This window comes from Onychostoma macrolepis, chromosome 04 (assembly GCF_012432095.1).
Source record: "Onychostoma macrolepis isolate SWU-2019 chromosome 04, ASM1243209v1, whole genome shotgun sequence".
Classification (NCBI taxonomy): domain Eukaryota; kingdom Metazoa; phylum Chordata; class Actinopteri; order Cypriniformes; family Cyprinidae; genus Onychostoma; species Onychostoma macrolepis.
This window is the reverse complement of record NC_081158.1, coordinates 15,351,501-15,423,589: the sequence shown is the minus strand read 5'-3', so window position 1 is coordinate 15,423,589 and position 72,089 is coordinate 15,351,501. Positions and strand designations below refer to the sequence as shown.

The window sequence follows — 72,089 nt, the reverse complement described above, 5'->3', positions numbered from 1 at the left end:
ATCCAAACAAAACAGAGCAATATGTCCCTAAGTATTCACCCCAATACAAATGAAGACAAAAACGTTCATTTTCTGGTTGTCATACACTCATTAAGTTACACTTTTCATCTGCTCAAGCAGAACGTTAATGTTATCTTGTGCTTTAGCAAGGTATCTCTGGCTAAAACTAGCTAACGTTAAAGTTAGTGAGTCCATGCTAACGTACAAACTTAAATAGCGGACTGTTCTCGCATCTTGTACAGTGTAGGTCAAAAACACATAAACGAAGGTCTACATTTCAGTGCCTCTGCATGTTAACCTGGTTAAATGGACATTAATTTAATCGTACCCTGCGATACATGAACAGTGTTGATCCTGCATGTTTTCATCCGCGATCGTGATGACCGACCGTAATATGAGACTTCACCCGCTTACATTGTGATCTGTAAACCCTCCTTCGAGTTACCCACCATATTTATTTTTAAATATTTTATAAATCCCTCCATGGAATATTTAATTCCCATTCGGTGGCCTTCTGTGCCCAAAATTGTGCAAAAACATCAAGGGACAAGGTTTTCACACTGTAGCTGTCATTGAAAGACAGTGAGTAATTCCATTTGTTTGTCTGAGGGAGCAACAGCAACTAAAGGGGCGGGGCTTACCGATAGGTCAATTATGTCTCCGTACTCCGTGAGCTACCAAACAAAGCTACAGTCTATGAAAACCCATAGATATGAAGCTGGATATGTGTGATGCTAACATTCAAAAGCATCAGTTTTCAAATCTCCCAGTATATTAATATTGTTTTGAAGTCATAACATGATATTCTTCAAGTAATTGTGCAAAAATTCCGCTTTATTAATCGAAATTTGTGTGAAAAGGAATAAAAGGCGTCGGAGTTTTACTGCTTCTAGTGTTCATTTCTTTTGGAAACTGCAGTGATATGTACTTATTAGTACGTATTTCGCGTCTCGCTAAAAAGTGCCCCCAGGTATGTTTATGCAATGAGCCCAGGTAGGCTTTCCTACACCTTGATTAGCTGGTTCAGGTGAGTTTGATTGGGTTGGAGCTGAAATCTGTAGGATGGTAGTTCTACAGGAGTCGGCTTGGAGACCCTTAAGGTCTTTATTCTGATGATCCCCTTATCGACTTTAAAGACCCACTTATCGACCTTCCCATACACAAATATTAAATATCCTGTGACAAACTTTCTCTCTCTGTGGCTGGAGAAGCAGGTTCAAGTTTCAGCCCACATCCTGATAGAGAAGACAAACCAAGGACGAGTGAAAGCCGAGGAGAATCAAAATGAGAGATAAAAGCAAAAGAAGATGTCTCCTCTAGGCACCTGTGTGCAGCCGAGACAGACTCAAAGCATTATCTCTTGCCCACTCAGAGCTTCAGTCAATATTCTGTAATCAAGACTTGTCAATGTTCTCTTCAATGTGACTTGCAAAGTCCTGCATGTCTCCTGTCAAAGATTCAAGGGCTGATTTCCATTTCCACCATTAATTCAAAGATCAAGGTCTCTGTGTTGACCAGGAAGTCAAGCTCATCTATAAAACTTTGAAGCAGTCCCACAAAGTTTGCACTGGCAAAAACATCCATGTCCCTTGGGTTAATAATCACCAGATCATTTGCCTCAGTTACTGAAGAGTCGTTGTGGAGTCTTCTACTTGTCAGATCATCTGCTCCGGGGTTCCTGATAACAACTGGATTAACCATTTGTAAGAAACAACTTTAGATAAGATTTGAACAATTCTGTCTTATATTCCTCTTACACAGTCATGTAGTTCTAAAGAAAAAAAGTGGAATCCACTCCCACATGGTCACATTATTGCCTTTTTTTTATTGCATTTTTGCTGACTACAAGACTGCCTATAATGATTCTGGTATCTATAGCATTTCCATCAAGAGTTTGTTTAAAATAAATATATTTTAAAGTATTTTCGATTCACAAGAAGAGTCAGTTAATTTGAGTCATTTGTTCTGTAACTGGATTTTTCCAGTGTTTTTCGTTCATTAAAAAGAACTGGCATATACAAATCATTTACACTATAATTGGACTACATGGGTGGTGCTGCATGTTTCCCTTTGTAGATTCAGTAGCAGTGCTATTCACAGTTGAATTTAAGGGTACAAATACATATACCTAATAACATAATAAAAATAACAATAAATTAAGTTCTGTCAGGACCACTATTGTCAAAATGATTGACACTTAGCATACAGTTTGGTTTGGTGGTATGGTTCTGTTCTGGGCAAAAACTCCCTGCCCATCCATGCAGCCTGTCATGAATGAGCAAGGAGAGCAGCAATAATAACCCCCCTAGGGTAAACAGAACAGAACAAAGCAGATATCATTAATGTACTTAATGATATTTAAGTGTAACTATATTCAAGATGAAAGGAGACTGATTCAACGAGGAATATCAGAAAGCCAAGTCCTGACTGTGGCGAAAGAGGTGTTGGGGATGGAGGAGAGTAATTTGCTCCTGAGCAAGCGAAAAAGCTGCTAAATAATACTGAATAGACCTTATTTAAGAATGCTGTGATAGGGGTCATATTCTTATAGGTAGATGTGATCAGCTGAGAGTTAGCCGATGCAAGCTTGGCTCACGTGACCTGCCAGAACTAACGCTATATGCTTGATATATTAATACAATTCAAATGGTCATTATAAAAAGTCATTATTCAATTGAAACAAGTTCATTATTGATTCACTTCAGTTCATGAAATGAGTTTAATTATGAAGCAACTTTGGAGAAAATAGTGATGTCATCATCCAGCTCAGTTATCAAATAGTGTCAGTCAAAAGGCGACAATGGAACCCAAACTTTATCGTGAAAAAAATGGAGAAAAAATAAATAAATAAATAAACAAAATAAATAAAACCTTGGGAGATAACCTGGGGGCAGCTCTTCTCTTATTAAAATCACAGTAGGAATAAAAAAAATGTCTAAGTTTCCATTTAATTGTTGCAGGTTTAAAAAAAAAAATTGCAGTATTTTAAGCATATTTCATGAGATGTATTCTGAAGCATTGAAGCATAAAAATGAGATATTTGAAAAAGAACACTGATCAAAATTGGAGAACACTTTCAGATACCTCCCAGTTATTTGTGTAATCTGGCACCTTGAGCTAATTTATTTTATTATCTGACAAACCCTATTTAACTGGCAGCCTAACTTTACAGTTTTTAATGACTTTGCAAGATGATAAGTCTGTGGACAGAGGAGAACTGGTCCAAAGTTCACTTTAGTGATGAAAGCAAGTTTAATTTATTTGGGTTTGAAGGAAAACATTTATGTTCATCACCAAACTGGGGAAAGACTGAACCCAAAGTGTGTAAGGAAGTTAGTGAAAGGTGTCATGGTTTGGGGGATGTTTTCTGCAGCAGGAGCTGGGCCTCTTATATAGCTACATGGCAGAGTGAATGCAAATGTTTATCAGAACCTCCTGTGGCAACATGCAGTTCCTTGCCTGTGTTCACTGCCCTATCACCCAGCAATTTTCATGCTGGACAATACCCCTGTCACACGGCAAAACAGGTAAAGCAGTTCCTTGAAGCTGAAAACAATGAAAAAATGAAATTGCCAGCCAAAAATCCTGATCCAAACCCAACTGAAAATCTCTGGAAAATCCTTGGTGACAAAGTTATGGCTAAAAAACCCACTACAGTCACCGAAGTGTGGAAGAAGGCTGGAAGAAGGATAGACTAAGATCACACCAGAGCAGTGTGAGCGACTAGTGATGTCCTGTGGCCGCAGGTGTGCTGAAGTCATTCAAAGCAAGGGCAAGGGTATATATATATATATATATATACAATTAAATGAAAAAAAAAAAAAAATATATATATATATATATATATAGGCCTATATATATATAATCAAAGTAATGTCAGTTCAAATGCTCTGTTAATAGTGTACACATTATATGTTAGTATTCTTTTGACTTTGATGTCTCAGAGTTGCTTCATTTTCTGTAAATGTCCTGCAAGGTTAGTACTTCCTGAAGGTTTGCATAATTAGCATCTTTGCATAGATTATATGTTAGCTGTCCCTGGAAAATAAAAACTGTTTTAATGACTACAGAGCAGTAAATATCTTCACACAGAACAAAGGTACACCTGAAACATCCTGGTCTACTGATAAGAAATTTGCGAATAAAATTAGATAAGATAAAAGATGAACAGTACTGTTTGGTTTTCAAGTAGCCTTATGAATAACTAACTTAATCAAGATAAACACACAGGATGAAGAGGAATATACCAAAACTCAAACACTGCAGCTTCCTCCTTAGAGGGTTTGTTTACATTTGAATAATAATCAAAGCATTGTTTTAAGATGTGTTGTTTGGGTGTGTGTGTGCTTGCTGGCTTATGCTGTTTCTGTCTCCATTTTGTTCAATTGCCATGTTGAATTTTTTGGACTGCTTGTGGCCAACAATGAATTTCTCATTGAGGCCATACAAATACTGACAGCGGTGGCTGACAGTGTTACAGTATGAACTGTAGTCTGTCTCATGTAAATTTGCTCCACAGCTCCCCTCCACAGGAGTGTCCATACGTGAAACACCCAAGGAGGTTTGGCTGTGGTATACCCCAACAGATGCTAGCACAGATATCCTACAGTCTCATGTTGCAACCTTTGCTCTGACCTAAATCTGATCTGTTGATCATAAAATAGACCGAAGGAAGGAAGTCAGGGAACTCCTTGTTTACCTCAGAACTTTCAGAAGATCTCCATTTCTTCTTTTGTCAGTGTCATTTATGCTCTTGTTTTTCTTTAATTAAAGGGATATTTGACTCAAAAAAAATAAAATAAATTGACATTAGTAGTATGATTTGAAGAATCTTCATGCAGCTCTTTTATAATACAAAGTTTATAGCGACCATGGCTTTTAAAAGTACAACAAAAATGCCATAAAAATACTGTCTATCCTGAAGTCATACAATAGGTTTGTGTTAAGAAATAACAATTTAAGTTGTTATTCACTGAAAAGGATGAAAAAGAATGGCACGTCAGCAAGTGGCATCAGAAAATTGATCAATGCAAAAAGTTTTTATATGACTTCGGATGACTACAGATTATTTTAGGCTACATTATGATACTTTTTTGGTCCTTTGACAACTTTCAAGCTTGCCAGTCATGGTTACTTTACATGAATGGAAAAGAGTTGCATGAAGAATGATTAAAAAATTGTGCTGTTTTACACTGCACAAAAAAGCATATTTTCTTAGCGATATGCTATTTACAATAAGTGCAAATAGTGATAGATTCTATTTACACTATGTAAAAATAGCAGTATTTTCTGCTGTTTATACCTCTTATTGCAAATAGTGGCAAATATCTGCACCTCAGTATTGTAGTACATTATAAAACAGTATGCAATAATAATATGTTACGTGTAAATTATCATTTTAATTAGAATTATTAAATGGATGCTACCTTATTGGGACAATAAAACACTCACTACAACTACTCTAACCCTACCCGATACTTTATTTTCACCTTTTCAATTATTTCCTTCATTTTTATTGAAAATAAATGCCTTTCTGATGTGATATGAAATGTGAAAAGGGAGAAGAATGAGTTTTAAAAGGTGGATTTAAACTCGGGTCCCTCGCCTCATAAAGAATGTGTGCAGTGCTTTATCATCTACACTACTGAATCTGTCGATTAATGGCCATCTTTTGTAATGTTGTTTAGCCCAACCACACGTTTACCTCTGCCAACAAGGCAGGCTATTTGCACTTAGTGTAAATAGACACTTTGAAAAAGGCATACATACAGACAAATTTTGAATGACATTAAGGTCAATAAATGAAGACGGAATGTAAATTTTGGGAGAAATATTAATTTTATTGGATGGACTGAGGCCATCATGAATTGAATTGAATTGAACGCTCATTGCAAAATTAATTTCCATGTAAAATAAGACAGTCACCTCAATGCTTAGATGCAGGAACCAGTACTGTTACCAAGGTTACAGACAGAGTTTTGTATTACAAGCAACCATAGCTCAGAGTGTCTTTTTTTATGTGGTTTAGGAGTTCTGTTTTGGAGTCAGTTCATGTTGATGCTTGTACTATTGTAACGTTGTACTATTATCTCACAGCGTTAAAAATACTCCATGTGTGTCAGAGAAGACATCTGTCTACACCCTCACCAGTCAGCCTTTACATTGCAGTACACACTACAAAGTATTCAAAACCTGTTGTGTAAACGCATGAATAAATCATTTACAAAGCTTTCTGTATCCCCTAATCTAAAGTGTAAACTACTCATCAGTTGTAAATGTTTTACTCATCATTCGTAGATCTTTCACCCCAGTGTGTACACACACACAACCTGTAACCGGCAGGTTTGTAAAACATTTACAACTGATGAGTAGTTTACACTTTAGATTAGGGGATGCAGAAAGTCTTGTAAATGATTTATTCATGCGTTAGTAGATAATACAATATTGACATTTCAATGATTTATAAGCGATTAATAATATATTAACTAGTAACTTAACTAATAACTATACTGAAAAAAATTGTTCATTGAAAACAAATTTAGCTGACTAACTTTCAATTTTTATTTTATTTAAATGTAACTAAAATATATTGTTTGCAGCCACTTACCTTAAAAAATATATATATTATATTTTTTTTCAGTGTATTAACCTTTTACTAAGGATTATTTCATGATGCTATTTTTTAAGATAACTTACGGAAGATTTGTAAATCGTTAGCATATTACTTAATAATCATTTGTGAACATATAGTCATGTTTTGTAAATGATTAGTTAATCATCATCTAATCACTTGTAAATTATTTATAAATTAATCTACAAAACATAGATTCAAAATATTAACATATCACTTATTAATCATTTGATTACATAATCATGTTTTGTAAATGATTAGTTAATCATTAACTTATCACTTGTAAATGACTTGTAAATGAATTAACAAAACATATATAAATTGTTAGCATGTCATTTAATAATTGCTTATGAATGTTTTGTAAATGATTAGTTCATCATTAACTAATCACTTATAAATGCCTTACAACTGAACATTATTATAAAGTGTTACCATGAGCAGAATAAATTATTTTAATATAAGACCATAGTTGTTTAAAGTTGTGTTGGCTGCCATGACTTTAAAACTAGGTTTAAATGTAAGATACATAGTGAATTGCAGACAATTAATTTCATTACAAAAGATCCACAGCACTCCCAGTCTATTTTGTTGTGGTAGAGCCACGGTCAATGGCACTATTATTATTCGTAGTTATGTAAAGACAGTCACACACTAAAAATATGAGCTTCTCTTTCATGAAACACTGTTTGCTGTAGCGCTACAGGCTCGGCCACCACTGAGAGCCAGAATATATATACATCAAACAGCAAAATCAAGATCAAATAGAGCCCAAAGTGTTTAATAATGATGAATATCAAGTCAAGTAATACTTTGTAAGGTAAATGCATTGTTTTCTGTTATTCAACAAGATGTAAGCATGCACCAGAACATTAGTGGGTTAATAGCACACAATTGCACTGAAGTGAATACATTTCACTACTGAGATGGAAATCAAAGTTAACATGAGCATTACATAGCACTGGCATTACTTTTAGAAACCAGATTTTTCAGTAATGATCATTCGAGCTGCCATCTTTATACTTTTTAGTATAGCTCTTTTGGACACAAAAGATCACTTCTTTCACTTATTTCCTTATGATTGTTTATTTCTGTATCCTTATACGTTTTATCTCTGAATGAGACAATGAGACTGTGTCTTATTTTGAAACTGTTAGAGTAAACTAGTGGTACAGAAATTACACTTTACCTTCATCAAAGACAGGTTTGTATGCGACTAATAACTATAATAATAAGACACAGATTTCTCATTATGAGGAAAACAGTGCAAAAATGACAAGAAACAGAAAATGTTGATTTGGCCTTTCCATAAATATCATTTTCAATAAGTAGAACTTTTCAAACTGCTGACAAAGTTAGCTACGTTCAAATTCCTGTGAGGTAGCAAAAGATAATTACACACTAATTAAATGACTTTGAGCTGATGGAAGTCATTAAGAGAGGCTGCAAGCAGCTCATTAGGTCAAATAATCATATTTGTAAAAAGGAGGATGTGGAAAAGTAGACTGATAGAAGAGCAAGAGGCGTCAACATCTGAATTTACGCAAATGAGTGGCAAAAAACCACTGGGGAGCAGCCAATTGCTTTGACGTGTGTTCTAAAATCACCTAAAGAGATCGAACATTCATATCAGTGGAATCCATTTAATCCTAGTTTAAAACTAAAACACTGTAAACTGTACCCATCATGCACCGCACGATTTTCTGTCAAAACCGTCAACTCTGATTGCTCAAAATCTTCAGCATGGTTCTGATTTTTGGCAACTAGAGTCAACTCCTTCACACTACAGTTCCGGGCAAAAATGCAAAGTGTAGTGCATCCCAGCCTTTAGATTTCAAACGTGCTTTCATTGTGACTAGACTACTGAATTAATGTGTATTACACTGACACTGTATGTATACTTTGGGTATTTGGAAATCAAACAAGCATTTTGCCAACCACATCTTGTGTAAATATAAGGACTGTGAAATGACAGCAATAATATGTCACACTAACAACAACCTCGCTGCTATTAAGCATATTTCTTCAAAGTTAGTAAATCGAGATGTACGCAGCTGTAATGCAGACTGCTTCACTTGTGCATACTGTGTATAAATAGTCTCTACATCATGTGTAGGTCCATTCCACAGTTACAAGTGACTCTTATTTTCTGTTGTTACATGTGACCTAATGAACTGACTGTTTAATGAAACATTTATAAGACCTTCAGACATCATTGCCCTCAAATGTGTTTGGATGTAGAATGTCACAGCAAATATGTGGATTTCCAGTCATTTGCTGTTTAAGGCAAAGAGAAGACTAATTATGGCTCCAAATGTATAATATGGATGTTCTCTTTATCTGTTGAAATTGCGTTTTCATTTTTTTTCTTTGTATTGAACTGCCATGAAGCATGTGATACATATGAAACAAAAACATATACTATGGATAGAAATATTTCATCATCGGTATTGTCAGGGGCGAACGAAACGTGAGACGTGTGGATCTATTTGCTAGGCTTTTATTAGAGACGTGGTCATGAAACAGGCAAGGTTCAGATAATGGTAAACAAGTACAACACAGGCAAGACAGAGTAATCCTAGGGCAAGCGTGGGTCTTCGATCTGCGAACAGAATCCATAGGGCTTGACAAAGGGGTAATCCGTAAACACAAACAATAGTCCAGACAGGGGCAAACAGAGTCCAAACAGCAAGATGATAGGGCAGTCTGAAATACACAGGCAAGGATCTAGATACAAATGACTTAGGCAATAAACTGGATAAACTAGACTTAGACTCAGAAAACACGGAAGGGCTCAGTAAAGTAGCTATCACTGGGAGAGCAATAAACGATAAAGTCCGGAGTGACATGTAACAGTCTGTGTGGTGTGAGAGTCAATATGATGGAGAGGCGACCTCTTGTGGCAATCGGACAGAAGGCCACAAACTGGATTCGTGACAACCCCCAAGGAGCGGCTTACAGATGCTCCAAACTCCAAAACAATCCAGGAGGGTGGTGGAGCGGAGGTGGAACAGGGGGAGGGACGGAGGGCCAGGTCCATGAGGAAGTGGAGAGACCGGGGACTGAGGCTGAGCCGGCAGAGCAGAGCACCAAGGCGGAACAAGGAACCAGGGCAGAACCAGCAAAGCAGGAAGCCAGGGTGGAGCAGGAACCCAGAGCGGATCTGGAGACCAGGACGGAGCCGACAGAGCAGAAACCCACCTGGGCGGAGCCGATGGCACAGGAGTCCACCAGGACGGAGCAGAAGGAACTGGAGCCCACGAGGGCGGAGCAGAAGACAGAGGCAGGGAACACAAAAAGTTAATCAGTATCCTCCCTGGTGACAACTGAGTGAGCAGATAAGCCATCTCACTGACTGAAACAGGATAGATAGACAGTTCCTTAGTGGTTTCTTGGCACTGACTGGGCTAACGGGACGGACATGGAGTGCATTTGTCAAGTTAAGTCACTATTATTTGTATGGCGCGTTTAACAATGCAAATTGTGTCAAAGCAGCTTTACATCAGCTTGATATAAAGCTGGGTGGTTTTATTACAGCTTTACAGTATTTAGACGGGGAAATAGTTTGTCGAAATAGTGTCATTCTCCTCTGGCCAGACAAAATCAGCAGTTTAAATCTAGGCTAAAACAGAGTCAGATTGTGCAAAGGACTTATTTGGTTCCTGTGGTCTTGTCCCGATGGCCATCTTGGAGACAGGGTCTTCACTGGGGATCAGTCTCTGGGGCTCATCTAGTTGTCCTCATCTCCGCTGACGTTCAGGGCTGTAGAGGTCATCACTAGGTGCTGATCCACCATCTGATCTGGATACGGACTGGATCCGGGTGGCTGCAGTGACCATCTGATCTGGATACAGTCTGGACCTGGGTGGCTACAGTGACCTCGGAATAAGAAAGAAACAGACTAATATTAGCGTAGTTGCCATTCTTCTAACAATGTAACAAGTATATTGGGTGTTTTGGGAAGTGTTCCCAGTTCCGGTTGACCTAATTAATGCAGCCTAACAATCCTTTAACGGATTTGAATTATAGAAATGCGATAGTGTATTATGTGTAAGCCAGGTTAAAGAGATGGGTCTTTAATCTAAATTTAAACTGACAGAGTGTGTCTGCTTCCCAAACAGTGTTAGGTAGATTGTTCCAGAGTTTGGGTGCTAAATAGGAAAACGCTCTCCCGCCCGCAGTTGATTTTGATATTCTAGGTATTATCAAATGGCCAGAATTTTGAGATCGCAGCGGACGTGAAGGACTATAATGTGATAAGAGCTCACTCAAATACTGAGGTGCCAAACCATTCAGGGCCTTATAGGTAATTAGCAAGATCTTAAAATGTATACAATGTTTAATAGGGAGCCAGTGCAGTGTTGACAGAAATGGACTAATGTGGTCATACTTCCTGGTTCTAGTAAGAACTCTAGCTGCTGCATTTTGAACCAGTTGGAGTTTGTTTATTAAATGTGCAGAGTAACCACCCAGTAAAGCATTACAATAATCTAGCCTCGAGGTCATGAACGCATTAATTAATGTTTCTGCATTTGACTTTGAGAGCATAGGTCGTAATTTAGATATATTTTGTACAGACAGACTGTTCAAAATCAGGTGCATCGACTGAAACTGGACTGGTAGACCATTCAAAATCAGTCTCATTGGTCGAAACAGGACAGACAAGTGGCTAAAAACTAGACTTCTTGACTGAAACAGGGTAGACAGAGTGTTCAAACATATTACTTGACATAGGACAGACAGATGGCTCAACATTAGACTTACGGACTGAAACAGGACTGACAGAAAGTTCTAAATCATGTTCGTTGACTGAGACCAGATAATCAGACAATTCAGTGACAGAAATTGGCAAGACAGACAATATCAGACACATAAGTTCAGAACAAGACGAGAGTTTGGAGATGGCCTCATCGGCCAGTTCAGAGCAAGGCAATAGTTCACCGACGGCCTCCGATGCTGTGACGGGACAGGTAGAGAGTTCATAGACTGCCTCCATAGCCATGACAGGACAGGCAGATAACTTACAGACAGCCTCCATAGCCGTGACAGGACAGGCAGAGAGATCACAGACGGCCTCCATAGCCATGACAGGACAGGCAGAGAACTTACAGACGGCCTCCAAAGCCGTGACAGGACAGGCAGAGAGTTCACAGATGGCCTCCATAGCCGTGACAGGACAGGACGAGGATTCACAGACGGCCTCTATAGCCATGACAGGACAGACAGAGAGTTCATAGATGGATACCACTGACACCTCTGGAGGTTCTGCAGCGGATGCCGCCACCTCTGCTGGAGGTTCTACAGTAGTAACATCATGAAACAGGTAGAGTTCATTAACATCCTCCTTAACAGAACAGGTACAGCGTTCATCTACGGTTCCTTTGACCGTGACTTGACAGGCTGAAAGTGCATTGCTGGGCACCACCACCACGCAAGGAGCTGAAGCGAGCACTGCCACTTCGGGAGGTTCTGCAGCATGCATAGTGGACGCCGCCGCCTCTGGGAGTTCTGTGGTGGTGTATGCAGCCCAAACACACCAAAAAGCGATTCCCATCATGGGAAGCACTTCAGACAGGGGGATCGGTTCAGGAACAGGAGGGTTAGAGTGAGTGGGCTTGGGGATACGTGACATGACTCTGGATGATCAGCTGTGACGTGACATTCCGTGACTCTGGATGATCAGCTGTGACGTGACTCTGGATGATCAGCTGTGACGTGACATGCCGTGACTCTGGATGATCAGCTGTGACTTGACTGGACTCATGAAGATCAGGTGTGACTTGACTGGACTCATGAAGATCAGCTGTGACTTGACTCGTGAAGATCAACGGTGTCTTGGCCTGACTCAGGATTGACAGCTGTGACATAGGCTTGCTGCGATAGACGGTGTTGGCTTTGATACCATTGTTAAGCCGGAACACCAGTTACGTCACTTGCCCACCACGACACCATCCCGTCACCGTTTTTTTAATAGTAATAAAAATCATTTAGTTCAGTTAGAGAACAGCCACTACAATTAAAACTGAACGTGGCTGCTCAATGCAGCACACCAAATGAACGACAGTTGCGTATCACAGATCAGATTTCATTTATCACGTGAAGAGAGTGAGTCGAGCTGACTGACAAGAAGAGAGAGGTAAGACAGACAAGACGATGGCAGAAGAGTTTCAAATCGAAATGTAAAAGCACCCGTTTTAAAAATATTTTGGATTTTGAAAAGCCTGTTGACCTGCCATTTATCTAAGGTGATATTGGAAGTTTTATTTTTAACATTCGTTTCTCATTTATTTGGTTCCACAGTATTTGCTGATTTTTATTTTATTTAAACTGTGTGATTTTTCCCCCATTATTTTACATACATGTGGATGCAGTCCGTGCCTCCAAACTTTCTTAATCATTTTGCTAATAAACGTTCTACGTTTTATAATTATTTGTTCCTCAGTCTTTTCTGATTTTCAGTTTTGTATTTAAAATTTGTAAGTTATTTATTTTATTTTATATTAGGCATATAGCATGGTGTATTTTTATTCGTTTTGTTAATAAAAGTTATATGTTGTATTTTGTTGTTGCTTGAATTGAATTACCGAATTGCCGCTAATTTAAAAATGAAAGTAAAATGCGTACGGTGCTTTTACAAGCTATTTAAAAGCGGAGGAAAGTGAGGGAAAGAGTGAAATCTCTCGAACTAAAAACAAACAAATTTACTTTAAATTTAAAACCGGAGGAAAGGAGGGAAAACTCCAACGACCCCCCCCACCACGGTGATACCAGTATTTCCGGTGTTGTCACACGTCGATTAACCAGTGGGAAAATTTCCTCACCGTCACAACCCTACTGTGACATAATGGGGCGCTGTTGTGTCCGCCATTTTGCGATCAGGCTCCACCGTCGCCGCCATTTTGTGAGTGCGCTCTGGTGCAGCCACCATTTCAGTCATAGATGCGGTGTCGTGTTCTTCCTCCGTGACACCCACAGTAAACAAAGAGCCAACAGTCAACAAAGCATAATCCATAAACTGAGCGATTGATGAACGCGGACCCTCTCGATTGAGCTTAGACTTTAATGGCTGATTAATGACATCACAGAACAAATCTATTAGCAGACAGTCCTGCAAGTCAGAGCCATTTGTTAAAACTAAATACTCCTCTATGTAATCCTCAAGTAATCGTGTGCCTTGCTTGAAGGATAATAACAGACCTGCCATGCCCATACCTGGCCAGTGTCCACTTGAAAAGTCGCTGGATCCTGGTGTGGTCGAGTATTCTATCAGGGGCGAACGAGACGTGAGACGTGTGGATCCATTTGCTAGGCTTTTATTAGAGACGTGGTCATGAAACAGGCAAGGTTCAGATAATGGTAAACAGTGTACAACACAGGCAAGACAAAGAGTAATCCTAGGGCAAGCGTGGGTCTTCGATCGGCGAACGGAATCCAGAGGGCTTGACAAAGGGGTAATCCATAAACACAAACAATAGTCCAGGCAGCGGCAAACAGGGTCCAAACGGAGACGATAAGGCAATCTGAAATGCACAGGCAAGGATCTAGATACGAATGACTGAGGCAATAAACTGGATAAACTAGACTTAGACTTAGACTTAGACTCAGACTCAGACTCAGACTCAGACTCAGAAAACATGCAAGGGCTCCGTAAAGTAGCTATCACTGGGAGAGCGATAAACACTAGACAATACTTGGCGATCTGAAAGAGGAAGTCGAAGGCTTATAAAGCATGTCTGATTGGATTCAGCTGTGTGTGTGTAATCAGTGCATTCAGCTGTGTGTGTGTAATCAGTGCAATGTATGATGGGAACTGTAGTCCGGAGTGACATGTAACAGTCTGTGTGGTGTGAGAGTCAATATGATGGAGAGGCGACCTCTTGTGGCAGTCGGACGGAAGGCCACAAACCGGATTTGTGACAGGTATAACAATAAATACATCAGGCAATGGTGAAATACGGTTTAAAATAAGAAATTAAGTCAAGACAAAGTCATGAGTCAAAGTCTAAGTCATGAGTCAACTAAACCCTGACTAAAACTTCATATATATTTTCTTCCAATTACAAGAGCAGTGACCTCTCCTCCATTAAGTTATTTTCTTCCTATATCACTGGCTTTGATTTTTTTTTTTTTTTGAGCAGTGATTTCTCACTCTTCTCCCACAGGATCCCTCTCATTCGTTAGCCCCTCACCTGCCTTTATATTCCCCCAATGTTTAGCTCACAGAAATTCTTAGATTCAGTCTCCCACCGATCCCCTTTTTCACAGCCGACAACAATAGCCCCATCTCCAGACATTGCTTTTTTTTAAAAAAACAAAAAAAACGTTCTTAGTAAATCATTAAGCTCCACTCGCTCTCAATTTTGAGGAAATAGAAGGGACCCCCCTTCCTCGCCCTCTAGCTCCCTAACTCCCTAGCCCAAACTTTCCAAGCAAGGAATTGCCTTTACCCAACCGTAAGTCTCATTGCCATACAGCCACCAGGACTGTCAGCCTCCTAACTTCCAATATGCCGCTGCTCCAGCAGCGACTTTCTTTCCTGCAAATCTTTAAGCACTTCACTGCCGCAGCAGTGAAATTTTTCTTCTCGACTTTTCCACAGCTGCAACAGTGGCTTTTCCACCATATAATCCTTTATTATTCACTCACTGCCGCAGCAGTGAGTTGTCCCACAGCCCTTGCAGCAAACTCCTAACCTAAGAAGGAAGGAGGATCGTATTCTTTATAGGCTAAGGCTGGGGCATACAGGACTTAATTCAACATTGCATACAATAGGAAAACATCCAACAGGACAGTGTGATTGGTGCGGAGTTAGAGACACAGTGGGACATGTACTTGTCCAGTGTAATAGATATACAGAGGAAAGAGGTAAACTAATTGACAAACTACAGAAGAATGGTGGACAGCATTTAATATTTAACAGAGCTTTTGGATCCAGTAGGAGGTCATAGTCCATTAATACAATGTCAAAAATTTAATTCAGAGAATATAGACAAGATGATGATGATTATTATTATTATTATTATTCCCCTTCTCTGGGCTGTGAGGGACTTGGGCTATAGATGGAGGAGCTGAACACGCAGCAACATTGAAAGCTTGAGTCCTGATAGGTCTGGGGAATAGGGATATAAGTCTCTGATTCATTACCCACAGTAGATGGCGGTAATGCCCTACTTAAGAATACAAACCGCCAATAAAAAATGAAGAAGAAGAACAACAACAATTCCTAACCTTCAATATGGTTGTGGTTAGAAGGGATACAGCTCTGGGAAAAAAAAAAATAAATAAATAAATAAAAAAATAAAAAACGCTGTATTGATGTGCGCATGCCCAGTAGCGTGATACGTATCCCTTTTAGCCTTAACCCTTCAATATGACGCTGCCGCAGCATCGACTTTCTCTCCTGCACACCTTTAACCACGTCACTGCCGCAGCAGGGAATATTTTTATTTATTTATTTATTTTTTCTTCTTGACTCTTCCACTGAAAAGCAGTGGCTTTTCCACCATATAATAATTTATTAATAACTTACTGCCGCAGCATTGAGTTGTCCTGCAGTCTTTATAACTAACTCCTAACCTCCAATATACCGTTGCCGCAGCAGCATCTTTCTCTCCTACAAACCTTAGCAGTGAATTTTTTCCTTCTCGACATTTCCACTGCCGCAGCAGTGGCTTTTCCAACCTATAATCTTTTAATAATAACTCACTGCAGCACAATATAATCTCCCCTTGTCACTACCGCAGTAGTGACAAATCCTTAATAGCTCACCCCAGCAGCAGCAATTTCGCTCCACATTAATCACTTTTATTTATTTTTCTGCTGCAGAATTCTTCCCCATCACTCCGCCATAGCCCCCATTGCTCAAAAAAATTACTCCACTGCCACAGTAGTGATCTTCTCTCTCCCACAGGAGCCTTTTTCTCCTCGACATGTCAGATACGTTTTTTTGGGGTGGAAATGATCAAATTCTTTTCAATTTCTCTACCACCAAATTGTTTGCAATCGGTTGCCAGCTTGCTGTCTTTTATAAGCCTTTTTTGGGGGGTTCTTACTCGGAGCTCGAGTCGAGCCTCGGGATTGAGCCTCCTTCGCAGACAGCAAGCCAAGTTTGTTTACCATTATCTGGCAGGGCTGAATGGGCAGGCGAACTCGTGAAATGAAGTTCACAACGCAGGTTCGGGAGAAGCCTAATCATCCAGTCCTGCCAATCATCGGTGACTATTCTTCCGGCATCCCTCCACCACCCCTTCTCCTGCTTTAAATCCTTTCTCTTTCATTCACACCGTATCATCATGGGGGGGGTTCTTACTCGGAGCTCGAGCCGAGCCTTGGGTTTGAGCCTCCTTCGCAGACAGCAAGCCAAGTTTGTTTACCATTATCTGGCAGGGCTGAATGGGCAGGCGAACTCGTGAAACGGTATTAACGCGCCACCTGAGTGACGAATCTTCTTTTTTTGTGATTTTCTTTGTCCAGTCGGCATTTTCTACCCCCAGGTGTAGGTCTCACTGGCTCATTCAGGCCATCAAAAGTGTTATTAGAGTTTAAAGCACTCATTTTAAAGACTGAGCACAAACAAACGCTTCAAAGTGTCGCCATGTTGGATTGCATCGAACAAATTCTGATTGGTCGAGAGGACATATCGCATTTAGGCTAAAAACAGGTTCGGCGCTTATAGCGGTTTGGAAAGGAACTGCATATTGCAATACATTTTAAACAAGGAAATATAGCGATTTGGCATGAAACATTGATGGAGCAGTGAATAGGTTCAGTACACAGCAAAATGGCATGATGAACTCATTTTTTTTAAATTTGGCGTTTATCGCGTTTTGGAAAAGAGCTCTTCATTTCATCCTGCAACATCTGGACAAAATAGGGACTTATGTGAGGATCTTGTTTGTGGACTTTAGCTCTGCTTTCAACACCATCATCCCAACATTCCTTTAGACCAAACTAACTCTAACTCTATCACCAGCTTTCTTTCAGGCAACAGCTAGTGAGAATTGGTAAATTCACATTCAACAGCCACACCACCAGCATTGGTGCCCCTCAAAAGGTTGTGTCCTCTCCAGGGGCGTAAATTTCATCTAACAGTAGGGGGGGACAATACACATAAAATTTCTGAAGAGCAATTTTTGAAGGGGACACAAATAATACAGCCAAAATTGTACTTGTAAGGATAGATATGCGTACACAGCATGGACCATGTTTAAATATGAGTTCGGTTCACCACGCGGTCATATTATAATTATTATTTTGCGTCATCTATAGTATTTTAGGTTTTGTCTGAAACCTAGTAACTTACTTCTCTTTCGCATTAATTCAACCGCATTAAACCCACTGATCTGCCACTTAACATCATATTGAACGAAACCCAACACATAGGACTACAATATTATTACTACTACTATTAATATCAGTTCACACACAGGCTTGTCGCCATGTTAGTTGTAGTGGGTGACAAGCTACGGTATTAAGCTTGTTAACCTTATAATTGCTCATAGAAAAAACATCAAGGATATCATAAAATTGTCATGACTAATTTATTAATGATCCAGCATCATCTGTATTAAAGAGAAAGAACCATTTCACCCGATGTTTAAAGAGAATAAAATAGCCCTGACAGCCTACTTACACATAACTAACTTGCTCTCTCTCACCGGACTCGTGTGCGTGTATCGGTAAAGAAGGAAAGCAGGCAGTGGACCAAACCACTATGAGGCAAGGGAGGGGGGAATCAAAACATTTCTGAACTTAAAACGTTTTTTTTTTCGTTTATTTTGTTTTACTAATCACACAATTATTTTAAGTATATGTCCATTATATTATTTTCAATACACAGAGTCGCTTGTAATGATATTTTTAGGGGGGACAAGCCTCAGATAGGGGGGGTCCTGTCCCCCCCGGGATTTACGCCTATGGTCCTCTCCCCACTGCTCTTCTCCCTGTACACCAATGACTGCACCTCTAAAGACCCGTCTGTCAAGCTCCTGAAGTTTGCAGTTGGTTCTGCTACAAAATCAGACATTAGAAGACAGAGAATGGTTCAGGCTCCCCTGCCCTCCCTCTAAGAACTGTATGCATCCAGAGTGAGGAAAAGGGATCAGAAAATCACTCTGGATCCCTCACATCCAAGCCATCTCCTTTTTGAAACTTTTACCATCTGGTTGGCGCTACAGAGCACCGAATACCAGGACACCCAGGCACAAGAACAGTTTCTTTCCCCAGGCAATCTACCTCATGAACAGTAAAATGTTCTCCCATTGTGCAATAAAAGTATGTGCAATAACCTTATACTTATTTATCACCATACATCCTAGTACATCCCTACAACTCTTTTTTTAATTCTATTCTATTTTATCTATAGCACACCTGTACATACAATTTATTCGTTTTTTGTGGTTTATTTATATTTATATATGTGTATTTTATTCATCTTATTTTTATTATCTGTGTGTTGTTGTTGTCTCTGTTTACTGGAAGCTTGTGACACTAAAACAAATTCCTTGTATGTGCAAACATACTAGGCAATAAAGCTCTTTCTGACTTCTGATGAGATAAGAAGTCACAATTACAGGAAATAAAGACACAATTATGAGAAATAAAGTTTAAATTGGGAGAAAACAAATTGTTAATTGCATGAAATAATGTCACAATTACGATAAAGCTGCTATTGAGAAAAAAAGTCAGAATTTTGACAAACAAAATTACAATTTTGAAATATAAAGATACAATTACAAGTAATAAAGTTGAAATGATCAATTTCAAGTTCAAATTATGAAATAAGTTCAAAATGTCACAGTAAATGTTTTATATTTTAAATACTGAAGTAGAAACAGGCTTTCATAGTTTTACCTCCTACTAGTAATTAAATTTGTAAAATTTATATGAAACTTTTTCCATGTTCATGTACCCAGCACACTGTGACACCTCCACACTATGGAAAAAGATTTTTAGCAATCCAGTGTGTCAAAATAGCTTAAATGTCCTGCATGTGACATTCAATGAAGTGCATAAAATCCTTTTTTAAACAGCATTTTTATAAATAAATGTTATATAATTATTGTGCATGCCATATTCACAAGCTCATATTACTTGATGAACTGCATTCAGTATTTGTACTTGAGTTTTTCTACCTAAAAATAATTTGTCATACCACAGGATCACTGAAATTATCTTAAGTTAAAAAAAGTTATTCAAAATTGTGAAAAACAACAGAGAAAAGTTAAATGATCTAAAATATATAAACTTTGCCATCTATAAATGAAGATATTTTAACTTAATATCATGTTCATGTCTGACAATACATTTGGTATGTTCCATGTTTCTAAATGTAAAGATATACTGTATGAATGCCTTACATTAAAGTGATGCTGTATGTCCCACACGCACTCACAATGAATGACACCCTTCCTCACTTTTCAGCCAATCAGTAGCTCTTATGTTATACAGGCGGGGCCTGTAAATTTAATCTTCCAGGACACCGTTAGTGACCTGTGCATTTCCTTAATGCATCCCTGGGCAAAATGACAGTCTAGGATAACCTTCTCATCTGTTCCACAGCAGCATAAAAACATGTCCTCTCAACGACGCATAAATCGCTGCAGCAGTCGCTCACCGATGGAGTGGAAGTCACCTTGATAGAGTCCGCAGGATGCTGGATACCTGAGATGTATATGTGTGTGTGTGTGTGTGTGTGTGTGTGTGTGTGTGTGTGTGTGTGTGTGTGTGTGTGTGTGTGTGTGTGTGAGTGAATGAGTGAGTGAGTGAGTGAGTGAGCGAGCGAGCTGTGTTCTTGAGTAATGATTGCCGGTTCAAAGTGGCTCACAATAATGTGATAAATATGGTAGGAACTGATTTCGTTAAAAAAACAAATTGGTGGAAAAGCAAAATATGAAAATATCAAGGGGTCAATTAAACCACAGAACTGCCATTCCGCTGATATTTCAATCTTTAATTCTGATAAATAAAGAAAAAAAGGTAAATGAAAACAGCTTATAGGCGTTACATCCAGATGTTTTTCAAGATCAGAAATTAATGCTGTGATGTTATAAACCAATTCAACTAGTCAATCTAGTTAAGAGCGTGAAGGTCATTAACACACTCATTCACTGAGTCTAATTAAACATTAGGTCATTGAGATGAATGGAGACATCTGTTATACAGCAAAGGTTGAATAACGGAGTTAATTACCGATGAACTTGATGTGTGAAAAATGACTTTAGATTATGTGTTTGATTGTCTGTGAGGTTTCTGATGCAGTACCTAGCACATATAGGAAGCATGATACAAGGTCATAAATGGAAGGGAAAAAACACTGTCATGTATGGGGAAAAGGAGGAATGAGGGATGACTTTATCCTTTCTATTTTGACCTTTTTTTAAAATGTCAACATAGGAAAGTTTGCCTAATATAACTGAAATACAATTTCTTTCTGTTTTAAAATAATTTGAATAACCTGCAGTGTCAGTCAAACATTAATCTGTGTCTTGAAAATCTATTAACTATGCAAATGTCTTTTTAACAAAGGGTATGACCCTTGTGTAGTTTTTTCTCTCCATGTGCTGCTCCCGGATTTACTCCATGGGAAAAGAAATCTATTTCTATTTTGGGTCTCCACGTCATTCTTTTCAACTTGGCCCACAACTCCACCCACCACTGAATGTTCTGTTGAAGCATTTTAGAGCTTTTCAGACACTTGCATAATCGCTGCAAGTGTTTTACAGTTTGGAGTATTTGAACAATGACATCATATGATGAGTGCAACAAATACCATTTAAAATGAAACACAATCTAACTAGGAATGAGAAGAACCTGAAATGTGAACTGTGCTTTGTGCTCCAAAACTTTGTAAATCAATAAAATACCAATGAAATTACAAACTAACTTCAAAGCAACTAATTATTGCCACCAAAGATTACACGAAGAATGGTTTATTTAAACTGTGCAAACAATATTATTCCTAAACATCAGCTGGATTTGGATGCGCATTCCCATAATAATACCAAATGTGTACATTCATAAACAGCCCTCTGTGGCAAGCTATGTTTGCATTTAGCCTGTAAATGAAATGTATCTCTTTTTATGTTACTACACTTTGCCTACATTTATTGTCCAGTCAAGCACCACTCACAGTTTCTTTTGAAAATGCAAAAGTGTAATTGCTTCTTTGTGATTCTGTAAATAAAGCTGAGAGAAAAAATTATTTGACCCCCTGCTGATTTTGTACCTCTGCCAACTAACAAAGAAATGATCAGTCTATAATTTTAATGGTAGGTTTATTGGAACGGTGAGAGACAGAATAACAAAAAAATCCAGAAAAACACATATCAAAAAAGTTAAATTGATTTGCATTTTAATGATGTTTTATTAACAAAGTTCGAGAGGAGCGCATCAGATACTTAGCCTAATTAACACAAGAGGAACGCACTCAAGTTAATCAACACCATAGGATATAAATATAGCTGACATACCTCTATCCTTTGATGGTTAATCAGCATCCCTCCACCACCCCTTCTCCACCCTTGAGTTCTTACTACACTTATATGGGGGGGGGGGGGTTCCCGAGCTCGGAGCCCTTCCTCGGACAGCACGCCAAATATACATTACTATACTCCAGCTAATTATATGTAAGTGTGAACTCGTGAAATTAGTGATATAAGTATTTGACCACTTCGCAAAACATGACTTAGTACTTGGTGGCAAAACCCTTGTTGGAAATCACAGAGGTCAGACATTTCTTGTAGTTGGCCACCAGGTTTGCACACATCTCAGGAGGGATTTTGTCCCACTCCTCTTTGCACATCCTCTCCAAGTCATTAAGGTTTCGAGGCTGACGTTTGGCAACTTGAACCTTCAGCTCCCTCCACAGATTTTCTATGGGATGAAGGTCTGGAGACTGGCTAGGCCACTCCAGGACCTTAATGTGCTTCTTCTTGAGCCACTCCTTTGTTGCCTTGGCCATGTATTTTGGGTTATTGTTCATGCTGGAATATCCATCTACGACCCATTTTCAATGCCCTGGCTGGCTTCAAATGCCCTGGCTCTGACGGTACATGGCCCCGTCCTTCGTCCCTTTGATACGGTGCAGTTGTCCTGTCCCCTTAGCAGAAAAACACCCCCAAAATATAATGTTTCCACCTCCATGTTTGACGGTGGGGATGGTGTTCTTGGGGTCATAGGCAGCATTCCTCCTCCTCCTAACATGGCGAGTTAAGTTGATGCCAAAGAGCTCGATTTTGGTCTCATCTGACCACAACACTTTCACCCAGTTCTCCTCTGAATCATTCCGATGTTCATTGGCAAATGTCAGACGGGCCTGTACATGTGCTTTCTTGAGCAGGGGGACCTTGCGGGCGCTGCAGGATTTCAGTCCTTCACGGCGTAGTGTGTTACCAATTGTTTTCTTGGTGACTATGGTCCCAGCTGCCTTGAGATCACTGACAAGATCCTCACGTATAGTTCTGGGCTGATTCCTCACCGTTCATGATCATTGAAACTCCACGAGGTGAGATCTTGCATGGAGCCCCAGTCCGAGGGAGATTGACAGTTATTTTGTGTTTCTTCCATTTGCAAATAATCACACCAACTGTTGTCACCTTCCCACCAAGCTGCTTGGCGATGGTCTTGTAGCCCATTTACTCACGGTATCTGTATTCTAATTCAAGGACTCCATCCCTCAAAGTACATGAATTTTGAACTGAGCACTGTTAAAGTGTAATGAAACCCCCCTGTTTCAGCGCTGGTCTTTCACACCTTAGAGCTGAAGAAAGAAAAAAACCCTCAAGAAATGGGCGTGTAAAACTGTGGAAAAATGGGAGTGTAGAGGGTGGGAAGAGGGGAGAAAACAACCAATAAAACACAGACCTACAACACACTCTTTATACAGACAAATGAATATTAAAATATCTTTAAACAGAAAGAATAAAGGCAATCACTTTTTGTTTACTCTTCTTTGAATTTTCAGTCTATATATCATTGTTTGCGGTGTATCACAATAATCCATCATGTCATCGCGTTCATGATCAGTATCATCAGCGCCCTTATTTGTGCATCTTTTATTTCAAAAAGACATGATATGTGCGCGTATACGGTGGTGGTTCATATTTGGAGCAGGAGAGAATATAAAATATGATTGCTCTGGTCCGGATATGAACTATGATCCGCCCAGCGAGTGTTGTTAAACTCGACACAGCGTTCCGCGCAGAAACTGCTCTCCCATGCACGCTCCACTTATTGTTATATTAAATATTGTTACGGTCATGTTTACAGAGGTGAACTGACAGCGCGGAAGCTCTCTCATGAGATTTGAATTCTCCACTGTAATACAACCTCATGCATAATTCAGTGCAGTGATTGGATCATAAGAGTTCATTCTCATGAATAATACTGAGAAAAGCTGGGAAACTGACGTGGACGTGTACTCATTAGCCACGGCAGCAAATCACCACTCCAAATTAACGCATATGGTTCAATTTTGCTTTTTGAAGAGCGAAATTGCTCTAAAAAAAACACTTTTCACTTAATAATAAACATAATGAGTGCTAAAGTTGTTTTCACTGATGTGCAATCTGTTCATGTATGTTAACATCTGTTTTATCATGTGTTTTAGGGTTTCATGACACTTTAAACAATATAAGCTACAAATTATTACTATATCAACTATATCGACTGTGACAGCTGCCATTGTTGAGCGGCAGTAATATTTGTATTGGACTTGAAAGATATAACTTGTCTGAAAACAAAACAGGGTTCATGTCTAAATATTTAAATACATAATTAAGAGAATAAACTCACCAACATTTGAAATGCTTTAAAGTTTGTGTGTTTTTTAAAATTATTTTGTGTGTTTGTTTTTTATTTTGTTTATTTATTACAATTATCTCTGAATTGTTACACAGATAATCAGTGGTGCCTTCAGGATTTTTTTTTTTATAATGTTAGGGTGGCGCAATACAAAAAAGTGTTGCATGCCTAAATCTAATGGCAGACAATAATTTTTGGTGTTACCATTCATTCTGGGAGCATATAAAGTTCTATAGGCTATTACTATACAGAGCAAAATAGAAAAAAAGTTGCTCTGCAATTCAACTGCAAGTACCCTCATATTTATTTGGAATGCAAATTCATTTCAAATGAGAGTAAAAGTAAACAAGAAGCATAGATGTTTAACCCATCACTTCATCAAAACAATTGGTACACTGACTGTTGCAGTAAATGAAGCCCTAAATGTTCTCAGAATTTACAGGCCTTTTGCTGAAGAAGGTGGATGTTGACTGCTTTCTTCTTCATTTCGATTATTTATCATAAACCCTACATTTGTGTGGAAATATGCTGTCAGTGCTTAATTTAAATATTTTCTGTTTCTGTTGTCAGACATAAAATAATAAAATACTACTCGTCTATTTGAGTAACAAAAACTGTTCTACATATGTGACTTTAAATGTTGCCCAAATCTGCAATAATTTACAGATCAACTGATGGAGTAACAGGGCTCTACGCTTACTTTTCTTTTTAGGAGCACGGTCAAAAATTTAGGAGCACCTTCTAATCAATAATTAAAAATTCTGATAAAAAATTAACCTTCCCATTACGAGGTGATATTTGACTCCTTAAAGTGATTTACAGGGAATTTTGTTTATACCTTTATAATGGCATTTTTCTAACTTTATTAAAAGTATGTCATCTTTTATTTATCAATATAAGCTTTTTAACATTTATAACTAAAACAACAGAATGAAAAGTATAATAAGAATAAGTTATCAATCAATTGAAATCAGTATTTAAGGAATAAATTTGTACAGAGGTGGCACCGAAGAACACACAAGTGGCTCGTATAATGAGGCTGAGAGTGCAATTAAATTGCAGCAGCGGCTCAGCTGTTACTTTGTCGGAAATTATTTTCGTTGACGAAATAGAGCAAAATAAGGCAATACTGTTGTAGTCAGAAAATATAAGTCACTTAAATTAATATTAACTTCTTGTTTAATGAACTGTTGTATTAAATCAATCACATTTGCAAACTCCCTTAATAATCATTAAAAGCTGTCAACTCATCTTAGTTTGCGATCTCACAAAACTATTATAATCAGCTCCTTACACTGCACAGTGAATCTCTAATTTATAGTCTGTCTTCGTGTTGTTTGTTATAATGAGTGGATACGTCTGTAAGTGATAGGCTACATTACTCAACGCAGCCAAACACGTTATGAGTACGTTAGAAACCTTTGAAGCTCAGCGCAAACTCAAATATGCTGACTGGGTCAGTCTCACGTTTCTCCTAAATATTTTTTTCATAGTCGCACGCAGTAACCTAGTTTTCAGTCTCAAATGCAACTGAAATGGTGGCACTGTAGAGCCCCGAGTAATATTAATCTAATAAAAACTTAAAGTGTTCGACATGTGAGCAACAGCAATAGATTCAGTTCCTAATTAATGCCTTAGTGACGCAGAATCTATAGCCAAACAGTATTGTATTATGTGAGTTTGACAGAATAAACTAAGTTTTATATAACACACGAAAACTAAGTTTTACTTGTAAGTTTCCTCTCTCGCTTTGATTGCTTCTCTCGAACTTGAACAGACCATGTGCTGCAGTATGCTTCGATAGTGTAAGCGCGCAAAGTCTCTCACCGCAACGCAGGTAAAGAGGGGGAGGGGTTGAGAGCGAATTCTACGGTATACATAATACAAGTTTATTATATTTATTTTTAATGTAGTGTTTCGTCAATGTCCGTGTACAAATTTGTACTCCGGAGGCGCCACTGCAGATAGTGTGTGTTTGTATCCTAATTCTCAGTTACTGTAAATTTTTTACACAGTTTTATAATTGTGTCTATTTGTGTTTACAATTAAGGGAATGCACTGTTAACCTTTTCAGATTAAATGAGTTTTGCAGTTATTGAATATTATTGATTCACAGCATGCAACAACATAATAATGAACACATGACACCAATCATTTTTTTTCTTTCTTTTAAAAAAAAATCCTTTTAAAGTGTTTGGAGCAACCTATCTTTTTTTTTTTTAAAGGGATATTTATTTATTTATTGTAAAATATTTTTAAGTCAACGTAAGTGGAGCTACTCCAAAAAATATTCATTAATCCACATCTGGAATAGTTAGCAACTAGTGAAATTGAATACTACATATTAGAATATTGGAATATTAGACTCATGAAAAAGCACCTGTAACATTTAGTTTGTTGTTTAAAGGAATAAATGTTACAATGGCTTGCCATAGAGCTTGGAGAAAGCGAGAGAGTGAGGGAGGACACTGCTGCTTAAAATGCTGTGAATGTGACAGCCAATCGACCAGACTGCCAGCATCAGCTTGGGGAGGGAATGTGGAGAAACCTCCGTGAGGAAAATGCGCGCGAAGTGACGCGACACGCGCCGCTCTACAAGTGCTCTGACTATCTTCCACGAACAGCGCGAGAAGCGGGGCGCGAAAACGACTCGCCCTTTTGAGGGGACAAACATGACTGTGGTGCCCGGGGAGAACCTCGATGAGACTGTGGCATTGGCAGCCCTGTCCCAAGATGTTTACGACCCTGAACGGGCAGACCAGGAGTGTTGCGAGCGGGTGGTTATCAACATCTCCGGGTTGCGCTTCGAAACCCAACTAAAAACACTGGCGCAATTCCCTGCCACCTTACTCGGTGACCCCAGGAAAAGAATGCGCTTCTTCGACCCTCTGAGGAACGAGTACTTCTTTGACAGGAACCGACCGAGCTTTGATGCCATTCTCTACTACTATCAGTCTGGAGGCAGGCTGAGGAGACCCGTCAATGTTCCTGTGGACATCTTTATGGAGGAGATCAAATTCTACGAGTTAGGAGAAGAAGTCATTGAGAATTTTAAGGAGGACGAGGGTTTCATCAAGGAGGAAGAGCGACCTTTGCCCGAAAACGAGTTTCAGAGACAGGTCTGGCTGCTGTTTGAGTACCCCGAGAGCTCTGGACCCGCGAGGGGCATCGCAATAGTCTCGGTGCTCGTAATTTTGATATCAATTGTCATCTTTTGCTTGGAGACTTTACCAGAGTTTAGGGAGGACGGGAAAATGTACGAGGAGCACCTCACATTCAATGGAACTGCTAGTTCAAAGAAGCCCAATCCGTTCACAGACCCCTTCTTTATTGTGGAGACCCTTTGTATAATCTGGTTCTCCTTTGAATTGCTCGTGAGGTTTCTCGCGTGCCCAAGCAAGCCCGCCTTCTTCAAGAATATCATGAACACAATCGACATCGTGGCTATTATTCCCTACTTCATCACCTTGGGTCTGGAGTTGGCCGAGCATCAGGGCAACGGCCAGCAGGCGATGTCTCTGGCCATCCTGAGGGTCATTCGCTTGGTGCGGGTGTTCCGCATTTTCAAGCTTTCCAGACACTCGAAGGGGCTTCAGATCTTGGGCAAGACCCTGCAGGCGAGCATGCGGGAACTGGGTCTCCTCATATTCTTCCTTTTCATTGGGGTTATACTGTTCTCCAGCGCCGTGTATTTCGCCGAGACAGACGACCCCGACTCGGGGTTCAGCAGCATCCCCGATGCCTTCTGGTGGGCAGTGGTTTCCATGACAACTGTGGGCTACGGGGACATGTGCCCAGTCACCATCGGTGGCAAAATAGTGGGCTCTTTATGTGCCATCGCTGGTGTGCTCACCATTGCGCTTCCAGTGCCCGTCATTGTGTCCAATTTCAATTACTTCTATCACAGGGAGACCGAGCACGAGGAGCAGATGCAGTACACGCATGTAACATGTGGCCAGCAGCAAACCTCGTTTGGTGAATTTAAAAGGAGTGACAGCAAAGCGTCCCTTTCTAAATCAGACTATTTGGATTCAGAGGATGGAGATTCAGTCAAGTACACCAACTGCAGCCCCCATAAAGCATACACAGGGAAGCTTACTGATGTATGAATGTAGAACGCCAACAATTATAAACCCAAAGAAGCGCACCTTTCTCTGTGAGTACATCCTCATCCCTCGCGCTGGCTTGAGTAGATCTGTGAGGAACAACACTTCATTTGGAAACGACTACCGTGGATTTTACTATGACGTGATGTGCGATTGTTTTCTAAACTGTCTTCCATTGTTGTGATAGTAGATCGAAGCGCGAGACGTAGTTATATAGGCGCAAAAATAAAAAGAGAATTAAATAGAACGTATGTTAATATATAAGCAAGCCCAATTAAATCCACGTGTAGCACTTTATTCGTATACTAAACTTAGTCCACAAATTCGTTGGCGCGTGATCTGTTAGTTTTTTCAGAAATTTGGTGACAGTGCGAAACAGACGTTTACATACAAATCGCTAATTTGAAAGAAATAGTAGGACCAATATATGTAACTTTTTTGTTATTTATTTATGTTTTTCTAGAGAGGGCAGTTCAACTGCAAGGTCATTTGGGGAAAAAACGGCTTGCCCCAGCTTATTTAAAATATTATTATTACAATAATGTGTAACGTTAAATTTGGAAATTTGAGAAATACATATCTCCGTGCTTTTTTGAGGACGATCAGCAAACCAGCTTTGTGATTGTTAATTTTAGGAACACACTGCATTTTCAGTTTGTCATAATATCAGTGGCACTGAATTAGCATTGAAAGGTTATGGCATCTTAAAATTACATGATAACATTATTCGAACTATGTAGAAGCAGTTCAGGGATAGACAACATGAAGCTTCTTCATTTCTTCATATTATCAACAGATGTGTAGGGGATGAATGAGGAGAGGCTCGATTTCAACAAAGTGCGCTCAAATCTGGACACGAGTTCTTTTTAAAATACACTAGCGTTATCTAGTGGACAAAGGTGGAAACTGCAGTCTTTAGGATACTAAATGTGTTTCCATAGCAACTTTCCAGACGGTTCTGGTGACATTGGGCTATTATTGTTCCCTTAATTTATTCACATGAAAGATGGCTTCTGGTGCTTTTATTTTAAAACAAGGTACATTCATGAATTCAGTTAAATGAAAAAAACCATCAACCCTCAGGTAGGCAGGTTTACATTCTTATTAGGCCTAGTTAAACTAAAAGAGCCAACAGAGGCTTATCCAATATATCAAATGTGAATACAAAGTAACAATATAACACCATATAGCCCATATCCGTAAAAAATGGAGAAGTGTCTTCATTTCTGCTCTGCAACAGCATCAAGAGAGGATCATGAATTCAGCACAAAAAGGGATTCATTATGACGTCACTGTGAGAAAGGAAAAATTCATCTTCCCATTGGCTGGACTAGGAGAATCAACGCCTGCAATGTCAGAAATGGACTAACTGAAAATGGAAATAACTGCACAGATTTCCGGACACACCACATCATCAAGTTTTTTTTTGTTTGTTTGTTGTTTGTTTGTTTTTAAACTCTCTGCTCCTTTAATTGGATTTTCACATTAACAAGAAGAGTTCAGACAGGAAGAGGTATGTAACACTGCACATCCCTGAAAACATAACTGTGAATTTGTTGTAAAGTATCTTAGCACGCACGCGCGCACACACACAAAGCGAAGATAAGTTTTTTTGTTTTGTTTGTTTTTTGTTCATGGACAGTTTAAATGATATGAGATATTGAAAAGGATCAGACTTGTTACATAAAAGTGTGCTTTTTTTTTAGATGAAAAATAATCAACAAACCCAGCACCACATTCATCCAATACAATGCACACTAATCACAAATTTCACTCCTAATAAATCCTAAAATATTTGTCCAAAGAAGTTTAGTAAATATGTAAATCGAAATATGTATACACAAAAAGAGGAAATATAATTTAAAAACCTTTTAATGTAATGGTTTGCAGGGTATTAAGTTTAGGAAATATAATATACACTGTTATTAATTCCTGTTTTCATGTAGGGAACAAGCACACGATTGAATTAAATTACACAGCAATATGACTATGTCTATGTTTATAAATATAGTCGTTTAAAGAGTAAAAGTATATGAGATAAGACTTGTGGTATGCAGATTACAAAACTAGGAATATTTCATTCTAAACCAACACTACAAGTTAAAATTGTATACTTTCTTTCTGTGTTGTTTGTGTACACTAGGGGGCGGTATGTGTCTGATTTATCACTTTGTCAATATCCTTTCTGTAGATCTGTAAAGCCAGTATTTATAATTTAATTGAGTCAGTGTACAATAATGTTTAAGGTATTATTTATTTTTACCACATTATCTATAAAAAAATCATGACAATATAATATTGAACAGTGACTGTTCTTCAAAATAAAATGTACATTTAATAGCTGTACTTTGACATAACTCTTTCAGAGTAACAAATTAAGAGGAACTGTTACTATATTATGTAACAATGTATAGTAAGATAATGCAGAATAAATTGCTAAAATTTCATCTTGAATATGTAATATATATATAACTGTACTGGCTGAAATCTGTCAGTTATCATAAATAGTCACTGAATTCATTGGGGAACAACCAAAAGTACATTCTCATGTATCAATCCAATTACAGAATCCTTAAACTAGTTCCATTAACAGAGCACTGCACAGCATAAATAATGTTGATTAATAAATAGATCTTATATTAAATACATATTCTTAACCCAGGGTCAGTCCACGGCAGCTGTTGGACTGCTGTGCCAGGTTACATGAGGAGAGAGTGGGGGTATTTCCTGACCCACTTTAACACTGTTGTGTTGCATTGACCATGTGTGTTTAATGTTTTATGAGGGAATGCTGGTCTGGTCACATGGGGAAAAAAAGCAGAAATAAGACTGATGTATAAAGACCCCTGACATCATATTGTATTGTGTGTTATAGATTTCACTCACACACACACACATACATATACACACTTGATTGCCATGTTCACTTCAGCAAAGGTCATGTTATTTCAAGCTGTGGATACTTTCATAATCCAGGAACCTTTGGCACTTACAGTTGATCAGTGGCCATCGTGTGACTCTCATATACCTCCTCGTGGCCCAGGAATATTGTCCCTTAATACTCTGTCTAAGGATCTGAATACGCACTGACAAGTTTTTTTTTCTGTTGGAAAATATGGCGAGCAAGACACAATAAGAGTGACTGCATAATGCTGTTGTCATTTGTGGCACTCGTGCTATTGGCTTGTGTTACAGCTCACAGGTGTTGAATAGGTCAGTGTGACTTTGTGGCTTGTTGCAGTTGTTGGTGCAGTGAAAATGAAACTGCATGGCTTTAGCTCTGGCTTTCACAGGGGTGCTATTTACACGGTTGCACGGTAGCACAGTGTTGATATTCCTAAGACAGTCTAGTTAGGGTTTCCTCTGAATGATTCAAATTCTTAAACTGATTCGGTTAGACTGCTTAAAGGGATAGTTCATTTACTCATCCTTATGTCATTACAAAGCAGTATGACTTTTTATTTAATTAATACATGTAATTATTCTTTTAAATATTTAATTTAATGTAATTTAATTAATGTTTTGGAGCATGAAAATATGTCAGTGCTTCATAATCAGAGACAAATTAAGCGTATAGCGTTAGTTCTGGCAGGTCACGTGAGTCAAGCTTGCATCAGCTGATCACATCTACCTATAGGAATACAACACCTATCACGACATTCCTATATAAGCTCTATTCAGTATTATTCAGCAGCTTTTTGCTTGCTCAGGAGCAAATTACCCTCCTCCATCCCCAACTCCTGGGGTTATTATTGCTGCTCTCCCTGCTCATACATGACAGGCTGCATGGATGAGCAGGGAGTGCCCAGAAAAGAACCATACCGCCAATCAAACTGTATGCTAAGTGTCAGTTTAAAAAACTGACTAAATTTACAGTTTAAAAAAGTAATAAAATAAGCAAAAAAGCCTGTTGTATATTTGTATAATGTTGTATAAACAATCTTTGTCAGAAATTGAAATAACTAAAAAGTTAAATAAATAAAATTGTGTTTAACAATTTACAATAAAAATCAATTGTCAATCATTTTTAAATATTAGTAGTGTTACTGCAATGTAATAGCACCAAAAGGATAGAGTGCCATTAGCCAATCAGTGTCATGATGTTTATGTAGCTGTATTATACAATACAGATTCTTTCAAAGCTGTATCACATTAATAAACAGGAAACTATAACAGTGTTAATATTGTAAAATTCATCCGTTATATTAAACATTTAATTTCAGCTGTAAAGCAGCTTTAAGAAGGCACTAGTGTCATTATTCAGCTCAATTTATCAATTTAGTTCAATGTTGTTTCCCTTCATGGTTACACTTTATTTCGATAGTCCACTTTAGACATTCTAATAACTATAAGTAACTTTGTAACTACATGTCAACTACATGTCAACTAAATGAAGTTCACAACGCAGATTCGGGAGGAGCTTAATCATCCAGTCCTGCCAATCATCGTTTCAACCGTATATAAGCAGCAGTCATTGTTCCGTCCAAGCGACTATTCTTCCAGCATAGTGGCCCCGCCCTATTCTGTGAAACATGTCCCACCCTGATGAGCTTCAGCTGTTCACCTCTGACAAGGAACTTTAACTGTCCATTGTGTCGGACGGGACGGGAAAGGATTGCGGCATGCTTTTGCCTCCGCAAACATTAATTTTTCTCATAGACAAACCAAAGTACAGTTGTACGCTCTTTACACGAAGTCACTATCTGGAGAGAATACACCAACTGTACCTCCCACCCACCCTCAAAAGGCTTCCAGTCGACCGTCTAAAAGAGCTAGGCTAGCCTCTTTCAACATGGAGGCCGAGACAGCCTCGGTCTCTACCAGCGTTTCCTCACCGGCCGCAGCACCTGCACTTGCACCTGCGCCCGCCCCCGCAGCTGTAATCCCCGCCCCCCAAAACAATCTTGCGGCCACGGTCTTAAGCCCTTTGCTTTCACAGGACAACTTAGCCCCTCAAACACGCTCCCAAGCTCCCACCTTTGCCCTTGCCCACACCATTGTTCCTCCTGTCCAAGCCCACCTTTTACCCACCTCAGATTTGCTCAGTCTTGCCCATTCCTCACAAAATCCCACTCCTGTCCTTCCTCCTCCTACTTCTTTTGCAACTATCTCCGGAGTGCCCCCCAGCGTGAGGCTGCCTCCGCAATCGGGTCCCACTCCGGTCTCTTGTCTGCATCCCCCTTATATTTCCTCATCTACTTCTTTCTTTCCTTCTACGAGCACAGAACCCAACATGAGGCTGCCTCCGCAAACGGTGCCTGCCTCGTCTTTTCCCCCTATCAGCCTTCCTCCCTCTAACGTTACTCCAGCCCATCCTCCATCCTATACTCTCTACACGACCGTTTCTTGCTAACAATTACAACATCCCCTACCTATTTCCTCTTTGTATCACCCAGACATTAACCTCCGGCCACCCACCTCAGCACAGTTCAAAGAGTTTTCTCTGAACTAGGCATTCCAATTGCATCCGAGAAAACTGAGGGACCCGCCACCTCCCTCGAGTTCCTCGGAATTCGCCTCGATTCAGTCAAATTCTAAGCCTCGCTCCCTAAAGAGAAAATCAACAGAATTTCCAACGTAATTAATAACCATACTTCGGCCACAAGAATTTCCAAATGTGACCTTCTTTCCCTGCTAGGCCACCTAAATTTCTCTATGAGATTCGTGCCCCAAGGCCCACCCTTTTATCTCCCACCTTCTCTCTCTAGCATCCTCTGTCTCCGGCTTAAACGATTTAGTCACCCTGAATGAATTGTGTAGATCAGATCTAAATCTCTGGCTTTTGTTCCAGTGTTCCGGTGTCCTGGCCAAATTCCCTCCACTGGCCCTTGTCAATCATGGCTTCCCAATAATCCCCATCCACTTGATTGGCTCTACGACACTCTCTCCTCTCCACCTGTAGCTGGTGTGTGGTGAGCGCACTGGCGCCGTTGTCCTGTGGCTGCCGTCGCATCATCCAAGTGGATGCTGCACACTGGTGGTGGTTGAGGAGAGACCCCCCCCCCACATAATTGTAAAGCGCTTTGGGTGTATTGCAATACACATGAAAGCGCTATATAAATGCCTCATTCATTCATTCATTCATTCATTCCTTAATCAATGCAACGGCCTCACCTTTTTCTACAACGCCCACGTTGCGCTAGCCAACGACATGCACCTATTTACTGACGCAGCCCCCTCAGTTGGATTCGGGGGGTATTTCCAAGGTCGCTGGTTCGCTTCCACATGGCCTCCCGAACTCCTAAATTTGAAACCGCCCATCTCCTCCGCTCTATTCGAGCTCTATCCAATCGTCATCGCCGCGACATTATGGGGGAAAGAATGGGCTTCTAAAAGCATCCTCTTCCATTGCGACAACTCAGCAGCAGTCCACTGCATAAATAAAGGTAGATCCAGTTCCACGGAAATCGTGCCTTTTCTAAGACGTTTGATCTGGAATTCTGCCTGCAACCAGTTCATAATTAAAGCAGTCCATATACCAGGTTGTAAAAACTCAGTTGCTGACTCTCTTTCCCGTTTTGATTTCAGATTCAGAAATTCAGATCATTGGCTCCTCAGGCAGACCAGTCACTCACACCAGTGCCTCCTTATTCGGACCTGACATTCCAGTAAACCACCCTCTCCTGCATCTTCACGACTTATCCATCCATCTCATCCTCCAAGTCGTTTCACCAAGAACACTCAGCTCATACTGGACGGCTTGGAACTGTTTCAAAACCTTCCATTCTCACCTCAAGCTTCAATTTCCTGACTTCTCTCTCACAACTTCTTTTGCAACTTTTCTCCACCACTTCAAACAGATCCAACCCAGCTCCATAAAAACATATCTTAGTGGTATCCACTTTTTCCATAAATTAATTTTCAGCCGCCATCAACAACCCTCAACTCTCCCTGCTTTTAAAAGGTATTGAAAAATCCCAACCCCACCATCTAGATTCTCGCTTGCCTATCACCCACGAAATATTAAGCAATTGCTTACTCACCCTTCCTTCAGGTTACCACTCCGAAAACACAGCCAGATTACTCAACCCTTTTCATCCTCACTTTCTTCGGTTTTCTCAGATGGTCCGATTTCACCTGCAATTCCAAATTCAATCCCAGGATCCATCCGGCCTTCTCCAACCTCCAAATACTGGACAACGACACAATTCGCTTTAACATCAAACGTAACAAAACGTGTTACTTTAAAGATCAGTTAATGCACGGCCATCCAATTTTCATTTTTAACTTACCCACCCCCCTCCAGCCTTACCAATCCGTTGCCCTCTTCTAGCTCACAAACGTTCTCAAATTCAGTCTCCCACCCTTTTCGTATACGACAACAATAGGCCCATCTCCAGACATTGGTTTCAAAAACACCTCAAATCAGTCCTGACTAAATCAGGCATTTCAGCGAACCATTACTCCAGTCATTCCTTTTGCATAGGTGACACAACTTCAGCTGCCCAAAACGGTCTCCCCGAAATCCAAATAAAGAGCTTAGGCCAGTGGTCTTTGAACGCCTTCCATTCATAAATCAGATCAAACCTTTTCCAAATCAGACAAGCACACCAATCTCTCATTCAATAATCCAGCCACCTCGCACCTGTCTTTCATTAAACAACAAATTACTTTCGTTTCGCAGAAGTAGCAGGGATTCCCCTTTCCCCGCCCTCTAGCTCCCATTGCCTCACCTAGCCCAATGTCTCAAAGCAGGGAATTCCCTGTCTCCCAATCATAAATCCCTCAGTCATACGGCCAGGACCGTCGGCTTGCCAACCTCCCGTTGCCGCAGCAGCGACTTTCTCTCCTGCAAACTTCTAACCTTTTCACTACCGCAGCAGTGAAATTTTTATTTCTCTTCTTAACCTTAATCAACTTTTCCACTGCTGCAGCAGTGCCTTTCCCATCCTACAATATTTTAATCAAAGAGTTGATTCTGTTGATGTTGATTCCTTTGTCAAATCCTCCCAGCAACGATTGCACTGGCTGTTAACCATTTGCCATTTGGCTATTTCTCTGCCACAGCAGAGACTTTCTCTCCCGCAAAATTTTAACCACTTCACCGCAGCAGTGAGTTTTTCTTTCTTTTCTGAATTTATTCAATCTTTCCACTGTCGCAGCAGTGGCTTTCCTACCCTGATATCTAACAGCTCATTGCCGCAGCAGTGAGTCGTCCTTCAAACCCTGCAATATTCCTTAGTCACTACTGCAGTAGTGACAAATCCTCACTAACTTTTACCCATCAGCAGCGATTTCTTTCAAGTCAAGTCAAGTCACCTTTATTTATATAGCGCTTTTAACAATACAGATTGTGTCAAAGCACTTAACAGTATCAAATTGGAGGATAGAGTGTCAGTAATGTATAATGATAAGATTAAACACTCAATTTTCAGTTAAAGGCATTTCATTATTGAATTCAGAGATGTCATTGTCTAGCTCAGTTTAGTTTAAATAGTATCTGTGCAATCTTTCTTTTGTTAAGCTTTCCTCTTCGCCATAGCAAAGTTTTCCCCATCGCTCCCGCAGGAGCATTTTTTCTCCTTAATGCATTAAATAAGTTTTTTGAGGGAACAATCAAAATTCTTTATTTCTCCAGTCGATGACGAGCTTGCTGTCCTTTATAAGCCTTTTTTGGGGGGTTTCTTACTCAGAGCTCAAGCCGAGCCTCGGGTTTCGCAATGATTAATGATTACTTCATGGACAGCAAGCTAAGTTCATTTTACCATTACCTGGCAGGGCTGAATGGGCAGGAGAACTTGTGAATTCTCATTAATTTGCAACTACATGTCTACTGACTCTCAGAGTAGACTGTTAGGTTAAGTTTAGGGTTAGTAGAATACGCTGGCATATACTTGCAAAGTTTCTCATAGTCAGTATGTTCTATGTTGTGGACCCATCAAAATAAAATGTTAGAAGATATTAAGCAGACAGTCTACTAATACTCTAATGACTGCTAGTTGACATGTAATTGCAAAGTTACTTACTGTTAGTAGAATGTTTAAAGTAAACTATCGAAATAAAGTGTTCCCCAATTCATTTCAATAACTGTTTTGATGATGTAAAGTTAGTGTCATTATCCAGCTCAATTCAGTTTAGAATTATATTCTCATCTGACAGTGTCAGTGCAGTTAAATTGGTAATATTACTTGCCCCAACTAAACAAGCCAATAGGTGACAGTGACAAAGAAGCAGAACTCCATCAGGTGACAGCAGTGGAAAGTAATAATAAAAAAAAAAAAAAAAACCTTGGGTAACATCTAAAGACTGAGTGACAGCTACAATTTTGTTTTAAATAATTCTAAATTTTAAAGGGCCAATTTGGATGTTGTTGTTTATTACGATACAGCCAGTCGCATTACTGTCAATATCTTACTGTCGATGTTGGTGGTGTTACCATTACTACTGGTGGGGGAAGGCGATTAGTCACCAGAAGAGACAGACGGCAGTGCGTAAGTGTTTTAATACTCATTCTTAGCTCTGTTGTTTAAATTAATTCCTTGCTGCTAGGAAAGAATAGTTCGTTTCCTACCTATTTCTATTCTGCTTTTTCGTTGTGGTTTATATTTTTGATTGCACTTACTGATCATTATAATAACTGCCCTTTAGCTTAAACTCCTTTCCTGCACTTAAGTGCGAAGTGTTAGTTTCGATTTGAGCCATTGCCCTGCGATTGGCTGGTGGTTGTGCTAATTAAAAGCGACCACAGCTTTTTTTCACTCTAGACTGTGTATTTGTTTGAGGTGTGTTCAGCCTCCTCGTGTGAAGACTGAGGAGTGTAAAGACCTGCGACTTTTTCCTGTGCGACTTGAACCGAGCAACGACACCGAGCTACACACTTGAGTATCTTTTTTTCCTTCCTCACTCTGCTCTCCTATCCTCTTTCCTTCTACCTCTATCATGTGTCTCCAAAACATTCCGGTTCTCTCTCAGCCACGCTCTAACATCACTCGCAGACGGCAACGTAATACTGCTAACCTACGCCCTATCTCTACATCTTCCACTACACCTCTGGCTTTCTCTGTGGGTCTCTGGAATTGTCAGTCAGCCGTCAACAAAGCTGACTTCATTTCTGCCTTTTCTTTAAAATCCACTCTCAGCATCTTGGGCTTGACTGAGACCTGGATTCGTCCAGAAGACTCAGCAACCCCAGCTGCTCTCTCTACTAATTTCTCTTTCTCTCATACTTGGCGTCAAGTTGGTCGGGGTGGGGTACTGGCCTGCTCGTTTCACACAATTGGAAATACTCAACCCACTCTACCCTTTGCAATTACAACTCATTTGAATGTCATGCCATTACTGTATCAGCTCCGATAAAACTCCAGATTGTGGTAATCTACCGTCCCCCTGGACAAATTCTAGCCACCTTCCTAGAGGAGCTGGACGGGTTGTTGTCCTCTTTTGTGGAGGATGGCATTCCACTCTTAGTCTTTGGTGATTTCAACATTCACCTAGACAAGCCTTATGCTACAGACTTCCACTCGCTCCTAGCTTCATTTGATCTCAATCGCCTTACCACTACTAGCACGCACAAATCAGGCAACCAACTTGATTTAATTTACACACGCAATTGTACTGCAGATAACATTCTGGTACAACCGCTACATATCTCGGACCATTTCTTCATTACATTTACACTACATTTTGCTACCCGTGTGCCACCAACCCCCCTACCGGTTACTTTTAGACGAAACCTGCGCTCCCTTTCTCCTTCCCATCTTTCCTCTGTAGTATCCTCCTCCCTTCCCTCACCTACCCATTTCTCATCTCTGGATGTAAACGCAGCTACTGAAACTTTATGCTCTACCTTAACTTCTTGTCTAGACGACATTTGTCCTCTCTCCTCTACGTCAGCACGGACTGCCCCTTCTAACCCCTGGTTATCTGATGTTCTTCGTGAACATCGGACTAAACTCAGAGCGGCAGAGAGAAAATGGCACAAATCAAACAACCCGTCGGACCTGAGTAGGTATCAGTCTCTGCTCTCATCTTTCTCTGCTGATGTCCACACTGCCAAATCCTCACATTTCCACAACAAGATCAACAGCGCTCCAGACATGCGTAATCTCTTCAGAACATTTCATTCTCTCCTCTGTCCCCCTCCACCACCTCCCACCACTTCTATTACAGCTGATGACTTTGTAAAAAAAGTAGCAGACAAAACTAGATCGATCAGTGATCAGTTCTCACCTCCACGCACACAGGACCCCCAACCAACCACATCCACTGCTAAACCTCCCATTTTCTCCTTCTGTCCCCTGACGGAGGCTGAAGTATCCAAACTTCTCCTCTCCAACCATCCTACAACATGTCCTCTTGACCCAATCCCCTCGCACCTTCTGCAAGCAATCTCTCCCACGCTCTTACCGACACTCACACACATCATCAACACATCCCTCCTCACAGGCATCTTCCCCACTGCGTTCAAGCAGGCTCGGGTAACCCCACTGCTCAAAAAACCTACATTAAACACTTCTCTTATAGAAAACTATAGACCTGTCTCTCTCCTTCCATTCATAGCGAAAACACTTGAACGTGTTGTCTTCAACCAGGTCTCATTGTTTCTTTCACAGAACAACAAACTGGACGCTAAACAGTCAGGTTTCAGGAGTGGCCATTCAACTGAGACTGCACTTCTCTCGGTCACTGAAGCCCTGCGAATTGCAAAAGCCCATTCCAAATCATCAGTCCTCATTCTGCTGGATCTATCTGCCGCGTTTGACACTGTCAATCATCAGATACTCCTCTCCACTCTCTCATCACTGGGCATCGCTGGAATTCCACTTCGCTGGTTTGAATCCTATCTCACTGGTAGGTCTTTCAGGGTGGCCTGGGGAGGGGAGGTATCCAAAGCACACACACTGGTCACTGGGGTTCCTCAGGGATCGGTTCTTGGACCCCTCCTCTTCTCCACATACACTACATCACTGGGTCCCATCATACAGGCACATGGATTCTCCTACCACTGCTATGCTGATGACACACAGCTCTATCTCTCTTTTCAACCAGATGATCCAACGGTAGCTGCAAGGATCTCTGGTTGCCTGGCAGACATCTCGGCATGGATGAAAGAACATCACCTCCAGCTCAACCTGGCAAAGACTGAGCTTCTTGTCTTTCCTGCCGCTCCAACTCTACAGCATGACATCACGATCCAGTTAGGTTCATCAACAATTACCCCATCAACTTCGGTCAGAAATCTTGGTGTAATCTTTGATGACCAGCTGACCTTCAAAGACCACATTGCAAAGACTGCTCGATCTTGCAGGTTTGCACTACACAACATCAGAAAGATCAGGCCCTTTCTGACGGAGCATGCTGCACAACTTCTTGTCCAGGCCCTTGTCATTTCTAGGCTGGACTACTGCAATGCTCTTCTGGCTGGACTTCCATCAAACACAGTCAAACCTCTACAAATGATTCAGAATGCGGCGGCACGACTGGTCTTCAAGGAACCCAAAAGAGCCCATGTTACACCTCTCTTTATCTCATTGCATTGGCTACCAATCGCAGCTCACATCAAGTTCAAGACACTGATGCTTGCTCATAGAACAACCACAGGCTCAGCACCCGCCTACATGCACTCACTATTAAGAATCTACATCCCCTCCAGAAGTCTGAGATCTGCTAGTGAGCGACGCCTCGTGGTACCATCACAAAGAGGCTCAAAATCACTCTCCAGAACATTCTCGTTCACCATTCCTGGCTGGTGGAATGATCTTCCCACCCATATTCGGAGTACTGGATCCCTGTCAATCTTCAAGCAACAGCTGAAAACTCATCTCTTTCGACACTACTTGACTTACAACCTCAACCTACACATAAATAAAAAAAAAAAAAAATCTTTCTCCTTACTTATTCCTTCCCTTGCTAGCTTGTACTTATTTAAACAATGCCTGAGACTTGGTGTTACAAGCACTTCCTTTGTCGGATTGCCTCTTCAAGATGAATCGCTTCATGTGTTCCCCAAATTGTAAGTCGCTTTGGATAAAAGCGTCTGCAAAATGACTAAATGTAAATGTAAATGTTACTTTCAGTGGACTTACTGCCAGTGCTGTTACTGTTGGTGGTGTTACTGTCAGTGGAGTTCCTGTTGATGGTGTTACTGTCAATGGTGGCATTACTACTGATGGTGGTTCTGTCAATGGTGTTACTGTTGGTGGTGTTACTGTCAATGACGTTACTGCCAGTGCTGTTACAGTTGATGGTGTCACTGTCAGTGGTGTTACTGTTGATGGTGTTACTGTCGGTGGTGTCACTGTCAGTGGTGTTACTGTCGATGGTGTTACTGTTGGTGGTGTCACTGTCAGTGGAGTTTCTGTTGATGGTGTTACTGTCAATGGTGGCATTACTACTGATGGTGGTTCTGTCAATGGTGTTACTGTTGGTGGTGTTACAGTTGATGGTGTCACTGTCAGTGGTGTTACTGTTGATGGTGTTACTGTTGGTGGTGTCACTGTCAGTGGTGTTACTGTCGATGGTGTTACTGTTGGTGGTGTCACTGTCAGTGGAGTTCCTGTTGATGGTGTTACTGTCAATGGTGGCATTACTACTGATGGTGGTTCTGTCGATGCTGTCACTGGTGGTGCTGTTACAGTTGATGGTGTCACTGTCAGTGGTGTTACTGTTGATGGTGTTACTGTTGGTGGTGTCACTGTCAGTGGTGTTACTGTCGATGGTGTTACTGTTGGTGGTGTCACTGTCAGTGGAGTTCCTGTTGATGGTGTTACTGTCAATGGTGGCATTACTACTGATGGTGGTTCTGTTGATGGTGTTACTTGTGGTGCCGTTACTGCTGATGGTGATACTGTCAGTGCTGTTATGATCGGTAGTGTTAATGTCAATGGTGTTACTACCAGTGGCTACTGTCAATGGCATCAGTAACAGTGACATTACTGTTAGTGGTGGTGTTACTGTTGATGGTGTTGCTGTTCAGTATTGGTGTTACTGTTGATGGTTTTACTGTAGGTTTTATTACTGCTGGTGCTGTTACTGCCAGTAGTTTCACACTCAGTGCCGCTATTGCTGAAAGTGTACAGTTAGTTGTAACATCATATATTTGACGATAATCAAATGTGGCTAAGTGTTTACATTTTTGTAAAAATGTAATTATCAAAAAATCATCATGCAGAAGATTTAGATTTAACATGTTATTATTTATTTATACATTATTCATTTATACATTATTTATTTATTTTTCTATTCAAGCTGCACTACCACCTGCATTTGAACATCATGTGCTATGCCACGCTGATGACAAACTGACTGCTCTGTGGTAGTGATGCAGTGTAGAACAGCAGTCCATCTAAATAACATTGGTCACTGACTGTTAATATTTATGAGGATTATATATGGGTTTGTAATAGTCATATTTGTATTTATGGATACAGAAAACATCACTTTTAATATGCAATGGGTAAGAGTTCTGTTCTCTTTTTGTTTACAGGTACAGTCATGAAAATGGACTAACTGTCCTTCAGATCTGCATATACATGCAGCACAATATTGTCAAGGACAATATTAACCTTCACCAGAGCAGCACTACGTGGGACAAAACAAACTTAATTTAAACCACATTCACTTGTTCCTATCAAAGGAATTATGCACAATGTGTCTCAAAAGGAATCATATTGTCAAATCTGGAATCTAACCATGAGGAAATGAGGACAACGTGGTGAAGATAAAGAAGATGCTTTGAAGCGCCCTGAGGTAGAAACTATTTACTTGAAATCACAGAGTACATGCACAAACAATTTGTGAGATGCATCTTGATGTTTATCTGCCCCCAAAACAACATGCTACTGGGACAGGTGTGTGTGTGTGTGTATGTACACGTGAATATGTTTTCAGACCAGCAGTATGTCACGTTTAAATGTTACAGATCATGTGCTATACCAAAACATATTATGGCATGCATGGAAAGTTGGACATGGAATAAATCTTGATTATTATGTTAATTTATTATTATTTTCAACAAACTCAGTAGTCATATTAAGTGGGAACAACTATCAATGACAACAAATTACTTGACTGTTGAGGTTAACATTGTTAAATATCTATTTTTTTAAAGTATCATAGGTTTTATATAAAAATGGAATCGGTTAAACTGGTGAAAGGTTATTTTTCTAGTTTTTTAAAATTTTGCTAAATCATTTTGAGTTTTCTTTCTTTTTTTCCACTCTGTTTATTTTGCCTACAGTGAAAAGGAAATGTGTATACATGTAGAAATTCTGTCATGATTTCCTCTTGTAATTGTTCATGCAGTACAAACACTGAAACGCAAAGGTTGCTGCAGGTTTGTGTCTTTATTTCTTTTATGATTATTGATATAGTTTCATAATCACCCATCACTGAAAGCATCTACCTCACTGTCCTGATTGGCTGTTTTACTGTGCATATACCTCACTGTGTTGAGTTACGTGAAGCAGTTCACAAGCCTTATTTCTGGAAACAGCTCGAGCATACAGCTTGTCGTGTTTCCCCACATTACTGTCGGATGTGTGTTGTCCTGACTTTGTCCATTCTGGTTTTGGGCAATCATTCAATCCAAAAAGTCAAGAAGAATTACAGTGATGTAAAGCTGGCAAGTAAAAACTAATTTCAACATGCCCCAAAACAAAATGGTAACACTTTACAATAAGGTGTCATTTATTAACATTAGTTAATGTATTAACTAACATGAACAAACAATGAACAATGCATTTATTACACTATTTATTAATCTTTTTTAATGTTAGTTAATGAAAATACAGTTGTTCATTGTTTGTTCATGTTAGTTCACAGTGCATTAACTAATGTTAACAAACACAACTTGTGATTTTAATAATGCATTAGTAAATGCTGAAATTAACATTAACCAAGATTAATAAATGTTGTAGAAGTATTGTTCATTCTTAGTTCATGTTTACTAATGTTGTTAACTAATGTTAACTAATGAACCTTATTGTAAAGTGTTACCAACAAAATAAATAATAGATTGAAATGTATTTCCCCTGCTTTCGAATGATAGAGATATATAGGCCTAAGAAGTTAAAATCTATAAATAGATTTTAGTAGCTAAAATGTGGGAAGTTGCAATGTGATAGGGTTTATATGCTAATGATGATACTTGAGAGATGATTGTACGACAGTAGATTTTTCTAGATGAAATGTGTATATTATGTATAATGTCCCTATTTAAATAAGTAATTATTTCATTCAGGTTTGTTCATGAGCACAAATGTATCCATTTCTACTCCTGAAATCCTGACTTTACCTGCATACTGTATGAATATCTGCATCATGTCAAATGAATGTCCAGCGTCCAGTAAATAATTTTGTTGTCTCTGTGCATCAAAAAAACTCTGCTGCTTTGAGGTCTTCCATGTGAAAGCAAGATGCTTCATAATAATTTCTTCACATTGCCATTTTTTTTAACTCTCTCATTTCATTTACAAGCTAGTTTTGATAAATAAGCATGTGTTCTCTGCATCTATATTGGACATTACTACTGTTTAAAAATAGGACAGACAGAGCAGTAATTGTTGGCATTGATTCATTTTAATGGATAGTTTATTTAAATTAATTAAATCGCTGATTCATTTGAGTCATCACTCAAAGTTCTCAAAATTAAATTTTTGTAGCAGGCCTACAATATAGTTTATACAAGCTTTTGCAATACAGTCATACAGTCTTATTTTTCAATTACATTATATCAATTGTGTCAAATATTGCAGAAACACAGACCCAGAGCAATTCATTTATGAATTATAAATCATTATGTTTGGTCCATCATTTCATATTTGGCATAGACACAGTGTGTTAATATGATCATGTCAATATAAATTGCACGGCTTTAATCGTGTTTTACACATGGTTTTCATGTTGACTGCTGCCCATTCGTTAGATTTGATAAGAGCTGTGATACAAACATTTACTTACTAACACATTTTTGAGTAATCCATAGCATGAATGTATCATGCAGAACAAGCTAAGTTTTTATTATTAAACTGTAATGATCTATATGAAAGACCGCAGGGTAGGGGACACCAGAAACACCTGTCACATACTGTATAAGCCAAAGTGACACTTATTCCACATACACTCAGAAAAGATCTTTCTCTATCTGCTGTGATAGTTTCTTTGATTAGGAGGTATTTAACTGATTTCTTTGGACATACAATATTTTATAAAGTTTTGATGAATTCAAAGCAGGCCAAGTTGTTGACTGAGCTAACATTAATAAATTCTAACACTGCCACTGGCAGCTACCAAACAGGATTTTGCTATGGCTGTGAGTTAAGAAACAGGTATTGTATGGCTTTTTAATTTTTAAAATAGATAATGAACATAATTTCTTCATAAAATAAAAAGTTAACTACCAGCTGCTGAATTCATCAACTAATAAATATTGTTTAAATAAAATAACATGGACAACAATAGATTTAGTTACTATAATAGAATTAACATCCACCTTATTTATTAGCAAAAGAGTAGGCGGAGCCATTTTTAACCTGCAAGGCTTCCAGTGTCAGTAGCTTCCAGATATTTTAGCTGAACAAAAACAGTCTTGCTGCAAACTGGTATTTGTTATGATATTATTTCAGTCATCTTAAAGGTATAGTTCACCCAAAATTGAAAATTCTCACCCTCATGTTGTTCCAAACCTGTAAGACATTCGTTCATCTTTGGAACACAAATTAAGATATTTTTGATGCATTCCGAGAGCTCTCTGACCCTCCCATAGACAGCAAGGATCCTTACACGATCAAGGCTCAGAAACGTAGCAAGGAGATCAGTAAAATAATCCATGTGACATCAGGAGTTCAACCGTAATTTTTCAAAGCTACGAGAATATTTTTTGTGCGCAAAAATAAAAAGGCTTTATTCAACAATTTGTCTCCTCTGCGTCAACCTGTAGCCCCATTTTGGAGAGTATCCACTGAACGTAAACAGCGTATGCTGTTCTGTGTCAGCTGCGCCACGCAGATACATTGTTTTCGTTCAGATCAAAGCGCAAACAACGTAGAAAACGTATGTGAACCCCTGATGTGACATGAATTATTTTACTGATCTCCTTGCTACGTTTTTGAGCCTTGTTTGTGTAAGGATCCTTGCTGTCTACGGGAGGGTCAGAGATTTCTGGGGATGCATCAAAAATATCTTAATTTGTGTTCCGAAGATGAACGAAGGTCTTACAGGTTTGAATCGACACAAGGGTGAGTAATTATCACTTTTAGGTGAACTAACCCTTTAATCCTAAACACTTTGAGTTTGTCACTTAGATGATTTTACTATTTACTCCAGGTTGTTATTCTTCTAGTAATTTACCTATAGTGGCCAATGAATCAGATGTCTTGCACAGTTACAGGAAATAGCTTACTTTGTTGTTAAATAATAAGTGAATAATAGGAAGCAGATAACTTTTATTAAGAGGTGCTGTTACTTTGAACTGAGCTCTTAGACTGTAATTTGGTCATCTTGTAAATCAGATGTTTCTTATATGAAAATGGCAGGTAGAGTTGCAGCATTTTGCAGAAGGAAAGTGTAAAAAATATCACAATTACCCCTGTCTCCTCTATCTTGTGGTCATATCTCCGCTGACTGTCGACTGCGTGTACTCACACATGTAACTACACTGTTGCCTAAGCAAGAAGCGCATTTCTGACGTACCTTTAATACCACCTTATAAATTAAGTGGTATTCAAAGCAGGGAAATGTATTCCCAAGCACTCCATTACATAAGCTGATCATGTATTTATGAAACCAATGTGAGAAGTTATAAAACAGGCAAAATGTTGCACAGTTTAGTACCGTATGTGTCTGTTGTTTGTTCATAGTAAGCAATAATGCATGATAAATCGAATGAATACAATGACCGAAGTATCATTGTTGCTTTGCACATGATGTTAACTGGTAGTTCATGTAAATATATTTCTTTACTAGTGCCTTATATCATTTATATCATATCATCAGTGAACGAAACTGAAGTTGCTATCCATTCTAGATCATAAATATTGAGGTTATGATGTCACTGATTCCTTTTTTAACATGAATGTATTGCACTCAAAATCTTCCTGGGATTGTAATATTCTTCATATATGCTCATGTAACATCCTTTGTTTGTAAAGGACTGATCCCCGTGTTTCAACTTTTCAGCAATGCCCAGTATAAAGACTCACATCAACATTTTGGCATTTGTGCAACAGAAAATAATCCCTTCATTCATAAACTCTTTGGTGTTTAAAGAAATATATGGGTTCAGTACAAGTTAAACTCAGTTGACAGCACTTGTGGCATAATGTTGATTACCACACACAACTTATTCTGGGTTACGGCACTTATAAACAAGGCCTATCCATAACTGTTAAAAAACTCACTGTTTCAATAGTACAGGCATGATTTTATTCAGTTATATTCAATTCTGCAATGTAGACATTAAACCCTACAACAATAAAAATTACAAGCACAACTTTACAGTAATACATGTTTTAACAGAAGAATTAGTGTCAGTGTTTTCTTTAAAATTAACTTTTGTTTTTTGCTTTTAAATCTTACAAAAATGGTCCCCATTCACATCCATTAAAAAAAAAAAAAAAAAAGGATAATAAACATCATGCCACAAATTCTGTTGATTAAGTTTAACTTGTACTGAATTCAGAATTTTCCTTTAAATCAATACATTCAATGACATAACTAGTTTTCAGGAGCTTGCAGAATAGACATAAACTAAAACGGTAACAGAATGCATTAGCATAAACCCACATGGCAATGATGAAATCTTGTTCAGTTCACCTGAAATTAGAGCCAGATGGAGAAAAAACCCCAAAACAAAACACTGTGCTAAACAGTAGCTACTTAACCAATTATTCTGTTTATGCTGAAAGCGAGAATGCTGCACGATGCAACGCAGTCGCAACCAATCAGAACATATTTGATGTTTATTTGAAAACAGAATTTTCAGTAACGTTTCATTGTGGGTGGGTATACCCTGCATAATGCCGAACAAATAAAAAACAAGCAGAGATAGTGAAGATGACGTGTCGAGTCTGATTAGGACATGATGTTGAGCTACAAACGCATCCGATCGTCCATTGTCTGTTTTCATACTGCATGTGTGTGTGTGTGTGTGTGTGTGTGTAGTACAGCTGGTGTCTATCTGAAGAGCCTTAGCACTTTGTTAACACTGTACAAAGGTGTCTGATGTGTCCAGTATGATGTGTATGAGTAGTTCTTGTACTAACTATTGTCTGCTGTCATGTTCTTCCTGCTTCTGTATTGAATCATTAGCCATTTATCGTGCAAAATACATCAGCGAGTTTGCTAAAATGTCCAGTAATGTCCTCTGTCTAGTCTTTTTACCCAGCAGGGTAATGAATTAAGTGTCTATGATGTAAATGTATGGTATACAGTAATTTTGATGTTGTGATAGAGAGTATGTTGTATACCTGAGGTATCTATCTATCTATCTATCTATATATTTGAATCATAACCGTACAGAATGTATGCAATAAATCTCTTTGAATACTATTTTTGTCTGATCTCCTACATTTAATCAAGTCATCTTTACAGCACTTTATACAAAATAGATTGCGTCAAGGCACCTTCACAGTGATAAACAGAAAATAGCAGAATCAATTATGGAAAATCAAATGAGACAATTGAGATTCCGCTGTAAAGCAGCTCTAAAAGACAATAGTCTCAATATTTTCAGTTCAGTGTTGGTTCTCTTTAGATCAATAAAAGTGTGAAGTTAATCAATCAGCTATAAGTAGCTCTACAAAAGGCATTTACTGGACTTTAACTTGTATACAGAACATTCTTATGGCATTTACTATACTTCATATGCTGTGTTCCATTTAAATCAGAATTCTCAGCTTCCTATTTGGAAAGGTGCAATAGATGGCATTCAGATTTCATCAAGACACAATTATATGTACGCAAATATGGCAGCAGTTATATAGATATATATGTGTAAATATGACATTAAGGAAGATTGACACAGTTGATGAACTTAAACTGTAGAAATGGTAAAATGGTTCACCATTGTCTCTGGACCCCAGCCTGGTTCCATCCGGACATTGCCATCTAATTGGTAACCCCTGGTATAGACAAGTAGGGCATGACTGTACTACATTTGACCTTTAATGGTACACACCACATTAATTATGTTTTCTTTGTATTTTGTGAAAATTTCAATTGTCAGTCAAGTCAAGTCACCTTTATTTATATAGCACTTTTAACAATACAGATTGTGTCAAAGCAACTTTAAAACATATAGTGTGTGTCACATAGTGTGTCAATAATGTAAAAGGACAAGATTAAACACTCAGTTTTCAGTTAAAGGCATTTCATTACTGAATTTGTTTAAGTGAGGGAAATGAAAACCACAGGAAGTTGCACTGAATTCAAGAAACTTCTGCTCACCAACTGAACCAGAATTTACTCTAAGCGGTAATGACTGTAACATGTTACAGAATAAAGGCTGGAATACACTACACAGTTTCCCCCAAAATGTTTGTCTGGAGGAGTCAATACACTAGTTGTTGAAAGTCAGAGCTAGTCTGCAGATTTTGTGCAAATATGTCTGAATATGTTCACCTTGGTCCGTTTAGAGTGTATACATTATGTGGCTCATTATATAGACCCAGAATTACTGTCAACATGAATTACTTATTAAAAAGCACTTTTCAAATACTTGAATACTTGACAAATCAAATACTTGATTTGACAGAAAATCAATACAGAATTTTTACATGAATTTGGTGGTTGAGTCTTTTATTCAGTTCTACTTAATTCTGCCTTCAGGTTCTGCTGCAAAGTTCATTCTTTTGAGCTTGGATTCACAATCACAGTCAGAATAAATTGAATGTATAGGGCAATTTCATATTTCTTTTTAATTTTTAAACTTTTTAGACCTAGTAAGAGAACAAAAGCCTCCTGGCTTACCAGGCTGTATCTATATTTCGGCATATTTGTGCAGCCACAGAGTCAATGCTGAAATAAAACCATTAATAATTATAATGAATTGTAACCAATACAAATGTGCTTCTAAAATAAATGAACTAAATGAATCCTTCTAATGCTACAGTTTCTTAAAAAAATACAAATAATGTAATCACTATCACCACATGGAATTGTACTGGACAAATATGATTGTTTTCAAACAGGTTTCCTGAACACTTCCCTTACATGACACTGGTTGAAGACAGATAGATTCCACCCTATACAGATTTGAACTAGTTACTATGTCCAGCTGGTCAGTTATCCTTAACAGACCGAGATGAGTAAAAATGCATGAGGAAGTATTTAAAAAAGTGAACTGATAAAATATGAAAACAGATATGTTTGTGTTAACAGGACTTTAAAAATTCCATGGGAACCCAGGAGACACAAGAGCTAAAAATAAACCCTATGACAACATTTTTAAATTCTCTTGTGAAGTCAAATGTGTATGCTCATCTTAGCAGCCTCTGGGTTGGAAACTGATTTGAATACGTTGTAGAAAAAGAGATACATGATGTGTCTTGTGTGTTTAATGCAGAATGGTGCAGTGCAGTAAATCTGGCCGATGTGCGCTTCATGATGCAATCATCACATACACACACAAATGCACATAACCAATGAATGCACACACACATCTGTCAGTTTTACTCCATTTCCATTGGTTATGGTGTGACACACAGCTAATAATAGCACCCAACGGTCTGACCCAACAGTCCCTAGGGCTCCAGCGTTCGTCTTGAAGGGCACCGCGTGAGTCTCCTGCTCATCTTCATTGCTACGGCTCTTTTAAATAGAGCACAAGTGTTATATAACGGCCCAGTGCATTCATGAATGAGAGTGGAGGAGGGGTGCTACATTCATACTGTAAGACTGCACCTCTCTTCAGCTGTCGTTCTGCTGAAATGAATGCGGAGAAGCTAAACACTGCTTGCAGATCTTATTCATGTGAAGGGATCTGTGGGAATTTGCGAACATGACCTATAACAGTGATTCCTCAAGAGCGTTCGCAAAAATGTGATCACCCTTTCCAAATGAAATGAGCTCTGCGGAGGATCCTTGAAATGAAATGAGGAACGGGGCTGTCAGAGACGTGTAGTACACTAGCGACTGTTGCTAGGCAAAATCAGAGTCCACATCAGCAGGTTTAGCACACGAGAAATGCTCAGAGGAATTTGTTTTATGTAGGCTAACATTCTATAGCAAGAGGAGCATTCCTGATTCTAAGTTCTAAGTTCAATTACGTTCCTTTTTTAAAAACTAAATCTGTAGCTGAAGTAGTTTTTGATTGGTGGGGGCATTGGGTAGGATTTAGAGTATCAGGTTGAACCCTGTAAAAACATGTTGTACTTTATGAAAGGTTATGTAACACACTGATAATAGATTTATGATTCTTTAAGGAAGCATGTCAGATAACAGAGGAATGAGTTTCATGTTGGGGTATTCTTTAATGCAGTGTGAAAGTGCTTTTTACAATACAAACTGGTCCAAAGCAATATCAAGAACTTGTTTCACATGTAACCGCAAATTCAAAAGAAATTAGAAAAAAAAAAAAAAAACGTTTTGCAAAAAATGTTTTTGATAAGTTAAAATTCTTAAAATGATCTGCATTACAGTGTGTGTGTATATATATATATATATATATATATATATATATAAATGTGTGTGTGTGTGTGGTTTACGGGGACACAAATTTGTTTAATTACATGGGTATGACAGAGGTATTGGTGGTTTATGAGGACACTGCCTATGTCCCCGTAATTCAAAAGGCTTAAAAAACATACTAAATGGTGTTTTTTTTTTTTAATCTAAAATTGCACAAAGTTTCCTGTAAGGGGGTAGGGTTAGGTGTAGGGTTGGTGTAGGGCAATAGCACATATAGTTTGTACAGTATGAAAACCATTATGCCTATGGAGAGTCCCTGTAAACCACAAATACCAACATGTGTGTGTGTGTGTATACTGTAATACTGTTTTGAAAAATGATATAAATGATATGATGCCCATAAATCCCTTAAAGATAGATCCTTTATGAAAATATTGAACTTCTTATTACTTAGTAATAAGTCATTTATGGCTTATAAATGTTGACTTTAACATCCTCCAACATTTTTAAAAGTGTTATATAAGTAGAAATTAAATAGATAAAGTGAACATAATTATAGAAGGTCCTGACAACAGTTACAACAAAATCTTCTGCCACTGTGCCATGCATAATGCCACACCAGCATGGAAACATTTAAAACAGTGTTGTTGTTGTTTTTGTGTGTGTAATTTCTTCCAGGACCTCTATACACTGCCATTTTACTTTTTTTGACTCCTTAACTAATTCCCTTTGTCTTATTTAATTTTTTTCCCTTTGGACCTTTCAATGGATTTTTAATTTATTTATTTATTTTTTTTGAAGATTTAAATTAATTATTTTTGTCAAATATTTCAACACAAGAATACCAAATTTAAAAAAAAAAAAAACCCCACCAATTTTAATCTTATCTTTACATAATACAGTTTCATAATAGCAAATGATATCAACAGAAATTACTGAAATAAAATGAAGATAAATCTTCTTTTGTCCTATATGTGTGAGGTTTGTGTTTGTGTTCTGTAGTGATAGCAGCAGCATGCAGACCTGTTTTCCCTCCTCCTCTCCTCACTCTTTTACTAACTCCTGGTTGCCATGGAGAACTGTGTTGATCTCTCGTACCAAGAGCAATTGCTCTGTCTGCTCAGGACTGGATGATATTCACAGAGCTACAGTCTTTACATTGTACATCTCAGTGATGCTTCGACCAAACAGATAACAGCATAACCTTAAAAAACAAAGTCCATTATCTATGAAAGGTCATCTTGATGTAACCTACTGCAGAAAACGATATCTCAAACATATTATCTTCATTATGATTTAAGTATCTCAGCTGGAGAAACACATGTGAAGAGAAGCCAAACAAAAATAGGCCCTGATTTGATTTATTGGACAATTTGTATGTAAATATGGGCAAAATAAGTAGCTCATGTTGCTAGCAAAGCCAAGGTCACATATTACAAAATTCAAGTGCAGTTGTTCTTCAGTTGTTCAGTTGTGCAGTGTAGTTCATTTGTACCTTTGTTGGTGGAACCATAGTATTGGTTTAATCATAGTATTATTATAAAATTGTTTATTTAGATTTTACCACATATAACACTTTTTAAGTGACTTGGCAAAATATTTTTTACAGTGTTCACTCAATGTGTAAATCTATTCTGTAAAACATTTTGCTAGATTTTAAAATGAAATTAACATTTTTATTCTAAATAAAATACCAAAAGTATAACCATTCGTTTCAAGGTTGCATGCAAATTAGTACATTATAATATTTAGCTATAGCATATACACGTTAATCTGTTTTAGGGCAAAATGAAGAAAAAGGAACACTGATGATAAAAAAATGAAATAGGAATTTCTCCTTCAGCTGTAGTGTCTCCCATCAGATGTGTGGAAAAGGACATTTGGCAACATGCTGGAGTCTGTCTGCATTGCGCATTACACATCCACTCACTCACTCACTCACTCACCCACTCTATCTCTCTCTCACCCTCCCTCTCTCTCTCTCTCTCTGCTTGTGTCTCTGCTGTTCTGCTGCACGGGTTTGAGGAGCACTGCAAGTTTGCTGTGGTCTGACGGCAGTAGGATGGTTATCGTGGATGTATTATATTCTTGCTGTATGAATGTGAGGCTATAATGTGAGATCTATCTTAATAACACACAGGAGGTTTTGCACAGATCTTTCCTGAACTGCTCCTCAATCTCACTGCCCACGTAAGTACAAAGACAGTCATTTTATAACATCCCCATTGCCATCATTTGGTTTCACTCTCATTATTTGCATTATAAATGCATGTTCATGCTGGCAAATAGTGTATCGATATCTGCTGAGAGCTAGAAAAATGAAATAAATCAAATAGATAAATAAATAAAAAAATTAAATTATTTATCATAATGATTATAATGATTGGTGCCTCAGAAACATACTGAAGGATTTTTTTTATTTATTAGATTTTTTTAACATTTAGAATTATATTACTATGTATTTATATTGATGTAAATGCATAATAATAATAATAATAATAACAACAATTTTACAGCACAATTAAGATACAACAGAACCTCAGCCAGTGGCATTTATGTTTTAACAGATATACTAAGAACATATATTCACTAGCTGGCTGACAAGAGGATATGTTCTGACTGCTTTCAGGACACTGCTTTCAAAGCTTGTAAATATAATTGAAAATCAATCCCTATTCAAATTCATTTTACCCTTATTCTTATTTGATCCTTAGAACTCTATTTGAGATCATTGAGCAATCTTAACAAGAACGTTACATGCAATTGTACTGGAATATCTTGCTAGTGGACTAGAAATTCACAGAGCAAGGGCACTGTAGACATTCACAGAGCAATGGAGTTTAAAATGTGATTTCATCTTACTGGCAATCGTGATAGTCCTGTTGGGAACTTTGTGTTCTTAAAGACCTAATTTTTGTTTTTGAATTCCAAAAGCAATATGATTCTAAATATATATTAGGATCCTTGGTTCCAGTAGAAATTGCATGTCTTATTGCATCCCTGTTGATTTGTGTGTGTGTGTAGGTAAGACATATTTCTTTTCCTTCATGGTATCTGAGGTATCTCATTACTCCCCTTATTTTCTGGATGACTAGGTGAGGACACAAAGTAGGTGCAGTGCTCCACTGGACATGGAGATGGTCAACGTTTGGTGGAAAATGAGGCTGGATGTCTTGTTGGGTCATTGACTATTGAAACTGCAGGGCGTTGGATGCGTACTCAACCCACCTGAACATCCGCTACCATCCAGTACTGCGAGTTTGATCTCCAGGATGACTGTGGTGGTTGCTGGAGATAATATGGACGAGACATCCTCCACTCTGCAGGGGAATCCACAGGACTCACAGTATTCCCCCGAGTGCTGCGAGCGAGTTGTTATCAACATCTCAGGGCTGCGCTTTGAGACACAACTCAAGACGCTTGCCCAGTTCCCCGACACACTATTGGGCAACCCCAAGAAAAGGATGCGCTACTTTGACCCTTTAAGGAACGAGTACTTCTTTGACAGAAACCGTCCGAGCTTTGATGCGATCCTCTACTACTACCAGTCAGGGGGAAGGTTAAGAAGACCCGTCAATGTACCTTTGGATATGTTCTCAGAGGAAATTAAGTTCTATGAGCTTGGAGAAGAAGCAATGGAAAAATTTCGCGAGGATGAGGGCTTTATTCGTGAGGAAGAGCGTCCCTTGCCAGAGAACGAGTTTCAGAGACAGATTTGGCTGCTATTTGAACATCCCGAGAGCTCAGGCCCTGCCAGAGGGATCGCGATAGTGTCTGTCATGGTTATTCTCATATCTATCGTGATATTTTGCTTGGAGACTTTACCAGAGTTGAAGGAGGATCCACACGGACGGCTCCAGGTGATAGGCAACAGCACGTTCTACTTCAAGCCAAATATTCTTACCGATCCGTTTTTTGTTGTGGAGACACTCTGCATCATCTGGTTTTCTTTTGAGTTGATTGTCCGTTTCTTCGCTTGCCCAAGTAAACCTGCCTTCTTCAAAAACATGATGAACACGATTGATGTGGTGTCCATCATTCCATATTTCATAACGCTCGGAACAGAGATGGCAGAGGACCCCGAGGGAGGAAAGGAGGCAAAGGGTGGAGGAGAGCAGGCCACATCTCTGGCCATTCTCAGGGTTATCCGCTTGGTCAGGGTGTTTCGGATATTTAAGCTGTCCAGACACTCCAAGGGGCTTCAGATCTTGGGCCAGACTTTGAAAGCCAGCATGCGCGAGCTGGGTCTTCTCATCTTTTTTCTTTTCATCGGCGTCATCTTGTTTTCCAGTGCAGTGTTTTTCGCTGAGGCTGAGGAAAAGGATTCCTTCTTCACAAGTATCCCAGACGCCTTCTGGTGGGCGGTGGTTTCGATGACAACCGTGGGGTATGGAGACATGTACCCCGTTACTATTGGGGGCAAGATAGTAGGCTCTCTATGTGCCATTGCCGGAGTGCTAACGATTGCGCTTCCAGTGCCTGTGATTGTGTCCAACTTTAACTATTTCTATCACAGAGAAACCGAAGGTGATGAACAGGCACAGCTCCTCACAGTGAGCAATCAGAACATCGCGTCTGATTCTAACTCCAGTCGTCGCAGCTCGTCTGTCGTCAGCAAGTCAGAATACATGGAGATTGACGACGACCTCAATAACAGCATTGATAATTTCCGTGAGGCGAACCTGCGAACTGGGAACTGCACAGTTGTGAATCAGAATTGTGTAAATAAGGGGAAGCGTCTCACAGATGTATAGATTTCCAATGTCGTTCTAGGCCATTATAGGACGCCCCGGGCTGTATATAGTGTACTCTATTCATATATCAGAGTGCTTTAACAAGGCCTCTGATAATGTGCTTTTTCATTGCGTATGTTTTATCTCAAGTCCACGAGAGTTGCTTTGATTCTGTCTGAAGAATGGTGGTCTAAAATCTGCCTATGGATACCAAATAATAAATAATTAAAAGACAGAATAACTATTATATGTACTTGGGTTAGAGTACTTGCATATATAAATGACTTTACATTTTGCAATGCACCTTATCCCAAAAAAATGATCAGTTATTCAGTGACTTTGCAAAAATAAGATCAGCATGAAGAACTAATACTTTCTTGTACCATATGTTGACCATTTGTCTATTTGCTCATTGTAGGTTATTGTAAACCATATACAAACTGAATGTTGATTAATTATGCAGATCATGGCATGTTTTATGAAACGTTGAGGTCTGTTTGATATGGTACTATGTATCCTGCTTTAATTAATACATGACATCAATACGAACTTTATCACGTATAGCCAAGCCGACAGTATAACTCTACTGAATTGCAACCACTGCCCACTAAAAGCACAACTTTTTTTAACATCTTTAAAAACAAAGTATTTAAAGTCAGTTCCAGGCAGTATTACATTTTAAAAGTATGACTTTATTTGTTAAAGCTTTTTATATGTACATATTCAGTTCTACGCTATCATAAGATCTCTTTATCTATATTAAATATAATAACTGTAATTATTATATTTAATTATATATTATACTTAACACAAATGCATATTTAATAATTATTATTTAAATGAATAATTTAATAGTGCCTTCAGTCCTCTAACTGGCATAGAGTGTCTCAACATGCAATAGTTACTGTAAAACATTTGCATATCTAATCACACATGATGTGTCGAGGGATATTCCAGGACCACTGGGGTTGAATTTCAGGAAGCGGTCCCTCAGCATCCTTGTACATACAATAGCAGTTCATCTCGCAGGATCAGGCATTGCTTTACAAAGAAATGTGAGACATGCAGTGTTTTTTTAATTTTTAATTTTATTATTTATTATTATTATTATAATTTTTTTTTAATTTTTTTTTTTTACATTTTTATGTATTCTTTTGTAATGGCTTTGTTTTATTCATTGGTTTCTTTGGATCTACCTCAGTGTGGTCATGCATAGTATGCTTGTGAATACAAACTTCATATCCTGTCAAATTATCCAGTCAAATTATGGGGAGTGTGGGAGGGGGTTTGGTGGGGGAAAGAGTATGCAATGGAGGTGAAACGATTTATTTCAAAATAAGAGTCCATAAAATTATAATTACAAAGTCCAGAAAGTGATGCTAAGCACAAGCGCTAATAGTGCTATATAATACGCACAGGTCTGCATCAGGGACTGCAACTGGTAGAAACTGCCATTACTTTTAATATCCGTAACAATGTGAGTTGAGATCTAAAAAGAACACCTTTAATTAGAGTGTAAGTTTTGTCTATCTAAACCTAATGCACTTTAATGAGAATTTATGTATTTATAGGTTTCACAACGAGAATGACTAAAAAAGCGAAAGGCAAAATAAAGAATCTAACAGCATTGTGTTGATTTGTCCATGTTAAGGATGTGTGTATATTTGCAGGACAGCATCTTAACCAGCATAGGTGTTTCGCAACCCTTTAATTCGTTCTTTAGGGCATTTATGATATTCACTTAAATAATAAACATCACAACGGTGGTGCTTTGCCAGCAAAATAAATAGCTGAGATTAAAGAAAATCTTTAAGAAAATATATTTTTACAAAGTGTTTATACAGTTATGTATAAAAGAAATACATACCAGAGTGATGTTTATTTATTATGACTATAGATGTCTACAGTTTGAGAAACACTTTTATATGAAATGAATTGAATACCATACAAAACAGTGGACCAAAAATACTAATTTATGTACGTTATAAAGATGGAAACAAAAATTTCAATGCTAAAAAAACAATTGTCAATATATTATGTTACAGCAAATTCTATATATCTGTAAAATAACCAGACATCTAATAACCAGGGTTCTGAATCATTATCATTATCACGTGTGGGGATTATCATGTGTATTTTCATCTGGGCTTCTAATGTTTTTAGCATCATTTTTTTTTTCTTTTGAAGATGAAAGAGTTTGATATAAGCGAGTGAATTGGAATGTATCTCTGTACATTTCTGTATTTTTTTATTTTTTAAAGGGCCTGGTTTTCATGTTGGGTTTATCACATGAGTGTTATGCCATAAATTCAACTAAAGCACTTTGATATTATGCATGCAGGCAGCTCTGGGCTTACGTTGCTCTGACATGAATCATGCAAATGCTGGGAAAAGCTTTTCTTTCCTTAAACAATCAAATAATTTAATTGTGATCAAAATGATCTAATACCCTTATTTCAGTTGTTTTTGGTGTTTGACCATTTTAATATGTGTTGACTATTCATGGAATGATAAGGTGTATTCTATGACATGACTCTATGACCATTTTAAGTCTTTTTTTTTTTTTCTTACAGTTTTTAAAGAATGTTTTTCTAAATTCATTTCAACTCAGTCTTTAGGATAAATAAGAAGCTGCAAGGATTCACATTGATAAATAAATCTAATTAAAATCCTCATCTTGTCTCATCAAGGACTTGTTATTTCTGTTCAATTTAAGCTCAACAGCTCACCCTATGAAAGCACATGAAACTGGAAATGGGGTCACAACAATTCAAAGGTCTTGTTCTTTGGAAAACAAACAAATAATTCATTAAAATAGCTATTAGGCTTTAGTCACATAGCAGCCATGACTCATGTTTTTAAATTTTTTATATAATTGAGTATCAATGCAATATTAATCATGAAGGAATGAGTTTTGTATTTAATATTTGCCACAAACCCTAAGAAAAAACAAGGCTGGAAAAGGAGCTTTACACGAATTTCTCATGTTGTCTCAGGGATTTTTGGAGTTGCATCCAAAATGGCATATTCAAATCTACTGCCTTCTTAGTGTATTTGATAACATGACAGTTATGTTTTATTTTCCCTACAGTTTATGTCTTAGTTCCCCCCAACACTTTAAAGAAACATATCTATAATGAATAGTGAGTTGTACAAGTGATGTTTGGTATATAGCACATAAATGTGAAAAATATCCTACTTTTGACATGAAGACAGACAATACTCATACAAAGACATGTGTACATTCTCTCTCTCTCTCTCTCACACACACACACATACACAATTTAACTTTAAAAACATTTAATTCATTATAAAATGATTACATACTTTTCAACAAATATTGATTAAATGATTATATGCTTATCCAAATAAAATGTCTTTACTGTACTGCAATTAGACATTTGGCATCATCATACCTTAATATAGTTATTCATTACGTTAAATCATCATAAGCAATACGAAAATGTAAAGACTAATAACTGTCGACTTATTATTTTGATCTTTAATAGCCATTGAAAGCGATCTGGTGTGCATTTTCCATTGAGGTATTTATGCATGCACATGGCTTGAGAAGCAGGAACGTTTGGCAGAGCCTTGAGCTCGGTGCATGTGAGGTTGGCGTGGGAGGGGAGAAGCAGGGAAAAATATACAGACCTGAAGAGACGGGGTGAGAGAGAGAGAGAGAGAGAGAGAGAGAGAGAATAAAAATGAGAGTGAAAAAAAGAAAGAGAGGTAGGCAGAAAAGAGTAGAGGGAGTGAAGAGCTAGTGATTCAGCCACAGCACGACGAAACTGGGGCCTGCACGCCTACAGGGGAGAACGAGCGTGTATGTTTGCGCACATATGACCAGAGACGCACAACCTAACGCAAACGCACTGACTAAAAGCTGCTGTGCTCTTTACCACAGGCATTCTGGGAGTTATTGTAGACTAGACTAAAAATAAGACGTCTTTTATGTCGACATATGCTCGCACATGGGGAAGCACAGCAGGAGGAGCACAAATACATGGCCGGCTTTACTTGTGAAATCACAGTGCTACAGAAAGTACCGTAATGATCTTTGTGACAGGATGCATCTATATAGCATCATTTTACACATAAATATGAAATATTTCCACAGACCTTCTTCCCACACGTTCCCAGGCACCCGTTCCATGGGTCATCCTCTCTTTCGCTTCACTACCCTTCCCTCTGGCAGCCCACTCGTAAGGCCTGTTGCGTAATGCCACCAGTCTGTTCAATTATTGAGAGGTCTTCCATTTCTCTATTGTTCGGGTGTAAATCAGTGAGCAGATCTTTGTGAAACCAAACCCTTGTGAATGGGCTTTGTCCTCCAAGCTCCCCCTTACCTAATCTAACCTGACAACAACTGGTGGACTGATTGATTGATTGATTGATCGAACCAATGTGCTGGCTTTGATTCAAGCAATGGAACTCTACTCGTCTCAGCCTACAGTATCCAAATACTGTTATCAGAGCTCACCTGGGCCAGACAACGAACATGTTAGGTCACAACCTAGAAAGATAAAACTTTTAATTATGTTACATTAAACATTGAAACTTGTGTTTTTACACATGGTTCCAATCACAGCTTTTAAGCGCAGATAGAGTCCATGAAGAACCACAAAGTCCACCAACAAGACCTCTACACTTGTACACACATAGCCTTCAATAGCTCATCAGGTTTCATTTTCCATGGCCTATGTTCATGTTATCACACTGGATCTACTGAGGGACAACATTATTTTCTAAAATGTGTTTTTTTTTATGTCTTAATGTGACTGATGAGAAAGTAAATCAGTATAAAAGTTCAAGATTTTTTTTTTCATTCATAGTCAGTCCTAGCCAAGTCATGTGAAGATGTGTTAAGCTGGTGTCCTGTTTCCACTTGGATTCATCAGGTAATAAAATATTCATATTCATTTAGAGAGCAATTGAACTTTCCTGCAACGCTCAAAGCCTTCAGTATTCTGAACTTTTGACCTCTCAGACCATTCAAATGTCCATGAAATTTGTATTTGGGAGGAGATGAGATATGGACCTTAGGATCATTTGGAGTCTACCATCATTTCTCTTTTTGAGTGTTATATTTTTTCTTGGATGGTGGCAGGGAGATGATCATGCTTGTTACATAGGTGTGACAGATTTGCTTTCTTCCAAGGAATCTGCCTACGCATAGTCATCTCAAAAACTTGATTTTCAAAATATTAATACTTTAATCCTGTAATGTTATGTTATTTTATCAAAAACAAACCTATAATGATTATTCCCCAAACATTAGAACTTAATTTTCATGTTTAAACTTTATTCTTGAAATCCTAAAATTATTTATTTGAACATGAAACGTAGCTGTGTATTCTGACAAAATGCATCTTTTGAAAGCAACATATAAAAATCAGTATTTCATATTTTTAAGATGCAGAAACGTGGTTTTACAAATGCTAGAAACGTGGCTTTCAAAAGAATGATTGCTATCAAAGAGCAAGACTTGACAGAGCAGCCATCTAACACATTAAGTGTTAGAGAGTATTCAAGGTCACTGCATGTGGAGGTTTTTGGTCCAATAATTAAAACCTCTGTTTTTCAGAATTTAATACTAAGAAATTACTTTTCATCCAATTTTTTTTATTTTTTATATCAACTAAGCATTCTATTAGTTTTGTGAAATGGTATGTTGCATCAGGCTATGAAGAAATATAGAGCTGAGTATCATCAGCATAACCATGCAAATTTTCACCATATTTTTAATGATATTTCCCAAGGGTAGCATGTACAGGGTGAAAAGCAACAGCCCTCGTACTGAGCCTTGTGGTACTTCATACTGATCTTCGATAGATGATGCCTCTTCATTTACTACTACAAACTGATGTCATTCATATAAGTAAGATTTAAACCCTGCCAATGTGATTCATCTAATGGCAACGTAATTTACGAGCCTATTCAAAAGAATGTTGAGGTCGACCGTTAGTGTCAAATGCAGCGCTAGAGAATCAACTACAATCTGATGATAAGAACGAGTATTTTTTAACTCTAGTAAGAGCAGTCTCAGGACTATGATACAGTAAATCCTGACTGGAAATCCTTGTACATACCATTTCTCTCTAAGAAGTAACATAGTTCTGAGGATACTGCCCTTTTCTAGTATTTTTGACAGAAAAGGGAGATTCAAGATGGATATGTAGTTAACTAATTCTGTTATATCTTCTTTTTTTTTTTTAATGAGAGTCTTAATAACAGCCAGCTTTGAAAGTTTTTGGGACATAAGCTATTGAAAATGATGAATTTATAATATTAAGAAAAATATTTCTGAAAGCACCTATAATATACTCTGAGTTTATACAGTTCTTCCTTTCCTATGGCAAAGAATGAATTGAATTGCTCCTGATGGGGTCTATAGTGCACTGTCTGATGCATTATTGTAGCAGACGTCTGCGTGGTTATAATTTTCTCTCTGATAGTATTGATCTTGTAAGTAAATATATTCGTAATGTCATTACTGATGTGCTGTTAGGGAGAGTCTGCACCAGTTGATGCTTTATTTTTCATTAATTTAGGCAATATATCAAATACAGTAAATGCCTAGAGTTGTGTTTGTTTTCTTCTTAATGAGTCAAAAAGTAAGTAGATCTAGCAGTTTTTAAGGCCTTTCTGTATAGAAAAAGTATCCTTCCATGCAATTCAAAATACCTCTAGTTTTGTTTTATTCCAAGTGTGCACCAGTTTCTGGGCTGCTTTTTTGAGGGTGCTAGTGTGCTTATTACACCAAGGCATCGAACTGTTCTCCAAAAACTTCTTTAAGTGTAAAGAAAAGAGAGAGTCCTGTTTTTGTTACAACATCAAGATATTCTGAGAAGTTGAGACAAATCAGGAAGTTTATTTACAAAACAATTTTTAGGGGTAGAAGTAATAGTTCTACCATACTTGTAAAGTGATTTTGTTACCTTGGCTAAATGTACATGAGAATAGATAATGATCTGAGAAGTCATCGCTCTGCTTCAGTATTTTAATGCCAACAACATCAATTCCATGTGACAATATTAAGTCTGTATGATTGCAACGATGAGTGGATCCTGACACGTGCTGTCTAACTCCAACAGGGTTTAGAATAAAGGCTAATCCCAATGCATCTCTTTATCTACATGGATATTAACATCACCAACAATTAAGACTTTATCTCCAGCCAGTAATATCTCAGATAGAAAATCATCAAATCCTTTGTTAAAGTCATATGGTCCCCTGATGGGTTGTATACAGTAGTCACTACAAATTACATTGAAATTTGTTACAATAGAAAATGTTATAAAAGCTTTAAAAGAGAGATACTGCAAATATTCTTATAAATTTTAGCAACAGACCCCCTTTACCTTTTGGACATGGCTCATGGAGTAATCATGGAGGGGGGGGGGGGTGCTTTTAGTCTGGTTTTAGTCATGTTTCTGTCAATCAGAGCACATCTAGGTTATGATCTGTGATCACATACAGGTTTAGCTCCTCAGTACTTGAGCGAGCTCTTATCACGCTATAGTCCTCCACGTCCGCTGCGTTCTCAAAACTCCGGCCGTTTGATAATACCTAGAATATCAAAATCGACTGCGGGCGGCAGATCCTATTCCTATTTAGCACCCAAACTCTGGAACAGTCTACCTAACACTGTTCGGGAGGCAGACACACTCTGTCAGTTTAAATCTAGATTAAAGACCCATCTCTTTAGCCTGGCTTACACATAACACATTAATACGCTTCTATTATTCAAATCCGTTAAAGGATTGTTAGGCTGCATTAATTAGATCAACCGGAACCGGGAACACTCCCCATAACACACAATGTACTCGTTACATCGTAAGTTGAATGGCATCTACGCTAATATTTGTCTGTTTCTTTCCTAGTCTGTTTCTCAGTCCGTATCCGATCAGATGGTGGATCAGCACCAAGAGATGATGTCTACAGCCCTGATCGTCAGCGGAGACCAGCACACCCAGATGACCCCCAGAGATATATCCCCAGATATATCAACCAAAAATAACAAAATAACTAAAATATAATAAAATACCTAACTACATAATACTACTATTGTTAGAAATTGCAACAAAATTAAAATAGAAATATAAACTTTTGAACTGCGGGTTTCGTCTGGCCAGAGGAGAACTGGCCCCGACTGAGCCTGGTTTCTCCCAAGGTTTTTCTCCATTCTGTCACAGAGGAGTTTTGGTTCCTTGCCGCTGTCGCCTCTGGCTTGCTCAGTTGGGGACACTTAATTTCTAGCGATTATCGCCGATTTGATTGCACAGATACTATTTAAACTAAACTGAGCTAGACAATGACATCTCTGAATTCAATAATGAAATGCCTTTAACTGAAAATTGAGTGTTTAATCTTATCATTATACATTACTGACACTCTATCCTCCAATTTGATACTGTTAAGTGCTTTGACACAATCTGTATTGTAAAAGCGCTATATAAATAAAGGTGACTTGACTTGACTTGACAGTAATTTACAAAAGTGCTTTTGTAGAAAGGATCTAATATTCATCAAGGCAAGCTTTATCATTTGTCTATCCTAATTATATAAGTTTTATAATGTTGAACATCAACTAAGTTATTAACCTTAAATGGGTTCATAAGCTCTTTTATTATATATATATATATATATATATATATATATATATATATATATATATATATATTATTTGCTAGTTCGGGAAACAGGCACAATTTCTTCAGTATGATATCTAGGTGAAAGAGTCTCTGTGTATTAGGATTTATCTGATTTCTGTGATGTGAGGCAGCTAGCAGACAGTCGGTTTAACCAGTCTGTCTGCTTCCTGACCTGGGCCCCAGTTAGTTAAGTACCAAGACCATATTTCTAGAGAGAAGGGTTGTCCAATTGTCTTTGAAACCTTATTCTGCGGGCACCACTTAGACATCCAGCCATTGAGTGACGACAGTCTACTATGTATCTCATCACCCCGGTAAATAGGGAGGAGGCCAGAGCATATTACAGTGTCTGACATCGTACTTGCAAATGCTCATACCTGTTATTTTTAGTGATCTCTGATTGGCAAAGTTGAACATCATTAGCATCAATGTGAATAACAATCTTAGAGTATTTATGTTTAGGATTAGCCAAAATTTGCCAAGATGTCAGGCACTCTGGCTCTGTGCTAGTGAAAGCAATTTTCATCAAAATCTAGCGGTGTCAGATTAACATGATAGATGCTGGGCTGATTAGACATATGGTGATATATATTGGCAAAGAATGATGGTGAGATCATTACACAGAGCTTCAGTCGCAATCTACTCAACAGCTAGGCAGAAAGGAACCAGAAATCAGGAGACAACAGGAGACACACAACTCTCAACCACACATTCTCAGTAGATGTTTTGCCATTTTTTTATACCAATTATTTTGATAATTTATATGACCTTGTGCACATTGATATAAAGGTCAGATTCAGTTATACAATAACTCACTGCATATGGACAGTGGACAGGGACATTTTATCTTTTTGATCAGTGGCACGCTGCCATTGTATCCCCACACACAGAGGTCAAACTTGTGCGTGACCTGCAGGGAGTGAAACTGAGCTGGTTGTGGAAGGCAGGTAGAGGAGATGAGACATACTAATTACTGATGTAACTTTAGCCTGGTGGGAAGGCCAGATGAAAGTGTTTAGATAGAGGCCAACAACACAATGACCTCACATGAGCCAGTGCTCACAAAAGAAGCTGTACACATGACACTTTATGCTGTAGTTATGTATTAGGGTATATTACTATAACCCTCAAACTGGCTTGCTATATAACTTGCTATATAAATAACATCAATCATAAATAAAATAAATAAAAATAAAATCAATCAATCAGTCAATCAATATTAAAGTTGCCCTTATTTATTTTGAGTTTTATCAGATGTTCATTGTCTTAATGATAACACAAAACAAATGTAACTAATTTCAATGATTATGAACACATTTTTTTGCAAATAGCAATGCCATTTGACTACCCTGCAAACATGCCCCTGCGGGTACTATGCAGTTTTAAGAGGCTTTTGAAGCAGTTGGTTACTGGCAAAACTTAAATACAACTAAATATTTACAACATACATGGTGTTGTATGTGCTGTATTCATCAAAATACACACCAGTTTTTTCACCACAGTTATGTAATTATGAAATCTACCAGAAGCTAATTGGCTCATGCTAACCAATCATACCTTGACCCCTTGATCATTTAGAAAATTTGTTCAGCTGTGCACAATATACAGTATGTAGGCCTACAATTACTGAATTGAAAACAATTACTGAATTACTGAAAAGCTGCATGTTTTGAACATAGGCAAACAGTTAAACAACACTCTCAAACTGCATGGGTAACATTGGACAATTACAAATTGTGCTAAAAACAATAGCTAGCAGCTCTGCTTTTCTCTGCCTCAGACCTGACCTATATTGAGAGCACATTACATAATGAGTGAGCATAGAGGGAGAGAGCTAAAACTGAGTTTGCCCTCAAGTGCCTACAGATGCTTCTCACACACATTCACAGAGGAAGACTCCATGTTATGGTGATTCAATACAGTACATGAAAGGACGTTTAATAGAATAAAAGAGGATTTTAAATTTAAACACACTTAATTTACAGACTCATGTAAACATGCAAATACTTAATTCTATGTTAATGTCCAAGAAAACATAAACTCACACTATATTTGAAGTTAAAGTTTTAGTTGTTGGGATGACTATGTGGTTTGTTGACTATGTGGACTTTGCTGTAAATCCCCAAAAATGTCAACACACGCACGCAAGTGAGCAAAAATCTAAATACAGTTTATTGTTTGAAATAATACGAAAGCTCTGTAAAAGGAACTGGAATTTAAGACAATATTCAACAGTAATCTCCAGTTATTTTGAGAAATGCTGGATCATTGAGACTGGATCATCAATTTTTTTAATGATTTGTCAGGTTTATTTAAAAGAAGTGGCTCAAACAAAAAGTGGTTAACAGCTCAGGTGAAGATTTACAGTAAGAAAATAGTTATATGAACATATAGTACATTTTGGTGTTTTTTACTTCCATTTGTTAGGGCTTTATGAATATTATTGACTTAAGCAACAGATTTCAGTATTTTCCTTTTTTAATTTATTTGAATTTTGTTTCATTTCACTTTTAAAATTTTTTTTTATTGATTTTGGTTTAGATTTTTTTTTTTTCACAGTGTAGCTTAGGTCGACTGCCAGGTCAAACAAGCGTGCAAAATTTGAGTTTATCGCTAACCCTAATTAAAGGTGCAATAAGTGATTTCTTAGAAATGCTCTAGATATTTGAAATCATCAGAACAAACACGCCCCTTCCCAAAAGGATCACACCCCTATCTTGATAGCTCCACCCCCAAATTCACAAACATGCTATGCAACACCGGCAACCCATTACTTAGCATGAGTGAACACACCCCTTACTTGTAGTCGGATGCAAGTGTGTTTTGGTGCTTGATCCCATCCACTTCAACACCGTTTCTCAGGCATCACTTACTGCACCTTCAAACATGTCTGAACCAGCTAATCAAGACCTCCAGGATTGCTAGAAACATCCAGGCAGGTGTTTTGGAGCTGGTCAGTGCTACACTCTGCAGGAAAGTGGCCCTCTACAACTGAAGTTTGACATGTGTTTTAGACTTTGTTCACACACAGCTTTTATAGCATCAATACTGAACTTTCCAGCAAACTACCTGAAATCTCATTCACACACAAACACTTCTAAATGGCTGTTTAAATGTTATGGCATATGTGTGTGTGTATAGGAGAAGGGTCTGGAATGCTAAAGTTATCGGTGTGAGTCAAAGATGGATGAGCGCTGCTGGCAGAAAGCTGTCAGACATCACTGCTGTCAGACAGGAGCAGAGCAGGAAGCACAATGTCGCATGGGGTGAAGGTTGAGTGTGTTTTTGAGACAGGAACTGTGACAGTGTATGGCAGAACCAAAATTCAGAACTGATTTGACAATGACTTTTCACAGTTTTTTTTTTTTTTTCAACTGCTTACACACAAATTCAAGAATTGCACACACAAAATGCAAAATGCCTCACATCTCTTGCAAAATGAAGCACTGCATTCAAAATATCACAAACACATCTCAAAAGCAAACATTTGCAAACACCTTTGCCATGATATTAATTCCTCTTAGATTTTTGTTTTACATAGTAAATTGTGTGTTGTGTTTTGAAAAAAGTGTTTTATGAAATTGAAAACTGAGTCAAAGGCTGAGAATTAGTGTTTGGTTCTGCTGATTTGGTGTGTGGTTCTGGTGTTTGAGTGTCTGTGTGACAAGTAACGATTTTGTTGAAAGCAGTTTTTTTTATTTTTTTATTTCAATTCCAGAATACCAGTTGTGGTAGTAAACGATACAGAATTGTATAGATATGGAGTAAGCTGTCCCAACAAAACCTGTAAGCTGTGCCATTAAACATCCTAATATCGGTTTTTAGCAAAGTGTGAACTGTAGAACAGAATAGTTCATGCAGTAGTTCATGCAGTTCATGCAGTAAAAATCTGGCCAACAATAAAATAATATTTAACATTTTAAACACATTTAATTTTTTTTAGCTAACTAACTAACCAACTAACTAACTAGCGAATTAACTAACTAACTAGTATTACTGAGAAAAAGCTGATTTAAAAAATGTGCATTTAAACTTTGCATAGATGGATCAGAGTGGCTCATAACAGCAGCGAGTTTGCGCAAGCTCAGGTAAATTGCAGATTAGCTTTTCTGCTGCATATTAGCATCTCACCACAGCTTAGAATCCTCCAGAGACGGAGACAACCGCAGGCCGCCGTAAACATTATGAGTCACAGTGTTCCCTTCTCTCTCCTGCCATCATCTTTCATCTCCTGTGCTCTCCCTGTTCCTTACCATTTTCCCTCTTGTACTTTAAAGTGTAAAGCACTAGTGGTCACCAGGTCTTAGTGAAATGTAAAGGTTTAGTTGATCCAAAAAATGAAAAATATGACACTAATGTTGTTCCAAATCTTTATGACTTCCTTCTGCAGAACACAAAAGATATTGTGTCTCCAATCAACAAACATAATTGTTACACTGCTCCTGTATCTTTAATTTGTGTGAATTTTTGTTCAATTTTGCCCCAAGTCCCCATTAATTTCAGACCTTGGTTTCTATTTACTTTCAATGTACTGTATGTACAAACACAGTTGAGACTTGACACTTCAAACTGATTTTGGGTGACATGATGATGAGTAAATTATGACAATTTTTATTTTTGGGTGAACTATCCCTTTATGACTGCAACTGTCCATGACTGATATAACCCTTGTTTACTCTATAAGAACTGAGACTGCATGATCCTGTCTCAGGTTAGACCCTGAGGCCTTGTGGTTGGGAGTGTAAAGACCAGTCATATGAGCAAATGCTGAGATTAGCTATGCATGACACTTCTTTTGTCATCACCTCATTAATGACATACATCCGAGCTAAAGACAGAACAGAGAGGCACAACAACATGACGGGCAAAAATAGCACCTCACAGTCAAGAAAAAACATTCTTCAATTGTTTTTTACACTGGTGTGGAAACATGAAGATATTTGTGTGAACTATTCCTTTAAGAGCTCATCTGAAATACAGTTCTGATATCTCTCTCATGTTCTTGTTTAGTCTGATCAAAACGGCAGGCTCATATTGCAGACATGCTACATGTAGAATTGTCCAGTATAGCTCACTGTGGGTGACTTATATATGCACTTACATAAGAGACTTCATAAGTGGAAAATAATGACTAATATAGCAACAGAAATCTAGAACTTACTAGATGCAAAATGTCAACGCATTGTCATCTGATTTTCTTAAGGCATTCCCCAAAGTCCCACAAAGTCCCATGTTTCTGGATCATCGGTTTGTTTGTCGTGGAGCAAAATTCCTATCAAGAATTGGTTACAAAGGACAAAGGATCAGTTAATGAATCTGTTGTCTTTGGTGAATGGATTGACAAGAATTAAGTTACAGGGAGTTCTCCCCCACTAATTCAGGTATATTTCCTAATTTGGTAAATCATGTTAAGTTAATCTGACTACACATGCCCCCCAAATAACACTTCCTTGACTAGTAAGCAATAGTTGAAATAAACTTTAAATACTAATATATGATCAAATGTTTCCATATTTGTTTTCCATTGCGTGAAAACAATATGTACAATATTTAAAGTTTGTTTGTTTGTTTTAAAACAATTTATTGAGTTTTTATTTAACAAAATCTTCATGTTCTCCACATACCTCAAAGAGGTATCTTGTGCTGCAATTACAACATTTTTAACAAAATATTATATTGGTTATATTGGAAATATAAAATGCATGTACAATTAAATTAAATAGTTTAAAAATACATATTTTATTATACATATTATAAAGTGTGTCCCAATATTGTGTCTGTGTTGTTACAATGGATATCGCTTTTTTTAAGAAATAGGGGAATTCTATTTGAACTACTGTAATTTTTGTTAAATTGTAAAATTATAGTAATATATATATATGAAATATCTTAAAATATTTAAAATAATATTTTAAATATGTTATCATATTAAAATTATATTGTTTAAGTATAACTTATAATAATAACATAATTTAATGTAATTTATATTATATTATTATATATATGTATATGTGTGTGTATATAGTCATGGCCAAAAATATCGGCACCCTTGTTAAATATGATCGAAGAAGGCTGTGAAAATTAATCTGCATTGTTAATCTTCTGATCTTTTATTTTTAAAAATCATAAAAATCTAACCTTTCATTGGATAATAAGAATTTAAAATGGGGGAAAATATCATTATCAAAAAAATTTTTTTTCTCTAATACACATTGGCCACAATTAACGGCACCCTTTTATTCAATACTTTTTGAAACCTCCATTTGCCAGTTTAACAGCTCTAAATTTTCTCCTATAATGCCTGATGAGATCAGAGACCATTCCTTCATCCAGAATCACTCCAGACCCTTTAGATTCCCAGCTCCATGTTGGTGCTTCTACTCTTCAGTTCACCCCACTCATTTTCTACAGGGTTCAGGTCAGAGGACTGGAATGGACATAGCAGAAGCTTGGTTTTGTGCTCAGTGACCCATTTGTGTTGTTTTTGAGGTTTGTGTTTGGATTATTGTACGGTTGAAAGATCCAAACATGGCCCATTATAAGATTTCTAACAGAGTCAGTCACTTATTGATTTTTTATCTGTTGGTATTTGATAGAA

The 72,089-nt window shown here is 38.2% G+C and overlaps 2 protein-coding genes across 2 annotated transcripts; both read left to right on the top strand.

Moving 5' to 3' along the window:
- The first annotated feature begins 26,949 nt into the window (after positions 1 to 26,949).
- Positions 26,950 to 46,150, top strand: LOC131539479 (shaker-related potassium channel tsha2). The gene is made up of 2 exons (XM_058774083.1): positions 26,950 to 30,049; positions 42,962 to 46,150. Exon 1 carries the CDS (start codon positions 27,103 to 27,105, stop codon positions 28,537 to 28,539), a length of 1,437 nt encoding a protein of 478 aa, XP_058630066.1. The 5' UTR covers positions 26,950 to 27,102; the 3' UTR covers positions 28,540 to 30,049; positions 42,962 to 46,150.
- A 7,984-nt stretch (positions 46,151 to 54,134) lies between these two features.
- kcna1b (potassium voltage-gated channel, shaker-related subfamily, member 1b) lies at positions 54,135 to 59,614 on the top strand. Its single transcript, XM_058774368.1, has 2 exons — positions 54,135 to 54,291; positions 55,197 to 59,614. The coding sequence occupies exon 2, from the start codon at positions 55,374 to 55,376 to the stop codon at positions 56,853 to 56,855; it is 1,482 nt and encodes a 493-aa protein (XP_058630351.1). The 5' UTR covers positions 54,135 to 54,291; positions 55,197 to 55,373; the 3' UTR covers positions 56,856 to 59,614.
- Positions 59,615 to 72,089: the final 12,475 nt, after the last annotated feature.

Excerpts from the sequence above, each read along its gene's own strand:
- kcna1b (XM_058774368.1), top strand. The coding sequence starts at position 55,374 with ATGACTGTGGTGGTTGCTGGAGATAATATGGACGAGACATCCTCCACT.
- LOC131539479 (XM_058774083.1), top strand. The coding sequence starts at position 27,103 with ATGACTGTGGTGCCCGGGGAGAACCTCGATGAGACTGTGGCATTGGCA.